This window comes from Akebia trifoliata, chromosome 1, assembly GCF_017979445.1.
Source record: "Akebia trifoliata isolate Shusen 1 chromosome 1, ASM1797944v1, whole genome shotgun sequence".
NCBI classification, from domain to species: Eukaryota; Viridiplantae; Streptophyta; class Magnoliopsida; order Ranunculales; family Lardizabalaceae; genus Akebia; species Akebia trifoliata.
The window spans coordinates 16,629,644-16,701,732 of NC_141375.1; the positions used below are offsets into that span (position 1 = coordinate 16,629,644).

At 34.3% G+C, this 72,089-nt stretch overlaps 1 protein-coding gene across 4 annotated transcripts; it reads left to right on the forward strand.

Annotated features, from left to right (window-relative positions):
* The first annotated feature begins 16,318 nt into the window (after positions 1–16,318).
* LOC147410782 (nuclear intron maturase 1, mitochondrial-like) lies at positions 16,319–42,739 on the forward strand. Of its 4 annotated transcripts, XM_086440055.1 has the most exons (5): positions 16,319–19,062; positions 20,882–20,943; positions 21,022–21,141; positions 24,488–25,777; positions 41,993–42,739. In XM_086440055.1, the coding sequence occupies exon 1, from the start codon at positions 16,434–16,436 to the stop codon at positions 18,558–18,560; it is 2,127 nt and encodes a 708-aa protein (XP_086296181.1). In that variant the 5' UTR covers positions 16,319–16,433; the 3' UTR covers positions 18,561–19,062; positions 20,882–20,943; positions 21,022–21,141; positions 24,488–25,777; positions 41,993–42,739. The 4 variants fall into 4 exon arrangements, with proteins under 4 accessions (XP_086296181.1, XP_086296189.1, XP_086296172.1 ...); XM_086440063.1 differs by lacking the exon at positions 24,488–25,777 and having other exon boundaries at positions 41,993–42,729; XM_086440046.1 differs by lacking the exons at positions 24,488–25,777; positions 41,993–42,739 and having other exon boundaries at positions 21,022–21,198.
* The last annotated feature ends 29,350 nt before the right edge of the window (positions 42,740–72,089 follow it).

Genomic DNA, 72,089 nt, shown 5'->3' on the forward strand with positions numbered 1-72,089 from the left:
ATTATCACGTCCTCAACTATACCCTTTGGAATTTTTATGGACCTATCGGCTAGACTCAACGTGATATCTGTGGGTTTCAAAACCCCCAACCTAATTGTTTATAAAACGAGTATGGTAAAAGGTTCACACTGGCCCCTAAGTCTAAGAGACATTTTTCGACCACTTGATTTCCAATATGAATAGAAATTGTCGGACATCCAGGATCCTTAAATTTTGGTGCAATCGTTTTGTTGGATGAGTGACGAAGCTTGGGCTGCCAATAGCTTCCCGAGGAAATGGTGTTTTCCTTTTAGCTGTGGTCAAATCCTTTAAGAATTTCGCATAAGAAGGTATCTGCTTAATGGCATCTAGGAATGGGATATTGATATGCACATTTTGGAAGACTTCTAAGACACCCTCAAACTGCTTACCTTTTTTAGAATCTCTAAGGCGATGGGAAAATGGAGCTTTTGGAATTGGCAAAATGATAGGAGGATTTTCCAAATCTTTCTTCTTCTCTGTTGGAGACTCTATGGCTTTCTTTTGAACTTTGTCCTTTTCTAAGACTTTTTTTCCCGTGTCAATAGGTTGGACCTTGTTGTCCACCTTCTTTCCGAACGCAAGGTGTGGATAGCCTGGACTGAGTCTTGTGGAGCTCCAGAATGGCTTCCTACTTCGTATTGACCTTTTATCCGTTTGGAATCAAAGGTTGACCTCTAGGGTTAGGGATAGTCTGACTAGGAAATTGACCTTTCTCTCTCCCACTCAAGGAAGAGCTAACTGCCCCAACTGAACTTCCATCTTAGCTATGGATTGCGCAGTGACCTGGTTAATCTGAGTTTGATTTTGATGGATTTGCTGTTGAGTTTGGATGAACTGCTGTTGCTGCCTCATCAACTCGGCAATCATAGATTCTAAGGACGACTGTTGTTGGGCAGGCTGCTGGTAATTGGTCATGGGATCTGGTATGATGGCTCTGCAATCGGTAGTAGATTGTTGGGGTTGATAAGGGACTTGAGGAACAATGGCTTGTTTTGTGGAAGAACCAGATTGCCTAGGAAAACTCCTATTGTAACCTGACGGACCACTAGATTGAATAGGTTCGTTCTGTCTGTATGAGAAATTAGGATGAACCTATTATCTGGGTGATACGTTTGGCTAAAAGAGTTTGGAGTTGGCTTCTTAAAAATACTATAGCCATTAATCGCATTTGCTTGTTCAGCTTTGATTTGAGGCAAGGTGGGACAACACTCGACCAAATGGTCGTTGCCGTCGCATATGACACACAAAGAACTCGGTTCGACAGTCACTTGCGAAATTGTACGAGGGTCTAGGTGAGGTTTGGATGCTGAGATGGTAAAGGCATCTAACTTCTTCGTGAGATTATTCATCCCACTCACTAGACTACACATGACATTTTTGAGATCAAGGTCTGCCTTCATCTCATACATGCCTGTCTTCCTAACTAGATCGTCTCTATCAAATTCTTCTTAGCTAGTACTCCAGTTTTGAGCACTCTCAGCTAACTCTACGAGAAAATCATACGCTTGGTTGGGAGTCTGGTTCATGAACTGACCCTTACCATTGACTCGACAAAGGTACGTTGATTCATTGTTAATCCTCTATAAAAACTATGCACCAACTGTGCTTTGTCAATGCCATGGTGTGGGCACTTGACCAATAAATCATTGAATCTTTCCCAAGTTTGGGAAAATTCATCATCAGGACGAGCTCTAAAATTTGTAATAGAGTCCTTCATTTTCTCAATTTTGGCCACGGGGTAGAATTTGGCCATAAATATTTTTGATAGAACATCCCAGGTAGATATGGAATTGGGTGTTAGGGAGTTCAACCACGCAGCTGCATGGTCTTCCAAGGATAACGGGAACAGAATAAGCTTGATACTCTCCTCATCTAGATTCTGATTTCTAAAAGTTTGACATATAATCAAAAATCGATTAAGATGGGTGTAAGGTTGTTCACGCTATAAACCGTGGAACTTAGGGAGCATATTGATAGTGGCAGCCCTAATTTCAAACTGAGGTGCATTGTTCAACGGTAAAACAATGCATGTGGGAGGAGATGCGGAAGCTGGAGCGAAGAGCTCATTTTCGCTCTCGATCACCCATCATAACTACTGATGGTGTCTTGCATATCCTACTGATGGTACGTTCGATCTCAGGATCAAATGGTTCTAACACGTTATTTTGTGAACGTCTACCAAGCATACAAATCACACAGTCGATCAAACAATCAAGAAAAGAAAAGACTGGACCTAGATAGGTTGCATAAAGCTAGACAGCTCCTAACTGGGTAGAAATAGCGCAACTAGCCTTCCAACTCGGTTCTATGAAGTCAAGTTTGAATCATTCGGATCTCCAGATCGGAGGAGGCGCATAATGCATAAGCAAGAGCACGCTTAAATACCTTCCTTTCTTGAATAGACTGAGTCTATCCCCTCAAAGGGCAAGATCTTACTAGATACAAAAATGACCAAGAAGCGCAATTGCACAACTTGAAGCGGAATTTCTCCTATTGAGCTCGTGGCCCTATAGTCAAGTCTAATTGATTTTAATTAATTTGATTGAATGACTAGTGAATTGAATATCCTAATTAGAGTAAGGAATTGATAATGACTTCCAATCCTTATCTTATCATGCCATCCCTAGGAGAGGGGTGCACTTTACTACTTAATTAACTATTCCAAGTGTGTGCAAATTGGAAAAATAAAATACAAAGGCAAGGAGTAACCCACTAGCAAAGAGAGGCGTGGGTGTTTCGGGATTACCTCTCGTGCTAGACGGGTGGGAAGACGTTTGAGTCGACTTAGGCCACCAACTCCAATTTTGGTGTGCGAACCTAAGGAGCCGTGACGGTATTGTCCACCCGTCATCCTTCCTTAGTCTATTACAATCCAAGCATTCTTGGATAATTAATAAAAATTACAAGAATCCTATACAAGAGTTTCTAAAACAGAAAAATAAACCTAACTAAATATTAAGGAAATTGAAAGAAAAGAAGAAAAAAAAAATTCACCTACAAGAAGCAAAACAGAAATGTTAGCAGAAATGATAGTAAATAGACTCAAAAATAGAATCTGACTTACCGCAATTTGTTGACTTTGTAATATTTTATAGAAAATTTCGTTCTACCTCAAATCGATATACACTAATAGATAATCGGATCGGAGTAGGAGTAGAACAGTTACAGTCAGTTTAAGTTCTGCTGTCAAGGGTGAAAAGAAAACGAGAATGACTTTTTTTTTTTTCAATGTTTTTTCTTCTTTCTTCTCTCTTAAAATCTCAAGAACACTTGAACTTATAGAAAGAAATCAAAAGAAAAAAGAAAATAAAATAAAACTGAAAAAAAATAATTTTTAAATCAAAACTTACCATACTACCTTTACCTTTCCCCGGCAACGGCGCAAAATTCTGATGAGACTATTGTTGTTCTTCTCACCGGAGTTAATAATAATCTTACGTTTACCTTACTTGTGGGGCAAGTAGGGGATCGAACCCAAGAGAAAGGAGGAATAGAGTTAAGCTAAGAAGATAAAATTCAAATTAACTAAAAGGAATTAAAACTGTTTTTCTTTGTATTTTTGAACTTATAAGAAAATGTAAAATTACTAGAAAAGAAACTAAAGTAAATGAAATTAAAAACAAGTAAACTTATGAAATTAAAACACCATTAGAGGTGGATATACTTAGAACATGTTGATGAGCAATTCTTAGTTTCAAGCCTTTTTATAACTCAATCGTAAGGGCTTGTGTGTTAGCTCCTTAGATCGGAAAGTTTTACAAATGAAATGAAATGAGGGAACATAAACAAAGTAGAATTCTTTGAAAACTTCCTACTACCAATTATCTAGTTTAAGCATACTTTATCTTGATCTAATCTAAGCATAAAGTATCTATATTAAGAATAATAGGTGTAAGAAACTTAAAGAGAATTCATAAGCATTTTAAATAAAAGAAAGGCATGAAATTAAAAATAACACAAGACCTTACTCTAGGCTTTTCCACTCTCCAATGGAGGGGAACTTAGCCTAATGTCATTGCAAGAGAGGGAAGATAAGAGATGAAAGAACTTTTCTTCATTTCATGGAGAAAATTACAACTTCTTCTTCTTCTACTTCTTACAAGACTAGTTAACCAAAAGAAAATAACTAGAAATGAAAATACAAAAAATAAGAGAATAGGCAAAGAGCCTTAGATTAAAGGAGTCTTGGATAAGAGAACCAAGAGATGGGACCCTTTCTCTAGAAATGAAGGTTCTATTTATAGAGAAAAATGTGTGTAGAAGAGTCTAAAAGTAGCCTCCACTTTTCTTTGCACAAAAAGACAAAAGAGGAGAATATGAGTTAAGGATTAGGGCATTCCAAAGTGGGCCCAAATGCTTTTGCCTTGAGATTTTGATTCCAAATTGTTGATTTTCTACACAAGAACACACACGTAATTAGATTTATCTAGTAAATGAATTTATTTATATATAATTAAGCTTAATTAACATGCAATGTGGTGGTTTGAGGCTTATCATGATTATTATCTTAATATAGAGAAATAGGTAAAAAAATCAAGATAAATATCTAGAAAATGTGCGTATAATTGAGTGTTTGGAGACACTCATCACTCGCCTATCTCAACAATTTTTGAAAAACGCCTCAGATTTTTGTCGTTAAACTACCCCTTTTAAGCCTCGTTTCTTCTTACTTCAAAGGCGTTTCCAATAGAAACGCCTCCAATCAATCTATGTTGGTTCTTCCACAGTGTTTCCAATGAAACTACCTTCAAAAGCCCATTTCAATCTGTTTATCTCAACGTTTCAGTGAAACCGCCCAAATATGAGTCTCTAAAAGCCCTAATTTTTATAGTGTCCCCACCAGTTTGACTCCTTGTCACGGGTCCAGTTGCACCTCTATTTCCTTGCATCTTTCTTAACCTGTAAGTTCAGTAATTTTTTTATTGATCAGAAGCAAGACACTGTAGACATGAAATGTTCGCCATGAACCTCAATGCTACTTTGTTTGGAGTCGCCACTATTCTTTTTTGAAAATGGGTGTGAATGGGCACCCGAATTGATATTTTTGAAAACCATTTTTTCTATGGCATTGTAGTGACTCTCATTTGTTGGAAAGGGCAAGGTCTACCTAAGATCTAGGTAAGGAGGTCCGGTTAGAGGATGGGGAAGGTGTTAGGCACCCCATCCTCTCCACCAAAGGTGGTTACTTTGCTTGGCCATTATTCTTGTAAAAATTAAGAAAATAAATATTAAAATGCCTGAGAATGCATGATGAGGGTGGTATGTGCATTAGGGTGAAATGTCCCATTTTCAAAGGGTTTTTTATTTCAAAGTGACATTAAGGGCATTCTATAAAAGAGAATGACCCATGTAGTCACATTAAATTTATGAATGTGAATGTAGGTTTGAGCTCTTAGAGAGACTCCATGATGGAGTTCCTTAGAAGTCATAACCTTGATACATGTATGCATGACTAGAAACTTAGTGTTTCACCCCATCAAGAGGGTGACACATTTCTTCATCATTGTCATGCATAGGTGAGTGTGTGCATTGTGTACAAGACGATGCATGATATTGGGGTGAAAAGGGCTTCAACCCCCATCCTTTCAATCGAACCTTAGTCCAATCTACCGGGGATGGGAGAGGGTATTCATTACATCCTAAAGGATTTTTAAAAGAAATTAAAAGTAGAGGGTTAGAAGAAGAAGATGCAAGCTTTTAAAATAAATGAACTACTTCTTAACCCCACCTTGTCCCTTGGTGAACTTGAACCTTGAAGAGTAGACTTAAGAGTTGAATGAGATGGTTGAGGGATGAGTTGAAGTTTAGAAGATGAGAAAATGAGTAGGAATTTTGGTAGAGTTTTAGGTTGAGAAATGGGGGCTTGAGAACATGAATTGCTCATAGAAAATGAGGGTATTTATAGAGTTTTTAGAGAACTTTTGGGGATAAAGTGGTCCAACCCTAAAAATAAAGAAAATGGATATGAGATTTATGTTGTTTCTTTTTGGATTTTCCATTTGTATGAGGGTAAAGATGACATTTGTGAAGAAACCCTAAAAGCATTCTTTGATCCTTGATTTTTTGGTAAATAGAGGTGAGAGAACAAAAGTACTTTTGGGAGGATGAATGAGGGAGTGTCATGTGTAAAGGTGGAGTGGTAGGTCAAAAGTAGATCTTGGTTTATTTATAAATAACTCATAAAACAAAGGTGGAAGTGTAATTTTGAAATGGACCAATGGGAAAACAAAAACACATTTGGGAGGGTGAATAGGAGGATGACATGTATAAAGGTGAAGTGGTAGGTGAAAAGTAGACTTTGGTTCATTTGTAAATAACTCATAAAGCAAGGGTGGATGTATGTTTTTGAAATGGACCAATGGGAGAACTCCATGTATGTACTTGAAGATTCCCACCTTTTGAGGGCATAATGGGAAGTTCCCTCACCTTTACAGATTATTACCAAAGACCAAACAACCTTTTTGATTTGACTAAACCTTTTGAGAAGGGCATTCTTGAATTTATACAAAAAGGAAGTTGACCCTCCAATTAGGTGATGCATTGGGCATTGGGGGCTTATGAGGTATCAACATGTGTCATCTTATGAAGGGGTGAGAGAGTGGACTTAGAGTGGGCTTGGTGTTGGGCTTGGGTTTGGGTTAGGATATGGACTTGGTAATGGATTTGGGTCATTGGGTTTAGAATGGCATTGGGTTTTGGGCTTAGGTTGGCTAGGTAATGGATTTGGGTCATTGGGTTTAGGACTTAGAGAATGGGTTTGAATTTAGGTTAAAATATGGACTTTGTTTTGGGCTTAGATTTTGTTAGGGAGTGGATCATGATGAGGGTATGGGTGATGGATCGGTTAATGGAGAATGAATACGAATTTAGAGTGGGTTAGGGACAAGGTTGAGCATGCAAACTATATGACATGATGCATGTATGCATGAAAATGATGCAAAATAGCAATGTGGGTCCGTCGAAAATCTTGAGTTCTAAATCGGAATCAATTCGAGAAAATTTGGATCTTCCTAACGGGTTCGTGCAAATTGGGGTGTCTACAGACACTTCTCATAACTATGCCAACATCTTTCTCATGGAATCATTAATTACTATTATAATAAGGAATTTAGTACTGAATACCATTTTCATTACTGACAGAATATACCTAGAATCTTATATTAGGCGTACTAGGCTCTACGGACTTCTAGACGCAGAAAAGCTTGCAATCCCAATACGAAATTACTAATAAGCTCAAATATCAAATTATTAGAGATACTTTATGATTATCTCTAATGTATATGGTAGCAGCCCATTCTCCAAAACATAACAGATCTGTATCCTATATGGATCTAATGCTATGCTATGCTCTGATACTATCTATGGCACCCCTGAAACACTAACACAAAGTCCCATGTCAAATCTTGAGGTGCTAGGTGGCGTCTTGAAATTTCAGTATGGTTTTCTCTATTTATGTTAGCATTCCAAGGCACTAAACATCTGGTCCTGATAAACAATATACATTATATCCTACATATATACATACAAAATATAATAATAGCCTATATACATCTAATAACGTACGATAGATCAGAGTACAGAAGGATAAACAAAATACAGCATTATACAAAATTCCTCATTCAAACAAACATTCTAACATTCCACCCAAAATCTATAATACTACCTAGACAAACTGATGTTGCTAGGTATAGCCTAGTACTTACATGAAAAGGACTCTGGTAATCTATCTGACCTACCAGATAATCTCCACTCGTGCTTTACACCTGCCTTGCCAAGCTCTGAATCTGAAACTAAAAAAATGGAAAAGGAAAGGGTGAGTAACAATGGTTACTCAGTAGGGAAGCAAACAATTTTTGCTAATAACCTCTCCTAACATGAACGAATAAACATACTAAATCATTTTAACATATGCAAAGTTTTACAGAATAAACTATAATTAATTAGTACATATAGTCAGGGATGAGCAATTAAACATTTTAAAACTCACATTACATCAATCAATAGTACTCACTATAACATTTTCTTTTTGTACAAATCTAATTGATCAAATGGAAAAATTAAACATGCATTTCATTTTATATATTAAAATAAAACAATAGATATGTAATATACAATGGTGGAGTAATGGAATTAAAGAATTGGGATTCACGACTGAATTGCTTCTAGTCGGGACATGATGTTTCATAATAAAGTATTAGTTCCTGATTTTGTGATTAGTCGTTGTTTAACACACTTGCGGAACCATTATCCAGCTCAGGCTGGCCATTTGACATGATCGTAACCAATGGATCTCTTTTCGATGTGTCAAAACATTCGACTACTATAGATTGTTAGTGATCATTGACTAATCATCTTTATCTATGCCTATCATGCGTGTATGTGATTCCCAAATATACAAGCCCATTTGTATACGACCACCTTTACATTACAAATTCACTAGTAAAGATAGAGAGGAATAAACCCAAATTCTAGTTTTGACTACACTCTCATACACATCGTATACCACGTATGAGTTTGACTGTCCCTACCGTACATCCTAGGATAGTATATCATTCCGGATGATATGACAAACTATCCCTTCAAGCATTCACAAGATCTTTAACAGTTCACAAAATAGCTAAATATATATATTATTTCTTTTCTTTGAAAGTAAATAATAAATTAATATTACAGAGTTTAGAATGGATATCTAGTTTCCTACCATGCAAATGTGGCTGCGCGGCCTAAAATAAATAACAATACAGAAAAGTAAATAAATATGCACGTCATCTCGTGATAACAAAAAGTAAATTAACCTTGGATATCCATTCATCAACTCACACATAGCATCACAATGTAAAATGCAGACATCACCCCTCGGGTGTGATTCTAACATTTTATCATTTCACCCCATTTTTTTTTTACACTTTTCACTTTTTCAAACACACCATTCATTTTTCTATATTCATTCACTCAATACAAGTTCATTGAATATTAAATCCTTTCTCAAACTTTAAAATTTATTTTTATCATTTAAATTGAAAATTTACAAAACTTAGATCAAAATGAGGCCTGAGTAATGCACAGAACCCAACTGGCGAAAATAACTCGGTGAAATGTCCTACTCACGTATAATTTGGTATAAAACACAATTAAATCTATCAAAGATGAATATTTGACATGAATTTGAAATATTGAAAAGAATTCTACATTTTTAAATGCATTACAAATTTTCGTTAAAATCCTAAATGCAATTTTCACAATTTATGATTACCAATAGAAATTGAGAGTTTCTACCAATCTCTGTGTGATAGAATTGAAACACGTGCGTGGAAATCAAGATAATCACATGAAAATTAAGATGGATTGAACATCAAGATGACTGATTTTTTAATCCAGTTTGGTGTTTTCGAAGATCTCGATGCCATCGTCATTTCTCTCTTCTGTAGCGGATGATGGTTTGGGCTTGAAGTAGATGAAATCTGAGGTCGAAATTTCAAAACCCCCATGTATCTTACGGTTGTTTTTTGATGAAACAGGAAGAAAGAGAAGAGAAAAAAAAATGGGTGGATTTTGTTGAGTTCGATGTTGCGGACGTTTTTTTTTTATTCGTCGGAAGTCGATGGCAACCCGTTCACGACGAATCTCAAGTTGAAGGTTGGGAAAAAATGATTTTTTTTTCGTTTAAAACTCTCGATTAGTTTTGGACTATTATAAGGGACGATGAATAGTGAATTTTATTTAAAAATTATTTATATATGTTGGCGAGATAAAATCGGTATTTTACATGTTTCGTTTGATGATAACTCAACTGTCCAGACTCTAAAAGTGATGAGTGAATACTCTATCTCTAACAAAAATTCATTTTTTTGAACCGATGGGACCTTGAAATTGACATTTTCATTTTTAACAATACTCCAAAAATGATGAGTAAATACTCAATTTTCTATAACTTTTCATTGCAGATCCAATAGTGCTATTGGATTTTTAAAATTCTTGTTCTAACACAAATTAATTTTTTTAGCCTGGTCTGACTTGAAAATCAAGGATTTTGCAACTTTTCTATTCGGACTCACATTTGAGTGTGCTTATAGGTTAAAATATGTTTTTCGATCATTTTGAATCCAATGGTAAGGTCAGATTTCATTAAAAATGACCAGAGAAAAATCTTAAAGTTTTATCCTAAGTCCCACTTTTAGAATTTTCTCAAAATTTCACTATTTATTTTTTCTCAAGATACGAACAAAAAACTTGGGGTTTTACTGGTAGACGCATTTATAAGTTGCACCTTTTATGCCAATGCAACATTCTTTTTGCCCTTTTTAGTGGTTGGGTCTTTGACCATTATTGTTTTGGCTTTCCTTTTTCAATCCTTAGTTGGCTCTTCTTATTGAACCCCAACCTCCTCATCCTTAGACTCTACCATAGCCTAGCTCTCCTCCTTTTTCTTCTTTTATTTTTCTTTCTCTTCCTTCTCAACTGTTCTTTTCGCTTCTTCTTCTTTAATTTTAAAATCAATCTCTTCCACATCTTCAAACTCACAAAATAATAGTCTCCTTTAGTTTCCCTATAACTTTCACGTCGTACCTCCAATCCATTATTTTATTTGAGGTTAAATATCTTCCCTTTGTAACCCATAATGTATGGCCAAGAATGTGCTAGGCACCAGTGAAGTCTCTCGATGTTCTTTCATACTGGTCCAGATCTTGGAGATGAGAAAACATCACATTTTCGCGTGTCAGAAAACATATTCAATATACTCTAGAGACTTTAATCCGACCCTTTCATCTATTGCAACCTTTGTGGCTTCCACCTTCGGAAAATCAAAATATGTCTTCTTCATCAATTTTTCCTCCCTTCAAAATGGATATGACACACTTGATCATACTTGAGCTACAAAGCTACCTAGTGGGGATTATATGCTACGCGTACTGCTCAATCATCCACCTCTTGTTTGTTTATAACCAAGGGATATATGGGCATCCTGATCATGTACTTGGGGGTGACTATTTGATGGATGTAGAGCTATTCCACCCCATTAGCATTGACCTTCTCCTGTGGCTTGAATAATGGCTTAGCTCTATAGTTGTTTTGGGCATATGGCATCCATACTAAATTCTTGGCACCGGTAAATTGTTGAAGGTATTAAAGTGTGGTTCTTTTGGCTGGCTTTTCATCCCCATATCAACATCATTTCTATATGGTTTTCAAAATAGCTCCACTCATCAACTTCTTGGCTAAGTCTGGGAATCTCTAATAGGCCCATAATTGCAATACCCAAAATGGCCCATACATGTTCTTCGCTTTCTTAGTCACATCTTCCCCATTGGCTCTCTTGATGGCCAAGGATGTCGTATCCCCATGCAGATCATCAAGGGCCCGATACAGTTGAGCCACCATGAGGCTGCTAGGCATATGTCTCTACTTGCCAAAACCCAGGTCACAATGATGAATATAGTGTTGTTGATGTACCGAACAGGAATACATAGAGCCACATAAATACTCAAGAAATAAATGAGAAAGATCAGTCATATGAAATTCTTGATAATAGTATTGGTTATACTTAGCCCTCCAATTCATCAATGACTGTTTCCTATGAGCTTTCCTTGTCTTAAATATGTCCCTCAAGTCATTAAGTTAGACCATTTTTGCCATTTCTACCGCATCTATCTCCACTTTAAGCACATAAGCTAGATCTCTACCAACTGGAGGCTGGGCCAATCTAATAGCGTCTTCCACAATGAAGGTAAACTCGGACCCCACTATGATAAATGTATGAGTATTCAGGTGGCAGAACTCTACTGAAGAGGCTATCAAGGGTTATTGTAATATACGTCATTCATGTTGATCTCTACAACCGCCATCAACTCAAAATCCACCAATCCCTTCCTCATTTTGTCATTTTTGGGGGGTCTTGTTCATCCACTGGGTCCATTGTATGGACTCCCAATTTTTGGGGTACTCCATGTCCAACATCTGGTTATTATCGGCCTCAGTCCAGTTCCTAAATACGGACATCTTCTCTATTAGTTGAACTCTAACACCCTTATGAATGATAGTTGGCAAGAGAAACATTTGGCCCCGTTGGTACACTTAATGGTCATGGGCTTGATTGCTTCAGCTTCATATATTTTGTGGTATCTCCATGCCCTACCTTTGGCACAAGAACAGCGGGAGCTTGAACTTGGACAATGCCAACAACTTCTTGGGTACTTGGTATGTTGGTCCCTTGGACACTAACTTGAGCAGCAGAGGGAGTAATAATGGGTTTTGAATTTATTCCTTCCATTGCTTTAAAACACAACAAACAAGAGTAGCCATGAGCATAAGGCACCATGAGAAAGAATAAAGAGCTAATATATGGTGGTAGTGATAGTGAGAGGTATTTTAATCATCCTTAGGAGACTCTCTATGACTCTTAGAATTCAATGGATATATTGGGTATACAAAAGACTTGGGGTTCATCATGGATCATAAGGAAAAGTTCCAAAGGTATAGTTTGGCAAGAATAACAAATCAGTGTGTGTGGCATGAACATAACAATACAAGGGTTGTGAATTTTCTCTAAGGGCATTCTACTCAAAATATAAAGGCACTGGTGATCAGAGGAGGGTCTATGTTTTGATCACACAAAATAACAAGAGAAAAATCAGAAATTTTAGTAGAGTCTTGCCTAACTATGGGAGCAAAGCGAACACGTTTGCTATCCGTTTACGAATGCATTCGCTATCTGTTAGCGAATGTGTTCTCTATCAAGGGTACTACAATCCATTTGCTTTCTTCCAACACTTAGCAATTTTCATGCCAAATTCATAGTAAACGCATTTGCTTTCAAAATGAATGAGCATTCACTATGGTTCATCTTCTCCACTTAGCTTTTTAGTTTTTTTTTTTTCAAAACCCATTTTTTCCTTACCATTTCAATTACTTTTGTGTTATTTTTGCCAACCAAACCTAAACTCGGGTTTCTTGGGGTCTTTTGTCAATTTAGGACTTCTATTAGAAGCCCTAGATTTCACAATGACACCATGAGTCTACTCATTATCCACAGACCATGTTCATCTATTTCATTTGATCGTTTGTCCCTATAAAGGTTATCCAAAAATCTCTAGAGGTCCTCGGTCCAATCTAAGGCCTCTGTTGAAGCCCTAAGTCCCATTTCGGGTTTGCAAGCCCCCATTATCAACAAGGTTGCCATCCCACCATTTCTCCCCACCATCATCCCCTTATTTCACCCAACCATCCTGGGTTTCTCTACAAAATCAAACCCTTCTCCACCCCAAAACCTAATACTAACCCTATTGTTCATCAAATACGATACACAAACACATGGCATGCATGAAAAGACTGTAACTGAATAAACAAGATCAAAAGACTTACTATGAATGATTTGGAGATGAAAAATAGTCCTTGGATGCTCAAGCGATATTTGACAATCTTGGTTTGCTTGAGAGTGCAAGAAGCCAAAACGTTTTGGAGTTTTTGAAATGGTAGCACAACTCAAGGGCATTTTCCCCCTTTTATAGGTTTCAAAAAATCTCGGGATACGAGTTGAATGATAAAGCGAATACCCATTCGTTTTCTCCCGAGTCCCTTCCTTTTTCATGAATTGTTCCTCCTTTTCTATGGTCTATTGTACCTAAACCTTTCTTTTATCTTCAAGGTGGAGTATGATTGTGATGCTCACCCTTGAGCTTCTCTCTGGCGAGTAAGCATCTTTAAGTTGTCTAGTGTTTTAGTCCTACTACATTAGTTTCTGAAATAGACACAAATTCGATTAATCATTTGAACATGAAAAATGAAAGAAAGAAGAACAAAAGATTGAACATTCACAAAAAGAAAATAATCAACTAAAAAAAAAAACCAACAACAACAACAGCTCTCTGATAACGAATGAGCATTTGTTTTCTTTATAGCAATCCTCTTTAGGGCATTTTTGTATTTACCTAAGCTTTTTTTGTAATAGAACCTCCCTATAATTCTATAAATAAGGAAGTCCTAAAGAGTACTAGATGACTTGGCCTCTTTTAGATTTTTTGACCTTTTTTGTTTTATTTTCTCTAAAAGTAAGAATGTCAGAACTCTGTCAAATTTGTAAGAACTCAAGAAATATTATTGAATCTTTCTCATTGAATTTATAGCTCTTTCAGTAAAAAATTTTAATCTATTTAATATTGTAGTCTTCAATATCCCTGTAAAATAATGGATCTCAGGCCATGAATGCATCTTCCATCCCTTTTCTCTCCTTTTTTATGCAAAAACTCCAAGGGCATAAAACCACCCTACCACTTGCAGGAAGAACTCAACGAAAATTCTCTTTCCTTGATTCTTCTTTCTCTCTCAGAGAATCTATGAACATTGGTGTCGGTGGTGTTGTTCTTAGGCTGAGAGAGAGTAGTACTCCACACTCGAGTTGGAGCTCAAGGACATACCACCTTCCCCACTATTTTGGGTGATGGTTTAAAGAGAATTAAGAAGGAAGGAGAAGAAGGTGGGATTGGAGGAAACTTTAAAATTGTTTGAATGCGTTTAAATGTTGAAGTAATAATTAGAGCGAAACTTTTGAAATGTTTGAATTGTGTGAATCTTTAATTAGGATGATAATAATTTACGAAATTGGGGTGCCAATAGTAGCTCTCTAAACAATTTTAAAGAGAGTTCGACTAGCCTTACTAAGTTAGTAAGATTTCAACTCTTAGTATGGGCCTTGCTAACCTTGTGACATTCAAAAACATGATTCGATGCCACAAGGTTAAAAAATTTTCTTTAAAAAAAATTGTTATTTTTTATTGTTGAATTGTAATTTTAAATTTGGGAGTTCTGTGAAAATTCGGCAGCCTTTCATTTTCAAAATCTTGGATTAAGCCCAAAAGCCCATATATATAAATAGGGTCAAGACCATAGACACATAAAGCTACAATGTTTTTGTCTTATATGGGCAAAAAGATTTGGAAAGGGTTGATGTTTTGTGAGGATGATCTCTTTGGTGAGGGGATCATCTTTGCAAAAAATTAGCCCATTCCAACACTTCTAACCTCATCAAAAGTGGTTTACGAAAAATGGACGGTCTAAAATTCTTCAAATTGTAAATATGAGATTAGAAGTTACAGAATGGGCTGATTTTTGACAAGGATGATCTCTTCATCATAGAGATCATTCTCACAAAAAATCAGCCCATTCCAAACCTTTTTGCCCATATAAGATAAAACATATATATATGGGAAATGTTCAGCACCCAACCATTTGCCCAACATGTTTAGTCCTACATGGGTTAGAAGTTTTGGAATAGGCTAATTTTTGGTGAGGATGATCTCTACGGTTAGAAGATCATCCTTACCAAAAATCAGCCCATTTCAAAACTTTTAACCTCATGTTTACAAGTTGAAAATTCGTGGACCGTCCACTTTTTGTAAACCATTTGTGATGGGGTTAGAAATTTTGGAATGGGCTGATTTTTGGTGAGGATGATCTCCTCACCAAAAGAGATCATCCTTACTAAAAATCAGCCTATTTCAAAACTTCTAACCCATGTAGGACAAAACATGTTGGGCAAATTGTTGTATATATATATGGGTCCCGTTCGGCACCCAACATGTTTTGTCCTACATGGGTTAGAAGTTTTGGAATATGCTGATTTTTGGTGAGGATGATCTCTATGGTGAGGATGATCTCTACAGTTAGAGATCATTCTCACCAAAAATCAGCCCATTCCAAAACTTCTAACCTATGTAAGACAAAACATATTAGGCAAATTGTTGGGTAAATGGTTGGGTGCTGAACGTTTCGCACATATATATATGAGAACGGATCAAGGGACATGTGAAAAAACATATGTAAAAACAATGTAACATTAATAAATTTTCAAAATATGGGTTAGAAGTTTCAGATTGAGCTGATTTTATGTGAGGATGATCTCTATGATGGGAAGATCATCCGAAAAAAAATTAGTCAAATCTGAAACTTCTAACCCCATTAAAAGTGATTTAGAATGTGGACCGTCGATTTTTTACCAAATTTTGTCAATAATTTGTAAATCAATTTTGATGGATTTAGAAGTTTCAAATTGAGCTGATTTTTTGTGAAGATGATCTTCTCATCATAGTGACCATCCTCGCAGAAAATCAGCTCAAACCAAAACCTCTAACCTATATTTTGAAAAATCATTGCTTTTACGTATATCCCATGAACCGCCCCATATATATATATATATCCATGAAACATGGAAGGCTGTGGTGTTGGATTGAAAACGTGGTAATCTATCTGTAAGAGTTAAAATCTTATTAAGGAAAGTGTTTTTTTTTTTCTAAAAAAGATTTAAATGGTTCGACTTGTCTGAGAAGAGATGACTTGAACGAGTCAACTCGGTATACACAAGGGGCAAAACGAGATACCAGCTTTTAAAACCATGCTTACAATGTAACCCAAAAAATTTCATGTATCAGAATTCTTACAGATCAAAGATGTCTTTGAGAACATTCCTCAAACACCTTCCCTCCAATCTCCTCCTCCGATCCATCAGCACTTTCTCCTCTTCTCATACTCATTTCTCCTACAATCTCCGACACCCAAATCTAACCCACCACCCAAACCAACAACAACAAGATCCTTACTCTCTCATGAAAGAAGACCCAATCCAAATATGCTCTGATCTATGGTTCCGAACCTTCTCTGATCCATCACACAAACCTTTCTCCAATCTCACTGGTTTTCTTAAAAAATTCGATTTATGGGTCTTAGCTTACCAGCGTTCTTGTGCCGAGGAAACTGGTTCCTTCCCTCCTCGAAACGCAATTCACTCTCAAGTCCTCCAAAGCCTCCTATCCCTTCAAACTTCTGTCTTAAATGGGCAATTCATGTGGGGCATGAAGACCCATCTCTTTATTCGATCCCCCAACGATAAACCCATAGCCAAATTAATCTCCAAACGTAAACTTCAAGCTATTTTAGATTCTGGTAAGCCTTGTTTCCAAGATCGTGTTGTTCAGGAGGTTTTGTTATTGATCTTAGAACCCGTGTTTGAACCGCGGTTCTCGTCCAAATCCCATGCGTTTCGACCTGGTCGGAATGCACACACGGTTATTAGAACCATTCGAAGTAACTTTGCTGGGTATCTTTGGTTCTTAAAAGGGGATTTGAGCAACATTTTCGAAAATGTTGGCAAGGATCTGTTGATGGGTTGTTTGGAGAAATCTATCAAGGATAAAAAAGTCTTAGGTTTGATTAAATCGGCGTTTGGAGCCCCAATTAGGAGTCGGTCGAAAGAAGACAATGATGATGAATTGAAGAGAAGAAAGAAAAAGAAGAAGAAAGGAACGAAAAGGAAGAAAATTCTAAATGAGAATGAACCGAAACCCGATCCGTATTGGTTGAGAACCTTCTTTGGGTTTGCACCGGAGGAAGCTGCGAAGGTCCCCTCATATGGTCATTGTGGTATTTTAAGCCCTTTGCTTGCCAATGTATGCCTGAATGATCTTGATGTTTGGATGGAAGAAAAGATAGTTAAGTTCTTTTGTCCCTCTAAGCTCGATTCAATATGGAAAGACAACATTAATGATGGTAACCATAACCCTGCATGGCCAGAATTTGTTCCATCGAGCGAGGGGTGGGAGAAGACGAGAAAAATGGATTACATTCGATATGGGGGCCATTTCTTGGTTGGAGTCCGAGGGTCTAGAGAGGATGCGGTGGAAATCAGAAAGGACTTGATTGGATTTTGTGAGGGAAAATATGGATTAAGGTTAGATAATTCAAAGGTGGAGATTGAACACATCACGAGGGGAATTCAATTCCTAGACCACATAATTTGTCGTCGAGTTATACACCCAACATTACGTTACACCGCAACAGGAGGGAAAATTGTAAGTGAAAAGGGTGTCGGGACTTTGCTTTCGGTTACAGCTAGCTTACAACAATGTATTCGGCAATTCAGGAGGCTTGCATTTGTTAAGGGTGATAGAGATCCGGAACCATTGCCTTGCACTCCAATGCTATATTCGGGCCAAGCACATACTAATTCCCAAATGAATAAGTTTCTTGAAACTATGGCAGATTGGTATAAATATGCCGATAACCGAAAGAAAGTTGTTGGGTTTTGTGCTTATGTAATACGGAGCTCTCTAGCTAAGCTATATGCTGCGAGGTATAGACTTAAGTCTCGAGCCAAGGTATATAAGATTGCCTCACGTGATCTCAGCCATCCTTTGAGAGAGAGTAGTAACAATTCGGCACCTGAGTATTCGGATCTTTTAAGGATGGGACTTGTTGATGCTATTGATGGTGTTCAGTTCTCTCACATGTCGTTGATTCCATTGTGTGATTACACTCCATTTCCGAGGAGTTGGGTTCCTGATCACGAACGGGTGCTTCATGAATATGTCAGATTACAAGACCCCAGATTCTTCTGTGAATTGCATAGATCAGTTAAACGACAAGGTTTAACTTTGCCTCAAGACGAAATATGCAAGATTGTGTGGAATTATAAGACTCGTGGTGTTCGGGGCAATCAGACCCATAATGATGATGATATCAAGCAAATAGGAAGCTTTAGTTTGAGTGGATAGTAGCAAATGAGAAGCTTTAGTTACAATGTTACGAGAACCCTTGCCGCGCCTGCCACCCTTTTTCTTTCTATTGGCCTAGCGGCATCTGTCACGGCTCTCATCGGCTTCCATTGGCGATTAGTCTTATGTATTTTGTTTGAATGATTGACAGAGAGATCGAAGAAGCGAAAGAAAGGGAATGGGTGTGAAGAGGGTAAAGATTGGGGAATTTGGGGAGAGAAGGATTGAGAGATAGAGTTGGGAAGCTAAAAGGGTGAGATGGGTTGGACCGGAATCCATGGGAATGGTTCTTTGATGCTTGTTCTTCCCAGAAGAGATCGATGTCTTGGGTGTCGTCAACATCAATGGTATCCTCGAAGAAGGTTTGTAAATCTAAAAGGATTGATTCTGAAATGGGTGTTTGCGTGTCTGACAATTCTCCTTGAAAGGATCGTGGTGCTATTTCCAAAATTACATTGGTTGAACAAATATACTATATTGAAGTGCTATCAAAATTACCAAGGCAAGTGTTTCTGCTTTAAAGTAAATGGTTGTGTTGCTCAATTGCTCCTTGTATTGTTTACACCTATGAGTTTGTCAACCTCCCCTAACTATCATGAAGCAATACTATACTTATAGTTCTATGTGACATACTGGCATTATTATTATTATTTTGATAATTTTCACTTAATTTACCTACTGTCATGTACTGAATTGTAATGTTGTGTACTTTCTCTAATTGAACATCTTCTGTAGCTTATAATATTTTCTTCTACGACATTGTATTCCCCAACAAAGCCCGTAATGATGCTTAAATAAGAACCCTAATCTGAACCCAACCAGGTTATTTACAGTTCCACCACATAACCTGAGGTATCTCAATTAGAAATCTAAGCATGCAGAGGAAGCAAGACGGTGCAAGCAAATATAACCTTTTTCTCTTACACTACTCATACGCCTTCCTTCTACAACCTTATATCCCCTACAAAGCCCAAAATGCTGCTTAAGATAAGTACCATAGTATGAACCCAATCAAGGATATAGGCAGGGGCAGATTTACAGTTGGGGCACTTGCCCCCACAAAAAATTTCAAAGTCTATAAAGATTTATGATCTATTGTGACATATAACAGTGGTGGATAAAAAAAGTCCGCCGCTATTGCCCCCACAAATTTTTTTCCTCTTGTCCACATGGGAAAAATCCTGGCTCTGCCCCTGGATATGGGAGCTGGAGCTTGGCTAATTCATACTACTACCGCAACAGATTCATGCTTCCATCTTTACAGAACGACATTTCTATGTTGAAAGATCTTATGTTCCTATCTGGACAAATTTTAAGCTGCTTCCTTGATAAATGTCGACTATATATCAGTATGAATTTCATCTGTGATGAAACATTGTACATGGAGTCATAATCCACATCAATAATGTCAAGAGCTTGATAATGAATTCTTGTTCTTATACTTTTGGAATACTAGAATAATCCCATGCAGACTAAGATGTCTCTCAGGTGCCTTTTTTTTTTTTTTTCCTATTTTGTTTTTTATTAGTAACATTGTTTTTGTCAAATAACAGAAAAGTTCTGTAGTGCAATAAAATATATACAACAATGATTGAGAAAAGCTATGAAAGCCCTAAAATCGTATGTCATGAAATTCTTTGAGAGCGATGCCTTGATCTTCTCCAATGCCTGACTCTAGACAACCCATATTTATTTATTTTTGAAAATTCAATTATTGCACTCTTTTAAAATAGTCCAACAAAGTGTGCATATGGATGGAGTCTCCATGGATATACCATTTTGCTAAATGTTCTAACAAACTAACCATGAAGAAGTTGAATCAGTTTCATAGGAATACACGAATGCATGTTACTCCTACAAAATGATACGACACTTTATTGGTTAAGTTACAATGGATGAGCTAATGTTCCATGGTCTCTCCACTCACTTTTCAAAGGAAGCACACAGAGGGGATGATCCTATGCCAACTGATCAAGAGATCTTTAAAATTTTGTTAAAAAAACAATGCTCAAGAATTCCTAATTTTTATTCTTTTTAGCTATTAATTGAATGACTTTTAATGTACATCTCTTTATCTTGGCTCTATCTTTTATTATTGTGTGAATTAATGTTTATACAATAATGTTAGATTGCAGACTTGAGGGCAAGTCAAGCTTTGATGGGCCACATTGTCCATCACCTTTTATTCACATCGCATAGATAATGAATTTAGTCATTAGGAAAGTGTGCATTTTATTTTATTTCATCATGTTTTTGGATGCTCAAAGATTTAGCTGTTATTTAATTAGTTTGGAATTTGCCTCTTTGTATCAATTCAATAGGTCAAATCATGATCAATGAATTTGGTGAATCCATGTGGTCTGCCCATCCTAATTTACTTGTGGTAAGGATCTTTATTTAACATTCTTTCTTTCTTTTTGATTTAATTGCATGACTTGTTTTATTTATGGGATCTTTACAGGTCTGTCTTCAACACGTGATTTGGGAAATTTGGTGAAAACAGTGCTGCTTCAATCTTGGAGCTCATTTGGTTGCGAAGAACTCCCACCATTGTGCCATTATCCTGTGCATTATTATTTTGGTAAGAGCAATTCAACTAATCTTTTGTCCTTGAACAGTTGAAGGGTTCTTTTTCACATCTGATTTATGTGCTCTCTCTGCGAAAGTGTGGGCTAATACAATAGTCTAAGTGTGGGTGATTTAGACATACCCTCCATCTTTTGGTGCATATTTGAGATACACCCGTGTTTTCCAATTGATATGCCCCCTTGACCACAGTCTACTTTGAAAGATTAATAGTAAATGACCTAAATGCCCTCATCTTCAACCTCTAGCCAAAACCCCTTGATTTTTCTCCCACAACTCCATCTTCTTCAAGCTCTTCAACATTTAGGGTAAATTATTGTTAACCAATTCAATCTTGTCTTTAATCCATCATTTTCAACGTCTTGGGGTTTAAAGGTTAAAGGGTGATTTTTTTTTCTACCACAATATTCATGAATCTTACTTCTCCAGAATCCTATCTCATCATTGGGGATTATAGTTTAAATAAGATAGAATCTTAAGTTAGAAGATGAGGTTAAAATAAATTGTACCGTTTGTATATGATTGGTTTTGGAAGGAAAAAATCAAGGGTTTTTTTGGCTAGTGGTTGACGATGAGAATATTTATGTCATTTGTGTTAGTCTCTCATAGAAGACCGAGTTCGAGATATGTTTTTCATCAATTTGAAAACTAAAACATGGTGGGCTACGTTGGCAGAAGTTAATACTGGCATGAATTTCATGGCCTCGTTTGCATTTTATAAAATTGGACTTTGTTAGTTACCACCATTTTCTACTACTTTGGCTGTACACAAGTTTCTGGCTGCTTTGAAAAATTTATCAAGAGATTAGGAGTGATAATGGAACAATCAGAACATCAACTTGACCATCTCAGAGCATCAAGTTGATGGTCAAATCTTTGACCCTTTATATTCATAGTTCTCCCCCTCTCCAAAACAACAGATCGATCTTTTGGAGTAGTTGGTTTGTTAACAAATATTGTTCAGTAGCCCCATGGTATATCATTCTGTTTATTGATGCTTGTGACTGCCTTGAGAGATTCAAAAAAAGTTTGCTGGATATTCAAAAACCTCGCTCATGAGCAAACCCATCACAAAATTCAGCAAATTTTCTGAAATAACATGGATTGTGGTAGTTAAAAAAATATCTAAGAAATGTTCATTGTAGAAGATACTGATCTAGATAAAATTGAATGGTGAAAAATGTTTCTTTCCAATCCCTATATTTGGGATATGGTATATGTAATTATGATCTTGCCATGTTATTAGCAAATATTCTCTTTAAAGGTTTTCAATATATTTTATACATTGGAAAGTAAATAAAGAAGGGAAAAATTATAAATAAAAAAACCTGATAAAATAATTATTTTACAAAAGAAATCGAATTTAATGCAAATTATTAAAATGGTTGGTTGTTTTCTCTCTCCTCTTTCTCTCTCTCTCTCTCTTGATTATTATTATTTTTTAATTGAATTTTTTTTAAAAAGGGCTATTGAATGGTTATTTTTCTCTCTTTCTCTCTCTTGATTTTTTAAATTAAAATCAATTTTTTTTTTTAAAAATGGCCATTGAATGGTCGGTTTTTTCTCTCTTGATTATTTAAAAAAAAACAAATTTAAAAAAAAAATATTGACCTAATTTTGGTGGACAAATAACCAACACCATAATGCACTAAATTTGTACATAAAAAAGAGATTCAGTTTGGTATATATATATATATACATACATATAGTATAACAGTTAAATAACGATAAAAAAATGACTAAAAAACGATTACTTAACGGTTGGATTGAAAAAAAGGAAACGGCTAGGTACCGGGCGGATTGTAAAAAGGAAAATTCGGCCCTTGAATGGTTGAAAAATCATAAAAAGGAGAGAGAGAAAATTGGCCATTCGACTTAAAAAAAATCAAGAGAGAGAAAGATGAGAGAAAAAAATCGGTTATTTAATGACTTTTTTTAGAAAAAAATCGTTTTTTTAAATAATCAAAAGAGAGAAAGTGGAGAGAGAGAAAGAGGAGAGAGAAAAAATATCGGTTATTCAATGACTTTTTTTTAAAAAAATGACCATTGAATGGTCGGTTTTTTCTCTCTTGATTATTTAAAAAAAAACAAATTTAAAAAAAAAATATTGACCTAATTTTGGTGGACAAATAACCAACACCATAATGCACTAAATTTGTACATAAAAAAGAGATTCAGTTTGGTATATATATATATATACATACATATAATATAACGGTTAAATAACGATAAAAAAACGACTAAAAAATGACTACTTAACGGTTGGATTGAAAAAAAGGAAACGGCTAGGTACCGGGCGGATTGTAAAAAGGAAAATTCGGCCCTTGAATGGTTGAAAAATCATAAAAAGGAGAGAAAAAATTGGCCATTCGACTTAAAAAAAATCAAGAGAGAGAAAGATGAGAGAAAAAAATCGGCTATTCAATGACTTTTTTTAGAAAAAAATCGTTTATTTAAATAATCAAAAGAGAGAAAGTGGAGAGAGAGAAAGAGGAGAGAGAAAAAATATCGGCTATTCAATGACTTTTTTTTACAAAAAATTCAAATTTTTTTAAATAATCAAGAGAGAGAAAGTGAAGAGAGAGAAAATAACCCGTCATTCAATAACTTTTTTTTTATAAAAAATTTGATTTTTTTTAAATAATCAAGAGAGAGAGAGATAGAGAGAGAGAGAGAAAGAGAGAACAACTGGCCAGTTAATGGTCGGTCTGTTATCATTTTGGTAATTTCAATAAATTTGATTCTTTTTGTAAAATAATTGTTTTATTAGGTTTTTTTTTATATAATTTTTCTAATAAAGAAATTGGGAAGAAATGACCCAACTCATGAATCTAGATGTTTAGGCCGTCGTTCACTTTTTATTTTTTGTTTTTTTTTGTTTTATTGATAATTGGCCATCGTTCACTTATTGAGACCAGCAACACTTAAAAGACATCAAAATGAGCGCACAATATTCAGTTACATTTGCAAAAGGACTAAGGTCCTCTTTGAATAGACCTAGAGAATTATTTAGGTCATACAACCCGTATTAATGGTTAAATTATTTTATTATGGGGCATTTTGGGGTTTTCTTGTCTAGAGAACCTTGGACGGAAATACCACAACTATTTTCCATGTGTGAATTTTTTTATATTTTTTTTCAAATGAGTCGCAATCCAAAATGGTGTCCCGTTCCTGTAGCAATATATGATGTTTATGTGGCACATTTTTATTTGAGATTAAACACATTGGGCTACGGTAAACACCCCATTTTTGTACTCGCCTGATTAATCAATTCGTCAACCTGATCGCAACGGTTTCCAATGATGGATGTTTATTCTAATGCTTTATTTTGTTACCAGATATGTTTCAGAAATCTGGATGAGGTATCTCGAACTGACAAAATTATAGAAACTACGCTACACTAGGAAAATATAACCTCAAAAGTTTAGAAATCATCATTTTTTAGATAAAAAAAAGCTTCACAATAAAAATCACTAAAAAATGACTAAATTACAAAAATACCATTAATCTTAAAAACATCCCTAGAGACTACGTTATGAAACCAAATAAATCATTTCGCCAATTTTCACAAAATTCGATAAAATTATGAAAATGCCCCTCATAAAATTCATGACCATGTCGTACAAAAAATTTCATAAATGATAAAAATCAATATTCCCATTGAATTCTTTACGAAAAGTCGATTCCAAAATATCCTTGAACATTGAAAATCGATTTAAAACTCAAAAAGTCCTTTCTGAGGGCAAAACGATAATTTTTCAATAAAAAATTTAAAATTTCAAAATTAATAAATAAAACATTAAATAATGTAAAGTGAAACATTAATAAAATTAATTTAAAATTTTGAACAAAAAAAATCAATAAATCAGGTTCTCAGGCAAAATTGTTGATGGTTGCCCAGATATTTATTAAAGGACCCCTCCATCTAGGGGCCCAAATAATTAAAGATATAATAAAGGGGTTCTCCAAAAAATTAAAGTCAATCAAGTAAGACTAAAGTCAAGATCTTAAAGTCACTCAAGTAAGACTAAAGTCAAGATATTAAAGTCACTAAAGTCAACCAAGTAAGACTAAAGTCAAAATTTTAAAGTCAATCAAATGAGACTAAAAGTCAAAATCCTAATAGAATTTTTATTAAATGATAACTCTATTTAATAGAATTCTAACTAAATAATAATTCCATTTAATAGAATTTTAACTAAATAATAACTCTTTCTAAAAGAATTATAATTAAACAATAACTCTCTCTAAAAGAATTATAATTAAACCTTAACTCTATCTAAAAGACACTTAAAAAAAGTTTATAAATAGGAGCCTCCACACCCTATTTTCGTATCAAAAAATAAGAGAAGTAGGTCAAAAAACTTTCCTAGCCTCTCTTAAATCCTAATTTTGAAGTCCCAACTCCTTACCTAACACCCATACTTCGATTTTAGCTCGAAAAACACCTATAAGCTTTTCAAAAACACCTAGAAATCCATAAACAAATCCGAAGAATCCAGATCTAAAAAAGAGATACCTCACCTCGGAGATCAGAATTCAGATCCGGAGACAGAACGAAGCGAGGAGTACTGTATAAGGAGTTATTCTATCAGATCTCAGGGAACGAGAACCTTGTCTTCAGAAAGGTATATATTTCTTATTATTATTATTTTTTTTTATTACTGAGGTCTTTTAGCAATGTAGTTTATTTGGGAATTAGTAAAGATCGGCGTTTGCCGGGCGGGATTGGTGCCTAACACCTTCCAACCCCGTAATTTGATCCCGAACTCAATTATTTTTTAAGTAGATTAGTTGTTTTTATTCGTTTAGAATCGATATTCGGCTCCTAGACCGTAATAACTAGGTGGCGACTCCCAAACCTCAATGGTCAAAAGTGGATCCGCGCATCCCGCGGATCGAGGGCGCTTTTAGTGGCGACTCTACTGGGAACCATTGAGGATCAGACTTGAAAAGCCCCAAGTGTGGGATGCATTGCCAATATGACCTTTTTTTATTTTTTATTTTTTAGTTATTTGTTTATTTTATTTTATTTTTTTCTATATCCTTCTTTTTGGCTTAATTATGGATCATTTGTTTAGATTCCGAATACTTGGTTTTAGCACATTTTTATGGTTCAATCTAGGATCATTCGAAATGACCCAAAATAATGAGAGATTTTGAAGGGGTGATTTTATTAGTGATGGTATGATGATTGTGGATCATGTGTTTTTTTTTATTTTCTTTTTATGTAAGATTTATTTATTTATTTATTTTTAAAATTAATATGTTTTCGGATCTTTGTTCGATATATTGATTAACGATGTTTTTTTTGGCATGTGATTGTGCTGTCCATTGGCAGCAAGCAAGAGACAAAAATAAAATAAAATACTAAAAAAAATAAAATAAAATAAAATAAAAAGTCGATGGGCTGTGTGTAACAACGATAGGGGTGGGGTGCATTGAGTAAAAAAAATTCTTTTATTTTAAAACCCCATTGTTTTAAATAAGTTTTTGTTTACTTATCTTCTGTTATTCTCATCGTCTTCAACCGAACCAAATCAGAGATCGATCGGTCTGATCTCCCAAGTAATCCCATCGGTTTATCTTGAAGCCTGTTCGATCTTAATTCTTAAAGAAAATTACTAGAGACCGATCGGTCCGATTTCCCAAGTAATCCCATCGGTTTCTCTTAAAACCATTAGAGGTCGATCATTTCTATCGAAGCAAAACTTAAAGCTTGTTGTTGTTCAACGGAAAACCCTTAATTCTTAGGTTATTAAGTTGTTAAGGTGGGATTTTGAGGATCAAATCGGAGAAGATCCAAGTTAAAATCTGCTGATTCAAAACCCCTAATGACTCACCTGAATTTGACGTTAAGGAGCTTCGATTGCAAAGGGTTTCGGGTGAGGTAATATTGGTTGGTTCTATTTTGTCTTTCGATCCTTTCTAATCTAGTTTTTCTTCGATAAGATTCCTTTGAAATCCATGGGAAGATGGTGATCGATTTCATTTCCGAAACCTCATGGACTCTTCAATGATGGATAAAGACTAAGAAAGAAGGGGAAGAAGGCGAAGAAGAGAAGAAACGATCTGGGTTTCTATCTTGGTTACGATTCAAGGTCGTCAAAGATTGTGGTTGTTGTCTAAATTTACGCACGCAAGTATACGTATCGAAACAAGTAATAAAGTGATAAGAAAGTATCGTTCCCACGGAGACTAAATACCAATCTATTATTAATTACCAATTTATCTCAATCTAATTTTATCCAAACAAAAGTAAAAATAGGATTTAAGACTAAACAAGAAAAGTAACGGAGAAAATGAATTTGTAAATTAAAATCAATGAGTGATGAAATCTAGGTTTATAATTTCCCCCAAACAATCTACTTAATTAGATTATCTTCCCTTCTATGATAAATTAATCTACTATAATTGTCACCCAAGAACACTAAATTCTTTACAAGCCTCTGTCGATGGTCATGTAAAAATACCCTTCTAAACTAACTCCCTATATGTCTATGAGAATTAAATCAAGAAGAATTCATTAAGAATAAGCTCTCATAAGGGATGCACATGCAACTTGAGTGTATGTCTATATCAAATTAGCATATGTTACTCTATCTAGGTCATGAACACAAAATAACTCTGTCGATATTATTAAGGTTCGCCGAATCAATTCAATCAATGGCCAGTTAATTAAATCGCATTAAACATAGGATAGAATAAACAATCACATGTGGAATCAGAGAAGAAAGAAATAAAACTAATCAAATATCATGAATGGGTTCCATTATAACCCTAGAATAGAAATTAGTTCATCCTTGAAAAGAAAACAAAATCACAAAAGTATTTAGCCATTCTTAGAGATTACAAATATCAAGAGAAGAGATAAAGTTTAGAAAGATAAAACTCAAAAGTCGAATCTCCAGCTCTCGTCCTCCTTCTCGATCTTGTGCCTCCAAGAAAGACCCCAAAACTTCTGTCCCCAATAAGGGTTAAACTTTCCTATTTATAGATATGGAGTCATTAGGGTTTAAGAGTCCCAAAATCCGTCTCTAATTCGGTCATCACAAATTAACGTGTAAAGATGGAAACGTAAGCAGGTCATGGCCTCCCAATATATTATGCCGCGGCTTGTATTTCTATATTTCTGTTATGCCATTCTTGAATTCCCGCCGCGGCCTCGTTTTTTATCAAGCTGTGGCTTGAAGACTTTTTAGCTTGTATGCTTAGTTTCCTTCTTCCGAGAGTGAACCAATTTGGAGTCAGAATTTCTCCTAAACGTATGCACCTATCCCAATATTCCATATTGTTCCTAATCTGTAAAATAAGCATAAAAATCAAATAAAAACATATAAACACATAAAAAGTATAAAACTAACTAAACTTAAATAAAAACAACTAAAAGACTCTAAAATTAACAAAGTATTATATTTAAAAGTGGTTAATTCGTAGGTATAAAACCTACTCATCAGTGGTCGATCTAGATGTAGATTCATCTTTAGTCCCTAACGATGAACAATTTTTTTTTCTTTAACATTGGAATCCTTAGATCTAGAACAATGGTTCCAAGATCGAATTGATTTACCTCATGATTTCGGTTTGAATAGTCCGATCTGAATCGGATGAGTTCCTTCATGGTTTTGATGCTGACTCAACGAAATTTACTGATTTGATCTAGAACGATGGTCTTGATGTTGATTGGCAATGTGTTTTGGTATGGACAGTTTGCTCATATGGGTCAAACTGATAGCACAATCGTGTTTTCGGTTTGATTTGCTGATTTACCCAAAAAGAATGGGTATTTAATTGACAGATTTAGTTCTGATTTATCGAAAAAAATGGGTATTTAATTAGCAAATTTAGTACTACGTTTAAAAAAATAATAATAAGAAATTTTGCTTTATCGAGTCTGTTCATTAACAAAGTTTTTTAGTGGACCCGCATCTTTTTGAAATAAATTACGTACGATACCCTTTGTTCTTTGGCCATTGCAGGAAAGGAACATTCTGAATAATTAATAATTTATTATATAATGTGGGCCCATTTCATGACTTGATAAGTGGGGAAATTTTGTTACGAGAGAAAGTTTCCAGACTTCAACAGTAGAGGACATTTAAAGTAAGGCTAGCCTTACTAATTTAGTAGGATTTCCTTTTTATAAAGGGGTATTGAGAAAATCACGTGGCACCTGAAAAAGAAAATTTTAGATTCAATATCATGAGTTTGTAGAGGAAGAAATTTTAAGAGTTTTCCTTAAAAATTTTGAAATTTCATTTTATTTTTATTTTTATTTATTTATTTTTTAATTTTAATTTTAAACTTCAAATTGTGGTAGTGGTACATTTTCAAAATCTTAGGTCTAAGCTTGTAAAAAGAGGAATTTATTTTTTCGAATTTTTATTTTTCAATCCAAAGCTTTTTACGAGAAACATAGATTGTGGTATTGATGTGCTGAGGTGATGGTCCACGTAAACTCAATAACCCTTAGTAAGGTTTCCAATCTTACTTAGTTAGTGAAGATAGCCCATCTTCTTACTCACAAATCTGTTGTTTAACAAATTTCATAAAGAAAAAGATTTTTCTTATGCCTTAATGATTGATATTATTTTGCGTTATTGATCATCTTGCTTCTGTTTGCATTATCCTGATTGATTGCTTGTATGATATGCTTGTGATATCCATGTCTTAAGCTTGATCTTTGTGGCGCCCCGCCAAACACTAACACATATCCCCATGTTAGATCTCGAGGTACTAGGTGGCACCTCGAAATTTCGGCATGGTCTCCTCTGTTTATGTTAGCATTCCAAGGCGTTCAACCTGCACCTGATAAACGACATACAATCCTGCATACATATACAAAATATAATACTAGCGGAAGCTTAAATACGTCTAATAACGAATGAAATATCAGAGTGCGGAAGAATAATCAAAATACAAGATTATACAATTATTTCTCACTCTAACAAAAGTCCTAACGCTCAGAACAAAATCTATAACATTACCTAGACAAACTACCACCACTAGAGGGATGTAGCCCTAATACTCACCAAGTGACAAACTCTGGCTGTCTATCTGACCCACCAGATGATTCTCACTCATGCTCTATACCTGCCTCGTCAAGCTTCAGATCTGAAACTAAAAAAATGGAGAATGAAAGGGTGAGTAACAATGGTTACCCAGTAGGGAAACAAACAATTACTGCCAATAACCCCTCCTAACATGAACGAATAAGCATACTGAATTATTTTAAAATAATCAAAGTTTTACAAAAGAAATTACGATTAACTGGTACATATAGCCAGGGATGAACAACTAAACATTTTAAAACTCACATTACATCGATCAGCAGTACTCACTATAACATTATCTTTTTATACAAATCTAATTGATCAAATGGAAACAATAAACATGCATTTCATCTTATATATCAAAATAAGCAACAGATACATAATACACAATGGTGGAGTATTGGAATTAGAAAGTTGGGATTCACGACTGGATCGCTCCCAATCGGGACATGATGTTACAATTCTTCTCGGGCTTTTAGTTCCTGATTTTGTGGCTGGTCGCTGTTTACCACGCTTGGTTGACCATTTATCCGGCTCAGGCTGGCCGTTTGACGTGACCGTAAGCAATGGGTCTCTTTTCGATGTGTCAGAACGTTCGACTACTATAGATTGTTAGTGATCACTGACTAATCATCTTCGTCTATGCCTATCAGGCGTACATGTGATTCCCAAATATACAAACCATTCGTATACGACCACCTTTACATTACAAGTTCACTGGTAAAGATAGAGAGGAATAAACCCGGATTCCAGTTGTGACTCCACTCTCATACGCGTCCCATACCACGTATGAGCTTGGTGGTCCCTACCGTACATCCCAAGATAGTACACCACTCCGGATGATATGACGCACTATCCCTTCAGGCATTCACAGACTCTTTAACAGCTCACAAAATAGCTACATATATATTATTTTCATTTGAAAACAAAAGAGAAATTAACAATACAAGGTTGAGAATAGATATCCAGTTTCCTACCATGCAAGTGTGACCACCCGGCCTAAAATAAATAACATAACGGAGCGTCTCGCGCTAACAGAAATTTAAATAAACATGCAACCAACAATATTATCCCTGGATATCTGTTCACCAACCTGCACACAACACAACAACGTAAAATGCAGACATCACCCCTCGGGTGTGACTCTGACATTTTACCGTTTCATACCCTTTTTCCCTTTTTTCGATTTTTACAATTTTCAATCTCTTTAATAAAACATCTATTTTCTGATATTCATCAACTCAATATGAGTTCATTGAATATTAAATCACATTTTCCAACTAACAAATTTATTTTTATCAATAATATTGAAAAAGAAAACAAATTTTATATCAAAACGGGGTCCGAGCAGTGCACAAGACCCAATTGATGGAAATAACCCGTTAAAATATGCTACCCACGTATGATTTATTAAAAATTACAATTAAACATATCAAACATGCATTTTCTAGCGTGAATTTTGAAATAATGAAAGAATTCTACATTTTGGAAATACATCAAAAATTTTCAGATAAAATCCTAAATGCAATTTTCACAATCTATGATTACTAATAGAAATTGAGAGTTCCTTACAATCACTAGGCGACGGAATTGAAGCACGTGCACGGAAATCGAGACGATTGGCGTGAAAATCGAGGCGGACCGAACTTCGAAGCGGCTGATTTTCGAAACTGGCTTGGTGGTTTCGAAGATCTCGATGTACTCGTCTCTTCTCCCTTCTATGGCGAAAGACGGTTTGACCCCGAAATCGATGAAAACCGAGGTCGAAGTTACGAAAATCTCCGTATAAAAATACGGCTGATTTTTGACTATACGGGGTGAAAAAGACGAGAAAACGGAAGGAACTTGGTTGGGTTATGTAGAGAATGAGGTTGCGGACGTTTCTCCCTTCTGCGTCGGAAAGCGATTTGACCCCGAAACGGATGAAATCCGAGGTCAAAGTTTCGAAATTTTCGTATCCAAATACGACTGATTTTTGACGATATCGGGTGAAATAGAAAGTGAAATGAAGAAAGGTTGGATGGGTTTTGTAGAGAACGAAGCTGCGGACCTTTTTCTCTTCTGCGACGATCGTCGAAAGTGGACCGTTTGCGAGAGATCTAAGGTGGAAGGTCGAAGAGAAAAAACATGTCATTTCGTATAGGTCGCGGCTGTTTAGACGCGTTGGGGAAGATGAGATTAAAAAAAAAATTTAAATATTATTTATATAATATTTGGGACGAATTCGGTATTTCGCTTATTATTTTGATCGACGATAACTTAGTCATTCGGTCTCCAAAACTGACAAACGAATACTCTATTTCGCCTAATTTTTCATTCCGGATCTAATGGTATAGTCAATTTTTACAAATTATGTCTCCATCAAAAAGTTACATTTTTGGCCTGAGGTGACCCCTAAACTTGATGTCGTTCTCGTTTTTGACGATAATCCGACTTCCTGGTCTCCAAAAATGACAAATAAATAGTCCATATTCAATAATTTTTCGTTACAAACCCAATGGTATAATCGAATTTTAAAAATTATTGCTCTAACATAAAATCACTGTTTTAGCTTGGTCCGACCCGGTAATCGAGGATCTTGCAACTTTTATATTCGGACTCGCATTTGAGCGTGCTTACAGGCTAAACTATGTTTTTCGATCATTTTGAATCTAATGGTGAAGTCAGATTCCATTAAAAATGATCAGAAATATCCTAAAATTTTACCCCTAAGTCCTACTTTCAAGATTTTATTAAAATTTCACTATTTATTTTTTCCTCGAGATACGAATTAAAAATTTGGGATTTTACAATCTTGATACTTTGGATATTTATGATGTATGATCATATTTTTCTAATATCCATATTTTAATGACCTGATCTGGCCTACATGCCCATTTATTTGAAAAATGCCCCACCCTGTTTTGCACACACCACTAGCACATTTACTGCTTTGCACGTTTGCATGTCCCTAATAGCCAACGTGGCACTAGTGCGTGGCCCGGTCTCTTCGGAGATGCGACGTCATTCATGAAAACCACAACTCCAGCCATGTACCTTAGGGTATTTAAAATCGGGGCATCAGTACCGTTTGATCAGGTGACTCTGAAAGGTATATTGATGCACCCATGCTGGGGCGACCTGAGCCTTTGAGCTATTGTAAGCTATACAGTCACATGTCCTGATTGCCAACATAGTACTAGTACGTGGTCGGTCCCCTCGTGGGATGCTAAACCATTTATGAAAGCTACAACCCTAGACTCGTATTTATACGGTATATCAAAGATAGTCCAAGTTCACCAATTGCACTTCTTGGTCAAAATTAGTGCCTAAGCAAGATCCTACCCCGCTGTACCCTATTATACAAGGGGGATAGACAACGTCTATTCTAGACGAGAGGTATTTAAGTGGGCCCTTACTCAGTATCGTGCGCTACCTCTCAACTGAGGATTAAACTGGCTGCTTTTGACTTCAGAGAAGTGGGTTGGAGCTTTAGATTATCACCTATACAGTATATCAAACCAAGTCACCATGTACCGTCTGATTGAGTACGCTCGAGAGGTATATAGGTGCACTTGGGCAAGGGTGGCCAGATAAATTGCATTGCACATAATAAGCCTAGAGTCTAGAAGCCTTCCTATAGGTCACAACCCGAACTGACTATGGGTGTTCCCGGGTTGCTTTATTCAGTCTAACTAACAGGTAAGTGGGCAGATCGATCAAGAACAATAAAAAAAAACCAGCAATATCGGTCCGACCCAATCGGTGAAATGTACCGATTAATTTGAACCAATTAAACGAATTGGCCCAATCAACAAATGGATCAAACTAATCAACACCAAACTAGTTGGATCAATTGGTTTTACTTTCAAAGATTCAGACCATTTTATACCAAATAGATTCGATCCTAAGATAAAATTAATTTGTCTGGTCAAAGGTTCAATCTCAATCAGGGGTCGACCCGCGTTTAACCTTTCTCACTTTCTTGGTCACTATAGACTTATAATGCAATTGGATTCAATGTTTCCCACTGAACTTAAGCTAATTTCGAAACTTTAATTATGTGGTTAAGAGTCAAACCTTTAGAGTCAGTGGTTAACCTTGGTTTACTTCCAATCAGGTGATAATTGGTCCCAAACGTTCTAAACCTCCATCTGTACCACTTTGAGTCCGTAAAAAAAATCGTCATTCTAGAGTAACATTGCCAAGTAGCCAGTCTTTGCCACAAGAAGAAACGAGTACCATGGATAAAGCTGCGTTCCGTCAGATTTTAGAATCTTTTCAAGCACAGATTATTGCTTTTGTCCAAACACAAATTGAATCCCTGAAAATTGAAAAGGGAAAAGATAAAGCTATAGAATCTCAGGATGTGTTTGACCTTGTCGAAAACCAAAAAGATGATCAATTACCTGTGACCCTATCTTAGCTCATCGAATAACTTAGGTTGAAATTGCTTTGAAGTATATTAAAGACCCCAACGATCTTACTATTGGATTAGGGGCAATGACCTTGTTTCCCACGGTTCGTCTGCCAGAGAAGTTCACAATGCCAGATATAGAGAAATTTGATGGTATTGGATGCCGTAGGACTCACTTAAAAGTATATGTCAGCATAATGCAATCTCAGGGTCTGAGTGAAGAACATATGACTCAACTTTTTTAAAGAACCCTTACAGGTCCTGCCCTACGCTGGTTAATGTCATTGGACTCATCTCGGGTAAGAACATGACATGAATTGATGAAAGAATTTATTGGTTGGTATTCATTCAATACGGATATTGAACTCACAAGAAGAGACCTAGAAACTACTAAACAGAAATCCGGGAAAACTTTCACTGAGTTCATTGCGTGATGAAAAGCTAAAGCCGCTCAAATGTGGGACTGACCTCAAGAGAAGGAACAAGTCAAGATCATCATCAGGAATCTCACTTCAAATTAAGCCAAATACTTGATGCCTTAGTACCTTCCCACTTTTCAATCCCTCCTTGAGACTGGAAATCAAGTTGAAGAAGCTTACTCTTCGGGACTTTTTGGTAACCCATCTGAATTAAAACCCAAACATTTCAAACCTAATGTCAATTCCTTACAAGTGGCCAACACCTCCTTCGCACTATCTCCTCAAGTTACTCAGCCTTCACAACCTAAGCCTAGGAGACAGTTTGCCAATCTTAGAATGTCCCTTAGTGTTGCTTATCAAAAATTGATGAAAAGGGGATTGCTGACACCTTTGCAACCCAAGCCTTTGCCTAATCTCCTTCTCCCAAACATGGATAATGGGCAATTCTGTGAATTCCATCAGATGCCTGGTCATGTTCTTAATAGGTATATTACTCTCCAACATGCTATCCAAGACCTTATTTAGCAAGAAAAAGTCACCATACCCACTCCTACTACTCCCAATGTTAAGACTAACCCTTTGCCTACTTTTCAAAATCAACTCCCTCCTACTCTAAACTTAATATCCATATCCAAATCCGAATCAGTTGACCCAGTTTCCTTCATTTACCCAATTGGTCTTAACAGTACATTCACTCTATAATGAGCTCAACTACCCTAAGGCAATGACAGGACTAAAGAACAGATAAATTATTGAAGTAGCGGGTTGTCCTGCATATGACAGGCTTGAATCATAATATGAAGAGATAGTAAAAGCAGGCAAGTTCAAGTCATCCATCGAAGATAATCGAAGTGGCATAGACTCTAGAATTGCATCCCTCCAGAATGATGTCGTCTTTTTAAGTCTTCTTAATTTTTTTTAGTTGCAGTTGCGTCAGTCTTTGAATTTAGTTAGTCATCTTTATTTTGAGGTTTTAGTAAGGTTTGTCAATCTATGTTCTTTTTTATTCTAATAAATAAAGAAGTTTTAGATTATCATGTGTGCAATAATGACGTGAATATAAAATCTAACATGAAAAATGACTTAAAGCTCACTGACCAAATTTGATAAATATTGGAATTAAAGAGTACACTCAAAAAGTGCCAATTGGTGATACGTTATCCTCAGGAGAACATAAGAGAATAGTAAAATTACTTATAAGGATATATGGATGGATTACACAAAAATATATATTAAGACATAAAGTCAAAAGTGATTTCAAAGTCAAAGATTATCGATCAAAAATGATATAGTTGAAAATATCGACAAAGACGCTAAAACCTACAAGTGGATCTATCATGTTTTTCACTCAAAAGAGGAGAGTTTTCATTCATAAAAGAATAAAAGATTTTCTTAAAGTTTTAGAAAAGTTGAATAGTCAGCAAAATTGATCATACTCGAAGAATATTCATTCTCAAAAAAGAACTTTACTCGACAGAGCAATCCAGATATCAAATTCCTAAAACTTTGACCAAGTCGAGCAGCATTCATCAAAAGAGGCCTCCTTTGGTCGAATCATTTCCCTGTCTTACCAAAAAAAAAAAAAGATACTTTCTTTAGCCCTTCGTGGCCTTTTGCAGCCTTTAAAAAATCAATAGCATTTTTTTTCTAAATCACACCGACCAACCTTGGGAGGGAATCTGTATGAACTACGTTTTGATCTGATCCCAAAAGAAAAAGAAATATTTGGGGTACGTAGGCAACCTGAGAAGTTACTTTAGGCCTGGTCACAAAAAAAAAAAATATTTTCTCTTAAAAAAAATGTCATCCAAAAGGAAAATTCCCTATTGAAAGGTTCAAAAGAAAAAAAGAATGCCAAACTAGGGGTATTAAAAAAAATTTGGCAGAAAAAAAAAGAATGCCAAACTAGGGGCATTAGAAAAAAAAAGTCAAAAGAATTACAGACAAAAATGACAAAAAAAAGAGAATACTAGATTAGGGGCATTTTGGGAAGTCGAGCCTTTTACCCTTTCTTTCTAAACCATGTCCTAAGCCCACTTATTAAGTCCTCTTGTATGCTAATTGACTAGGTTAAGGTGTAGGGAACTAAGAAGCTGTCGAGTTGAACATTCAAGATCATTGAGAAAAAAGAGAAGTCCGCTAAGTCAAAAATCCGAAAAGACGACTTAGGCAAAAGTTAGAGCATAGCCATAAAAAAAAGCCTGCTAGGTTGAAAACCTAAAAAGACGACCTAGGCAAAAATCAATGCATCTTTAGAAAAAGAAAAGAAAAACCCGCTAAGTTAAAAACCTGGAAAGGCAACCTAAGCAAAAATTAGGGTATCATCAAATGGGAGGAAATGTCCCATCAAAAAGAAAAATTCAGAAGAAAACTTGTGCAAAAATTAGAAAATGCAGAACCATTCAAGCCACAACATTCGATGAAAACGAAGAAACTCAGAAGCCATTTTGAACATTGTAGTATATTTAGGAGTATGTTTACTTGTTCAAGTGTTCGCTAATGGAAGATGTAGAATCATCAACCACTTTAAAGAGAAAGATCTTCTATTCTAATATTTATCAAGATTTTTTTAAGTCCAGCTCAAGTATTTTTCAAAAGAAATTCGAAAGAAAATTATTAATCATTTATTGCACATATGATAATCTTAAGAGTCTTAAATTTAAGGGAATGTCTCTGTCATACATCAGAGTCCATATTTTTCAACGTAATCCATTTCATCAGTCTTGTAGTCAAGTTCCAGTTAAAGCTAACTTTAAAACTAGGGGCATTTTTGCAAGTCATTTGATTCCAAAGTTTTGTTCTTAATCACATGATAAAAAGGAAAATCTTACTTAGAAGTCTGATGAAGTCCAATGATAATTATGAATCCAGATGCATGATAAGCCAATAGAGGCCCGATTTTTTAAATTTTGAGCTCGATTTTGAATCATAGAATGAATTAATAGGATTGTTTAAATTCTTATAAATCAAAGTCCGAGAAACGTGGCTAAGTAAGTGCGAGTCCGAGAAACGAGACTCCAATTTTTTGAATCATAGAATGAGTAGGCTTTTTGAAGTGCCTACAAACCTAAGTTCGAGTTCGAGAAACGAGACTCCAACTTTTTGAATCATAGAATGAGTAGGCTTTTTGAAGTGCCTATAAACCTAAGTTTGAGTCCGAGAAACGAGACTCCAACTTTTTGAATCATAGAATGAGTAGGCTTTTTGAAGTGCCTACAAACCTAAGTTCGAGTCCGAGAAGCAAGACTCCAACTTTTTGAATCATATAATGAGTAAGTTTTTTTGAAGTGCCTACAAACCTAAGTTTGAGTCCGAGAAACAAAACTCAAACTTTTTGAATCATAGAATGAGTAGGTTTTTTTTGAAGTGCCTACAAACCTAAGTTCAAGTCCGAGAAACAAGACTCCAACTTTTTGAATCATAGAATGAGTAGGTTTTTTGAAGTGCCTACAAACCTAAGTTCGAGTCCGAGAAGCGATACTCCAACTTTTTGAATCATAGAATGAATAAGTTTTTTGAAGTGCTTATAAACCTTAGTTTGAGTTCAAGAAATAAGACTCCAATTTTAATAGGATTGTTTAAGTTCCTGTAAACCTTAGCCAGAGTCTGAGAAACGAGACTCCAGCTTTGTTTGAATCATATAATGAATTAACAGGATTGTTTAAGTTTCTTAGCCCGAGAAGCGTGGCTACAAAGGCTCGAGTCCGATAAACGAGACTCAAACTTTTTCGAACTCTAAAAAAGAATTTCAAATAGGATTTAACGAAGTTCCTACAATGTTATGACTCCAATTACCTCATTGTTCAACCTTGCCATGATTGCTTTCGTTGCATTAGCACATTTCAATTTTGAATCATTATTGTCAGTGAGAGAAGATCTCTAGGACCTGACACATTTAACACAGTAATCATCACACCATTGCACACACGTGCACTTTTGCATTTGTCAAGGAGAATTTTCTAAAATTCAAGGATCTGACATTGTCAGTGAGAGCTCACACTCGAGGACCTGACAACATTTTTGTTTGGGAAGAGTTTTACGCTCAAGGATTCGAACGCCCCACCGAATTGCTAAATCAGGCTGTAAAATGAACTGTCACTAGCTTTGGCATTCATATATCGCACTATCTACCAAAATAGATTTGCTATCTAGTTTTCTCCAACCCTCTACAAAAGAGGGGCATCTATAGACACCCCATTTTTGCACTCGCTTGATTAATCAACTCGTCAACCTGATCGCAACAGTTCCCAATGATGGATGTTTATTCCAATACTTTATTTTGTTACCAAATATATTTCAGAAATCCGGATGAGGTATCTCGAACTGATAAAACTATAGAATCTATGCTACGCTAGGAAAATATAATCTCAAAAACTTAGAAATCATCATTTTTCGGATAAAAAGAAGCTTCACGATAAAAATCACTAAAAAATGACTAAATTACAAAAATACCCCTAACATTAAAAACATCCTTAGAGCCTACGTTACAAAACCAAATAAATCATTTCGCCAATTTTCACAAAATTCGACAAAATTATGAAAATGCCCTCATAAAGTTCATGACCATTTCGCACAAAAAATTTCATAAATGATAAAAATCAATATTCCCATTAAATTCCTTACGAAAAGTCGATTCCAAAACATCCTGGAATATTGAAAACTGACTTAAAACTCAAAAAGTCCTTTCTGAGGGCAAAACGGTAATTTTCCAATAAAAAATTAAAATTTTGAAATTAATAAATAAAATATTAAATAATGTAAAGTGAAACATTAATAAAATTAATTTAAAAATTTGAACCAAAAAAATCAATCAATCAAGCTCTTAGCCAAACTTGTTGATGGTTGTCCAGATATTTATCAAAGGACCCCTCCATCTGGGGGCCCAAAGAATTAAAGATATAATAAAGGGGATTCTCCAAAAAATTAAAGTCAATCAAGTAAGACTAAAGTCAAGATATTAAAGTCAACCAAGTATGACTAAAGTCAACCAAGTAACACTAAAGTCAAAATCTTAAAGTCAATCAAATGAGACTAAAAGTCAAAATCCTAATAGAGTTCTAATTAAATAATAATTCTATTTAAAACAATCCTCATTAAATAATAACTCTATTTAATAGAATTCTAACTAAATAATAATTCTATTTAATAGAATTTTAACTAAATAATAACTCTCTCTAAAAGAATTATAATTAAACAATAACTCTCTCTAAAAGAATTATAATTAAATCTTAACTCTATCAAAAAGGCACTTAAAAAAAGTTTATAAATAGGAGCCTCCACACCTATTTTCGTATCAAAAAATAAACCCTAAGAGAAGTAGGTCAAAAAGCTTCCCTAGCCTCCCATAAATCCTGATTTTGAAGCTCCAACTCCTTACCTAACACCCATACTTCGATTTTAGCTCAAAAAGTACTTAGAAGCCTTTCAAAAACACCCAGAAATTCATAACTAAATCCGAAGAATCCAGATCTAAAAAAGAGATACCTCGCCTCGGAGATCAGAAATCAGATCCAGAGACAGAACGAAGCGAGGAGTACTGTACAAGGAGTTACTCTATCAGATCTTAGGGAACGAGAACGTTGTCTTCAGAAAGGTATCTATTTCTTATTATTATTTTTTATTACCTAGGTCTTTTAGCAATGTAGTTTATTTGAGAATTAGTAGAGACCGGCGTTTGCCGGGCAGGGTTGGTGCCTAACACCTTTCAACCCCGTAATTTGATCCCCGAACTCAGTTATTTTTTAAGTAGATTAGTTGTTTTTATTCGTTTAGAGTCGATGTTCGATTCCTAGACCATAATAACTAGGTGACGACTCCCAAACCTCAAAGGTCAAAAGCGAATCCGCGCACCCCGCGGATCGAGGGCGCTTTCAGCTACGTGCCATGTAGAAAATAGTTTGGTTTAAAGCCTGATGTGTTTTAAACTCCAACCAAAATATTCCATGTAGACACCATTCCTATTCTTTAGGAACGGGACACATTACCTAATCCTGATTTGCACCTTGGAGTTTCCGTTCTTTGTTCAAAGTTTGCTTGGTCCTTTGAGTTACTAACGTCCTTAAAAATTAGCTTATCTGATGGCAACACTAAATATTTCAGGAACTGCTTAGATATATGTAAGTTGGTCATGCTTTGCCCCTTGGTTCCAAAGACCATATTCTTTTTTGGAGAATACTTTTGCCATTTGTTGGAAAGAGAACCATTGGGGGGAGTCCCCAAGATATCATGGTGAAGATCAAGTCTTATCTCTTCTGATGGTCCAAGTTATATTCAAAAATGTAATTTTGTTTCCGGCTTTGTTGGCCCTTCTTTTGATTTTTCCTTTCTTCTTTTGTATTCTTTGGGGGTGCTCATCTCGATCTCCTTTCTTCTTAGCTATTAATAAAGTATCTTTACTTAGCAAATATATATATATATATATATATATATATATATATATATATATATATATATATATATATTCAGAATTTGAGATGATTTTCTTCGTTAATATTGCATTTAATTGGGGACATTCTTTGAGGAGGTTTTGATGCAATTGCCTTACACGAGCCATGTGGAGCTCTGTAGCTGTGTTTAGTTTGCTTTTGTTTGTTTTTATTCCCTTTCAATGTTTCATTGAAAACAATGGGATTGTTTTGCTAATACCTAATTGTCTTAGATGGTGGTATGTATTTATTGCTTAGGTTATTCAAGAGCCTTTAAGAGGTGGGATTCTTTTTTATTGAACACTATGGATGTATGTTTTTTTATGGAAACAGTAGGGGATCAAGTAACAACCAACCTATGTGGTCTGCTTGTAAGTTCTGTAGTAGTGATTCAGCCATTGTATGAACATGTGTTGAAATCTGTTGTGTCTTTTTTGATGGTTTTTCACTTAAACAAACGATGAGTATCTCCTTATAAGGATATACACATTATACAAAAGAAAATTTTATTAACCCATATGCATTTGGCGACTTTGTTTTGTGATGATAGAGGATAAGAAGTAGCACTGAGCTTTCACATAGCGAAATGACACCTAATGCAGTGGGTGAACCAAGCGCAACTAATTGCTCAGGTACTAGGCGGCATCAAATCTTAGGGGGCATTTGTAAGGATTGTAGATCCTGATTCTTCATTCTGATTATGGATTGTCAAAATCAGATTATAGAAATTGATTTTCAGACTCCAAAATCCCGTTTGGCTAACACTATTTTTGAAAACTGATCCTGTGGAAAAAATAAAATTACTCAATTACATTTCTTGAGATTGAAAATACATATCCATAAGATTGAAGATAATGGATTTTTATGAGAAAAATCAAAGATTTTTGGAAAGAGTTGAAAAATATGATATTTAGATCATTTTCTATTAGTTTTCAAGTGAATTGTATTTTAAGGAACATGTTAAGATTAAGAGTACCAAAAAAATTATGATGATTTTGTATTTTTATTTGACCAATTGTATGTTGTTGTTGTTGTTGTATTTCAAGATCGTCATAAGTGGATTTGAGAATCAAGAGAAATTGCATGCGAATTGTTTCTTATTCTCCATGATTTTGGTTCTTGATTATGAAAAAAGCAAATCGATAATTCAAATCAAATGAGGCAAACTATTCTAAAATCCGATTATGAGCCAGAACTAGATTCTAAAATCCAAATCAAACGCCCTCTTAGTCTCTAGGCTCATAAGCACCAAGTACCCACCCACAATTAAGCTACCCAAATACTAGAAAAACGGGGTATCTAATGCTTAGGTAGAAAGCCAAGCTTATACTGCATTTGTTTTTGTTGTGGGAAGGCATTGAGCGAGCCAAAAACGTTGGTCTGGCGTAGCAAGAGTGGCTTGCCAAGTTGAAAGCTAGCAATCGATCAAATTTGATTCTTTTTTGTCGAATCAGTCGATCAGCACAAGTTGAACAAACCCTCAGCTACACAACACCTCTCTCTCTTTCTCTCTCTCTCTCTCTCTCTCTCTCTCTCATTGGAATTGTGATTTTAAAAAAAAGAATAAAAACTCATGGATCGGAGAAAAAGCTTAGGTTGTAACAATCTTCCTCTCTCTCTTCCACTCTTTTTCTTTTTATATGTTTTATAAAAATAGGGGAATGCCACTTTAATTTGAATTTTTGTTTTTTGTTTTTTATCTTCTTTATATTTATAAAAAGAGGGGAATCTCTTTATTTTGATTTTGAATGTGTTTTTATTTTGATTTTATTTTATTTTTGCTTTGTTTGTTTCTCTTCTTCATTTTATAAAAACAAGGGAATGCTTCTTCATTTTGAAAATTAAAAAAAAAAAAAAAATTCTTTGTTTTTTTTTATATTTTATTTAGAAATTATTTTATTGTTTGTTTTCAAAATATTGTTTGGTTGTTTTTTTTTCTTTTTCAAAATGATTTTTTCAATTTTTTTAATATGTTTTGTGTATATTTATTTTTATATTTTATCTATTATTTTCAATAATGATAAAATTATTGTAGAGAGGAATAATATTTGGGATATCTGCCTCTTTTATGTCTATGAGAAATTAAGAGAAATATATACAATATCACAACTTAATAGATACCTTTTAAATTTGTATTTATATAATTGTATTGTTATTTTGAAGTTGTTTGAATGTTTCGGAATTATAAATGGTAAAAGTTATTATAAGGTAAAATGGTAAAAGAGTAATAAATTTTCTTAGATAAAATCAAGAATGGATTGTTAATATAAATATTGTATGAGTTGAGATTATTTAGCAGATTTATAATGTTATATATACATGATAATGTAAAATTTTATTTAATTATTTAGTGTTTATTTGATAGACATTAAGTATATTAGTACCAATAAAAAAAAAATTTGAATTTTATTTTTTAATATTAAATCTTATGCTTATACTTTTTGTTAACATATTATTATTTATATCAAATAAATAATATTTTTTTTAATTTCATCCAGCAAATTTTAAATTTATGTTATCAAATAGTTCAACATCTTGACAGCACAATTGGACAACATGTTATCAAACCGTATATTCAATTCAACAAGTTGCTTCAGTAATATCAACATCAACTTTCTCTTAAGTTCAACAACTTAATTCAGCATTAACAATTTTATATATAATTTTTTCAAATTGACTCTTAAAATACAAAAGTGGCTCATCTTGGAGAAAGCTGAATGATGGCAACAACCATAATGGAACACCTAAACAATATCTTTTAGAACAATCACAAAAGCTTTTCTGATTATGGATCCTCTACCAATAATTCAATGTGAAATCACAGGCCCAACATTTGTTGTATATTCTTGAATAATCTAAGTTTTTATTATTCAACCATTTCATTTTACCAGGTTTGATGTTGACAGATTAGTTAATAATTATATGTTTCAATGCAACAAGATATTATTTAGAACAAGTAGTTTCGTTGGTTGTTTAATTGGTCACATTTACATGTTTCCATGGGACAAAATATTAAGCACAAAGAAGTAAAAAAAAAAAAAAAAAATTCTAACAAATCAAAAACATTTACAACTATGCTTCCTTGTGACAATAAGGGTCAGCTTGGACCCACTTGGACCGTGTTTGATAGCCCATGCCTGTTCCCTTGTGATCAATCACCATTGGCAAACTTGTAACTTTTCTAATTTTATATCTATATATATATAAAAGAGAAACATTTTCCTTGATAATTTAGTAAAGATGTTAAGCCTTGTTGAGGGTTGTTTTGCTCAAATGGATTACCACATTGATAATCCAGCATCACAGCCCTATAGATTTCATGGAAAAACTCATATCCAAAATGTAAAAAAAAAAAAAAAAAAGATTTCCTTTGAATTTGATTCAGGATTTTGAAAATGAACAATTATTGAATTTTCACAAACTCCCAAATTTAATATAAAAATTTAACTTTGAAAAATATATATATATTTTTTTTTAAAGTTCATAGAATTTGTCCGCTACAACCCTGAAGCATTGTATCATCATTTTGGATGCCAAAAAATTGAGTCCAACGACTCTTAGTGAGGGTGAAATTCTTATGTAAGGATAGTTGGACACTACATAAAATAGGATTGTAGATATTTTGGGAACATGTCAACATGTCGAAGTGCTTAGTTGGTTTTATTCTAATTTAATTTTTGAGAGAAAATCCAAAAAGAAGATGCATGTTGCAATTTCTCGTCCACAGTTTTGTTGACCACATGTCATTATTACATTATGACACGATCACTCGAAATCATTAGAATTATCATCCCTTTCTTTGAAAAAATACAAAAAGAAATAGTTCACCTGTGATCATGCTTAGCTGGATCAATTATGGTATGGTTGTTTTTACATTCATACAATAGAAGGCTTCCATTGGATTCTATTTGGTTTGATCTTATAGTTAAAATGAAAGGTGTTAGATTTATAGCTCAATTGATTGAAATATCATAATCCAACTTTTAAGTTATAGGCAAAAAAATAAAAAATAAAAATATTACCTCACCTTTGGACTCGTATCTCGATGAAGAACTCTCTTTAGATTCTTGTAAAAAAAATTTAAATCTTAGGGTTTTCTACACTAAGACTCTCCAACGATCAAATTAGTAAAATTCAAAAAGTTGAATTAGAGAACAAGTCAATTTGTAGGATGAATCTTTTATTTATAAACTTACAAAATCCTTTATTTGGCAACCTCTTTCACAAAAATCTATGATCTTCACTTATCTCTATTACCTTTAGTGAAATGGGAAACCTTCCATCTTTATCCCTAATGATTTTGTGTTTCATTAGAGTCATTCTAATAATCTCACTTACTATTTTAATATGCAGATATAACTTTCATTAGAATTCTAAAGATATTAAGAAATCTTCTATTAGGATTCGTTATGCTTTTCTCACAATTTTCATTATTTTTCCCTCATGAAAGAATCACTCGACTGTACTCAATCAAGTGCCCTTGATTCATTGAACTCTCTTGAAATAATAACATTATCCACCACATTCATTTTCCAATGATACTCCTACCCATTTTGTCTTTCATGAAAAAAAAACAAAGGTATGTTGGTCTTTACATAATAAATGCTCGTCTTTTACATAATAAATGGTCAGGATATTTTAGTCTTTGAATTTAAATATTATTTTATTATTATTATTATTATAGTAAATGAATAATTATTTCTAATATAATAAATATATTTTATAGACATAATATATGCATTTATTTATGTTAAAGACCAACTTAACTTTGTCTTTTTTCAATAAAAAATAAAATAAACAAGAATGTTATTGAAAAGTGAATGTGATCGATAATGTTAACATCTTCGTGAGATATTGCACATTAAAATTTCCTATCTCTCTCTCTCTCTCTCTCTCTCTCTTTCTCTCTCTCTCTTATCTTTTAAGATAATAAATTATTAATATTATCTACAAATTTAAGATGAACAAGGAGAGGTTCACGTACAAATCTATCATGAATTGAAATTAAACCTTAAAAATAATATAAAAAATGAGTTTGGATTGATTTCAAGTTGGAGGTAATTCAATTATGATTTTTTAAGTATAGAAAAAAATAGATTTGATTGAGGTCTATTATAGGGAATCTCAATTTGAAAATATCTACAAATAAGAATATAATAAAACAAGATGTTTAGAAACATTACTTGTAAAGGTACCCGACACCAAAGAATATGTAAGGAGGAAACAGATCATAATATAATATAAGCTGTGATACAAAACGTAGAGACGTATGACTTCTAAAAATCACAGGGGGAAGGTGGAGAGACAAAATTACAAAAGGAAAGGAATCCTGCACAGTTATTCCTGCCCAATCGCCCAATAAATAATACATACATCCGACAAAGAAGGCAACAATTTAGACACGACCACGTCCTCAATTTAGACACGACCACGTCATCTAATAACAACCTCAGATTTTAAATCCAGCCCCAACATCCACGTGAACAAATATACAACTGAACTGAATACGTGTCTACGTTATCAAACTAAAAATTGATAGGAATCGACAAGATATTTGTAGATGCAAAAAATTTGCACTACCTTGAGATCTATGACGATGCCTCGTGATTTTTTTTTTTCGTTTTTTCGGGTGTGCCTGCAACAACACCTCTTCGATGATCAAGTAAGAAGTTTAGTACAAAAAATAGTATAAAATTCAGAGGAGGGAAAACTCATACTTTTTAGTATCTCTGTTCATTTATTTATAGAGATGAAACTTTAGGATTCCTTTAAATCCTGTTATCGATTTTACCCTTATTTAATTTAGAAGGAGATTTTGAAACGTATCTAATCAATATTCTATCCTCATGCATTCCTTCTTTCTTGAGACTTTTTCTCACCAAAATTTTAGTCACTTTTGATCTAATCCCTATTTTTTAAGAATTTGGGCTAATTGAATGGTTTTATTATGTATCCTTGACTCAATATTTCCCTGACCAACCGAAACTCGAACCCATAGTTGGTTTGTGACCGAGTCACCGATCTTACCCTTGGACAAGTTGACTCAGATCTTTGTGCCTAACTCGAATCCCTGTCACCCCTTGGTACCTAGTGAAAAATATTCTCCACAATATCTATCTTGTGTTGTGTGAAAGTTCATTACAGGGTGTGGTCGGCCTATTTATTGCACTCAATCATTTTTTTGATATGACATTCATTGTGTTTAAAAATTAAATCGGACTAGTTGTCCAACTCTGTCTAATGGAAATAGGGTTGTTCAAACGGGTAACCTGGATCAGACCAAAATCAGTTCAACTAGGTATGTTTGAGGAAGTCTTGCCATCTGTGCCTAGTGAAGATAAGCTTCCATATAACTTGCTTGTAGAACATAAGGCTATTCAAGTTCGGATATTCGATTAGTCTACAAAGAGGCTGCCATGCAACCCCTGAGAATATTAATGTCAATTCTGGAAGGCAAGCAAGAGGTGGTTCCTGAGGAAGGTATGAAATTTACCTTAATGTTTACTTTCATAGATTGAGAAATCTACAGAATGTCTCTGTTTTAGGAAAAATAAGAAATGAGAATAATTTTATCAAACCTTTAGTGGTTCTCAATATCTATGGTTTATTTGCTAAGTTTTATCAATAATTTGTAAATCACTTTTGATGGATTTAGACATTTCAGATTGAGCTGATTTTTTGTGAGGATGATATTCTCATCATAGTGACCATCCTCGCAAAAAATCAGCTCAATCCAAAATCTCTAACCCATATTTTGAAAAATCATTGTTTTTACATATGTCCCTTGAACGCCCCCATATATATATATGGGTGGCATTTGGCAACCAACGTTAGGGAGCCAACATGTTTGTCCTGTGTGGTTTAAAAGTTTTGGATTAAGCTGATTTTTTGTGAGGATAATTTATATGGTTAGAAGATCATCCTCACAAAAAATCATCCCAATCTGAAATTTATAAGTCCATCAAAAGTGGTTTACAAATTTTCGATAAAAAATTGACGGTCCACAATTTCTAAACCATTTTTATGGGTTTGCAAGCCTCAGATTGAGCTGATTTTTTGTGGAGATGATCTTCTCACCATAGAGATTATCCTCACAAAAAAATCAGCCCAATCCAAAACTTTTAAGCCACCTAAGACAAGCGTGTTAGTTGTCGAACCTGACCCTATATATATTTATATAAAAATAATTATAAATTTTTATATATTAAATAAAGCAGATTAGAAGACGTTTAATTGTTAAATTGTATTTTATTTAGATAACAAATGTTTAATATTTTTTAAAATAATTATTTTAATTAAAATACACAAAGTTTCGGTTGACTTGGACGAGTTTTATTGTTTCGGCCAAGATTTAAAAAATGTCGTCTGAGTCATCTTGTCTGTCTTGCAAGATTTTGCACATGTGAGATGTCTTGTCAATCCATCATGTTCATGGATGATACCGAGATGACTCGAGTGAGCCAACTTGACGGTCAAGATTTAAAACCATGCGGCCAAGAAATAGGTAGGTGGTGTTGTTTTTTGCAAGTGAATTTGTTCTTGTTATTTTTATCCATCTCAAATAAAAAAGATCATTTTTTTGTGAGTTTTTATTTTGATTTAGCCTCAAAAACAGAAAATATCCAACTCATCATGTTACTTCAAATATATGTGATTTCTATGGATTGCAAATTTGACAAAGGTTGGTCCAATTAGATGTGAAGATATTGAAGCAGCGTTAAGAAACACAAGGCCATCAGCTCATATTCATGCCCATCGTTATGACATGTTTAACACCGATTATGGTAGTCAAATCGTTAAGTGAAGGTTGTGCCACATTTCTTTATCCTGTTTTGTTATATACTCTTTCTATTTTTTTTGTTACATTGTTATTCATTATTTTCTCACCGCCTGGTGTTTTTAAGCGCGGTGTATGTACTTGTTGGAATTTAGAGGGTTGAACCCTTTAATATTTAATAGGTTTTAACCATATGGTAAATCAATCTTTTAACCATAGGATAATTCAATCCCATATTTGCTTTATGATTTATGCTTTTTACTTTATTGCTTTAAGTTTAGTTGATAGTTTTGTTTTGCCTTGAGTAATTTTAGTCCCACATCGACTAGGAGTTAAATTGATTTGTAATTATAAAATAGTTGTATTTCTAATAGCTTTAAAGTGGATAGAAGTAGTGTGCGGGCTCACGTGTGCACACAAGGGCCCAAGAGAAAAATTCAAGGTTCTAATTGAAATTTGGATCCACCGGTCTAAAAACCTTAATGCTTGTGCGCACAGAGGGGGTACAAAATCTCGGATTTATACCTCATGTAGGTGCGCGCAAAGGCCCATTTTTGCTTTAATTATCAAGGCCCAATTTTATTTAAAAATTCTAGATATGTTGTTTTGAACACATTGTTCTGAACCAACACTTTCGAAGAAGTTTGGAACCAGTGTGTTTAGTCGATTTAAAGACTTGATCTCTGATCAAGTACACTTCGTTGTGAGAACACACAACATCGTCGAGTTCAAATTTACGTACCTAATTTAGAGTACCCTATTGGAAACATGGGTTGTTGTATCTAGGAGAATAAACGCCTGCAGACTGTGGTACCATAGCAGAGGTGAATTTCGTTTTAGGACAATACTTTATGTATGCATCAACCATTTTATTTAGATAATTTTTTTTCTATTACATTCAATTTGAAAATCAGGATTTGTTCAATCTCCTTCTCTTTCTGTCCATAAGAATTCAATACTCAGTAGATAACAATCTAAAATGAAAATTCTCTCAATTAATTCTTGATTTCTATGGAGACAATCTCTAGTTCCATGTAAAGTGAAAAACCCGATAAATTCGATGGAAAGAATTTTAAATTTTAGCAGCAAAAAATGTTGTTCTTTTTAACAACATTACATTTGGCTCATATCATCACTCAAGAACCAATTTTTTTGGATGATGATGAGGAGGACCAAATCAAAATAACTGAATATCGAAAATGGGAACATTCCAATTTCATGTGTCAAAATTATATCCTAAATGTATTAAGTATTGTTCTTTATAAGGTGTATTCCTCTATTAAATCTATCAAGACATTGTGGGAATTTCTTAAAAAGAAATATACTCTAGAAGATGCCAACAAAAAATAAATTTGTTGTTGGGTATTTTCTAGATTTTAAGATGGTAGACTCTAAGTCAGTTGTATCACAAACCGAAGAGCTCCAAATCCTTATTCATGAGATTCATGTTGAAGGCATAAGTATAAGTGAAGGATTGCAAGTTGGATCGATGATTAAAAAATTACCACCATCTTGGAAAAACTTCAAAAATAATTTGAAACATAAAATAAAAGAAATGGGACTTGAGGATATAGTGATAAGACTTAGAATTGAAAAGGATAATCGAAAGAATGAGAAGAAGAATGAAACAAATTCTATGATTTCTAAAGTGAATGTAGTGGAATAAGAACCTTCCAAATTCACAAAAAAGTTCAAACCCGAATTTCAGAAAAAATTTGTAAAGAAAAACTTGCTTGGTCCAAAAACCAATATCAAGAAGATCAAGGGAAATTGTTATTTCTGCAATAAACCTAAAAACTGAGCCAAAGACTGTCGGAAAAGGAAAAATCAGCAATACCATCAGAAACATGAACAAGTCAATGTAACTGAAACTCAGAACCTATCAGTAGTTATTTCAGAAGTGAATCTAGTAGGAAAAACCAATGATTGGTGATTGGATACGGGAGTCACCCAACACATATGATCTAAAAGAGGTATGTTTTCCTTTTACAACAATATTGGAGATGAGAAATTCTTCCACATTCGTTGTTTTCAGAAAATAAAAAAGTGAATGTGAATTTTACATCTGGTAAGGTTCTAACTCTAAATGACGTGCTTCACATTCCATACATTCGAAGAAACTTGATTTCAGGTTCTCTTTTAAGTAAGAAAGATTTCAAAATGGTGTTTGAGTATGATAAATGTATAATTACAAAAAATGAAATGTTTGTAGGCAAGGGCTATGTGGAGCCCTGCCAAACGCTAATACAAAGCCCTATGTCAGATCTCGAGGCACTAGGTGGTACCTCAAAATTTTGACGTGGTCTCTTCTGTTTATGTTAGCATTCCAAGGTACTAAATACCTGCACCTGCTAAATAATAAACACTATATCCTGCATATATACATACAAACTAAAACAATAACAGAAGCCTATATACATTTAATAACATATGATAAATCAGAGTGCGGAAGAAAAAATTTATATATAGGATTATACATAAACTTCTCACTAAAATAAAATTCCTAACGCTCAAAACCAAAATCTATATTATTACCTAGACAACTTGACGTCACTAGGTATAGTCCAGTGCTTACCATGAAAAGGACTATGGTCATCTATCTGATCTGCTAGATAATCATCACTCGTACTCTACACCTATCTTTCCAAGCTCCGGATCTGAAATTAAAAAAAATGAAGAAGGAAAGGCTAAGTAACAATGGTTACTTAGTAGGGAAGCAAACAATTTTAGTCAATAACCTCTCGTAACATGAACGAATAAATATACTGAATCATTTTAACATATGCAAAGTTTTAAAGAAAAAATACTATTAACTGATATATATAGCTAGGGATGAGCAACTAAACATTTTAAAACTCATATTATACCATCAGCAATACTCACTATAATATTTTTTTTATACAAATTTAATTGACCAAGTAGAAACATTAAATGTAACACCCAGAATTTTTAATTCGTATCTCGAGGAAAAATAGTGAAATTTTAAGAAAATTTTGAAAATGGGACTTAGGGGTAAAATTTTAGGATGTTTCTAATCATTTTTAATGGAATCTGACCTCCTCATTAGATTCAAAATGATCGAAAAACATAGTTTAGCCTGTAAGCACGCTCAAGTGTGAGTCCGAATATAAAAATTGTAAAATCCTCGATTACCAGGTCGGATCAGGCTAAAATAGTAACTTTTTGTTAGAGAAAGAATTAGTAAGATTCGATTATAGCATTGGGTTCGTAACGAAAAATTATTGAATATGGACTATTTATATGTCATTTTTGAAGATCAGGAAGTCGAATTATCGTCAAAAGTGACAACGACATCAAGTTTAGGGGTCACCTCAGGCCAAAAATGTAAAGTTTTGATGGAGACATAATTTGTAGAAATTGAATACACCATTAGATCCGGAACGAAAAATTAGACGAAATAGAGTATTCATTTGTCAGTTTTGGAGTCCGGATGATCAAGTTATCATCGATCAAAACAATAGCCAAAATACCGATTTCATCCCGAGACCTTATATAATAAATTTTTACTTTTTTTTTTCTTACTATTCATCTTCCCCAACGCATCAAAATCAGCCACGTTTTTTTTTAAAAAAAAAAATTTATTTTTCTCTCGTTCTTCCAACTTCGATTCATCGCAAACGGTCCACTTTCGACGATCGTCGCAAAAGAGAAAAAGATCCGCAGCTTCGACATCTACCAAACCCACCCAAGATCCATTCATTTCATCTCCTTTTTCACCCGATATCGTCGAAAATCAGCCGTATTTTTATCTGGAGATTTCGTAACTTCGACCTCAGTTTTCATTGGTTTCGGGGTCAAACCGTCTTTCGCCGTAGAAGGGAGAAGAGACGAGCACATCGAGATCTTCGAAACCACCAGGCCGATTTCGAAAATCAACCACTTCGAAGTTCGATCCGTCTCGATTTCTGTGCCATTCACCTCGATTTCCGCGCACGTGCTTCAATTCCGTCGCCTAGTGATCGTAAGGAACTATCAATTTCTATTAGTAATCGTAGATTGTGAAAATTGCATTTAGGATTTTATCGGAAAAGTTTTGGATATATTTCCAAAATATAGAATTCTTTTGTTATTTCAAAAATTCATGCCAAAAATTGCATGTTTGATATGTTTAATTGTATTTTTAACAAATTATACGTGGGTAGAGTATTATAACGGGTTGTTTCCATAAATTGGGTCTTGTGCACTGTTCGGACCCCGTTTTGATATAAAAATTGTATTCTTTTTCAATATTATTGATAAAAATAAATTCTATAGCTGGAAAATGTGATTTAATATTCAATGAACTCATATTGAGTTGATGAATATCATAAAGTTAATATTTTATTGAAGAGATTGAAAACTGTAAAAATCGGAAAAAGGGAAAAAGGGTATGAAACGATAAAATGTCAGAGTCATACCCGAGGGGTGATGTCTACATTTTACGTTGTTATGTTGTGTGCAGGTTGGTGAACAGATATCCAGGGATAATATAGTTGGTTGCATGTTTATTTAAATTTCTATTAGCGCGAGGCGCTGTTTACGTTTCAGTTATGTTATTTATTTTAGGCCGGGTGGCCACACTTGCATGGTAGGAAACTGGATATCTATTCTCAACCTTGTATTGTTAATTTCTCTTTTGTTTTCAAATGAAAGTAATATATATATATAGCTATTTTGTGAGCTGTTAAAGAGTCTGTGAATGCCTGAAGGGATAGTGCGTCATATCATCCGGAGTGGTATACTATCCTGGGATGTACGGTAGGGACCACCAAGCTCATATGTGGTATGGGACGCGTATGAGAGTGGAGTCACAACTGGAATCCGGGTTTATTCCTCTCTATCTTTACCAGTAAACTTGTAATGTAAAGGTGGTCGTATACGAATGGTTTGTATATTTGGGAATCACATGTACGCCTGATAGGCATAGACGAAGATGATAAGTCAGTGATCACTAACAATCTATAGTAATCGAACGTTCTGACACATCGAAAAGAGACCCATTGCTTACGATTACGTCAAACGGCCAGCCTGAGTCGGATAAATGGTCAACCAAACGTGGTAAGTGCAGCGATCGACCACAAAATTAGGAACTAAAAGTCAGAGAAGATTGTAACATCATGTCCCGACTGGAAGCGATCCAGTCGTGAATCCCAACTCTCTAATTCCAATACTCCACCATTGTGTATTATGTATCTGTTGATTATTTTGATATATAAAATGAAATCCATGTTTAATGTTTCCATTTGATCAATTAGATTTGTATAAAAAGAGAATGTTATTGCGAGTACTGTTGATTGATGTAATGTGAGTTTTAAAATGTTTAGTTGTTCATCCATGGCTATATGTACTAGTTAATCGTAGTTTCTTCTGTAAAATTTTGTATATTTTAAAATGATCCAGTATGTTTATTCGTTCATGTTAAGATGTGTTATTAGCAGAAATTGTGTTCTTCCTTACTGGGTAACCATTGTTACTCACCCTTTCCTTCTCCATTTTTTTTAGTTTCAGATCTGAAGCTTGCGAGACAGGTATAGAGCATGAGTGAGAATCATCTGGTGGGTCAGATAGACAGCCAGAGTTCATCACTTGGTGAGTATTGGGGTTACACCCCCTATTGATGTCGATTATTCCAAGAGTATTATAGATGTTGTTTTGAGTGTTAGGATTTCTGTTAGAGTGAGGAATTTTGTATAATCCTGTATTTTAGTTATTCTTCCGCACTCTGATCTTTCGTACGTTATTAGACGTATATAAGCTTCAGCTAGTATTATATTTTGTATATGTATGCAGGATTGTATGTCGTTTATCAGGTGCAGGTTAAACGCCTTGAAATGCTAACATAAACAGAGGAGACCATGCCAAAATTTCGAGGTGCCACCTACTACCTCGAGATCTGACATGGAGATTTGTGTTAGCGTTCAGCGGGGTGCCACATTAAACATGCATTTCATTTTATATATAAAAAAAAAGATAATATATACATAATACACAATTGTGGAGTAGTGGAATTAGAGAGTTGAGATTCATGATTGGATCACTTCCGGTCAAGACTTGATGTTTCATAATAAAGCATTAGTTCCTGATTTTGTGGCTAGTCGCTGTTTACCACACTTGCAGGACCATTTATCAGGCTCAGGCTGGCCGTTTGACGTGATCGTAAATAATGAGTTTTTTTCGATGTATCAGAATGTTCGATTACTATAGATTGTTAGTGATCACTGAGTAAACATCTTCGTTTATGCCTATCAAGCGTGCATGTGATTCCCAAATATACAATCAATTGTATATGACTACCTTTACATTACAAGTTCACTAGTAAAGATAGAAAGGAATAAACTTGGAATCTAGTTGTGACTCCACTCTTATACACATCTCATACCACATATGAGTTTGTTTATCCTTACCGTACATCCCAGGATAGTATATCACTCCGGATGATATGACAGACTATCCCTTCAAGTATTCGCAAGCTCTTTAACAATTCACAAAATAGCTACTTATATATCATTTCCTTTCTTCGAAAACAAATAAGAAATTTTCTTTGAAAATAAATGAGAAATTAACATTATAGAGTTGAGAATGAATATCTAGTTTCCTACCATGCAATTGTGGTCACGCGGCCTAAAATAAATAATAGAACAGAAATATAACTTGCGCCTCGCGCTATAGAAAGTAAATAAACATGCAACCAATATCATTATCCCTGGATATCCGTTCACCGACCCACACACAACATTACAATGTAAAATGCAGACATCATCCCTCAAGTGTGACTCTTACATTTTACCGTTTCATCCCCTTTTCCTTTTTTTCGATTCTTGCATTTTTTTACGTTTTAAAACACATCATTCATTTTTTGGATTCATTCACTCAAATATTAATTTTTTGATATCGAATTCTTTTTCACACTTTGAAATTCCTTTTTATCATTTAAATTGAAACTTTACAAAACTTATATTAAAACAAGATCCAAGTAGTGCACAGAACCCAACTAGCGGAAATAACCTAATGAAATATCCTACCCACATATAATTTGTTATAAAATACAATTAAACATATCAAATATGCAAGTTCTGACGTGAATTTGAAATAACAAAAATTTTTTTTTATATTTTTGAAACATATAACAAATTTTCGTTAAAATCCAATATACAATTTTTACAATCTACGGTTATCAATAAAAATTGAGAGCCCTTACTAATCTTTTTGCGAAAAAATTGAAGCACGTGAGCAAAAATCGATACGATCGATACAAAAATTGAGATGGATCAAACTTCGAGATGATTGATTTTTGAATCTGGCCTAGTGGTTTCGAAGATCTCGATGCCGTCGTCCTTTCTTCCTTCTGTGACAGAAGACAATTCGACCCCAAAATGGATGAAATCTGAGGAATAAGAATCAAAACCCCCATATCACGTCCGACTGATTTTTGAATATATGAGATGAAAGAGAAGAGAAAATGAAAAAAAATTGAGTGGATTTTGTAGAGGTCGAGGCTAGAGACGTTTTTTCCTTTTGCATCAAAAGTCAATAATGGCCCGATCGCAGCGTATCTGAGGTTAAAAGTAAGGAGAAAAACTAAATTTTTTTGTTAAAACGTTTGACTGGTTTTGGACGAAAATAAGAGATGATGAATAGTATTTTTGTTTAAAAAATTATTTACATAAGTGCATGACGAAATCGGTATTTTATCTATTATTTTGTTTGACAATAACTTGACCGTCCAGACTTCAAAAGTAATGAATGAATACTCTATTTTGTATAATTTTCGTTTCAGATCTAAAGGTTGATCAAATTCTACAAATTTTGTCTAAATCAAAAACTTTACTTTTTCTGTCCGATTGGACCCTAAAATTGACGTCGTTTTCATTTTTGACGATAATTCGACTTTTTAGGATAAAAAAATGATAAGTAAATAGTTTATTTTTTTTATAATTTTTTGTTACGAATCAAATGGTGAGATTAAATTTTAAAAATTATTTCTTTAGCAAAAAATCAATATTTTAGCTTGGTATAACTCGAAAATCGAGGATTTTATAATTTTTCTTTTCGAACTCGCATTTGAGCGTGTTTATAGGCTAAAATATATTTTTTGACCATTTTGAATCCAATAGTGAAGTTAGATTTCATTAAAAATGATAAAAAAGAAAGCCTAAAATTTTACCCTAAGTCCCACTTTTAGAATTTTCTTAAAATTTTACTATTTATTTTCCTCGAGATACGAATTGAAAAATTTTTGGTTTTACAATCTATCTATGTGATGGGTTGTTCAAATTCAATGTAATTTCTAATTTTATAAATAATATTACTTCTTCTGCTTATGTTTCTAAGTATTCTAATATTTGGCATGCTAGATTAGGCCATATTAATAATTAATCGATTATCAAATTAATGAATAGTGGTATGATTCCTAAAATGCATATTGATACATCTAAAAAATGTGAAATTTGTGTTAAATCAAAATTTGCTAAAAAAATCTTTTAAAAATATTGAGAGATTTACATTCTGATGTATGTGATCTCAAATACGTTGAGTCTAGAAGCAGTAAAAAATATTTCATAACTTTTATTGACAATTGCACTAGATTTTGTATAATATATCTTTTAAGTATTAAAGATAAAGCATTAGAAATGTTTAAAGTTTATAAATCTGAAATTGAAAATCAACTTGAAAAGAAAATTAAAATTTTACGATCTGATCGAGGAAGAGAGTATGAATCTAATCCTTTAACTATATTTTGTCAAGAAAATGGAATCATACATCAAACCACCGCTCCTTATTCTCCCCAACATAATGGTGTAGTAGATAGAAAAAAATATAACTTTAAAAGACATGGTTAACTCTTTAATTGTTAGTTCAGGTATACCTCTAAATTTGTGGGCAGAAGCCCTTTTAACATCTTGTTATATTTTAAATAAAATTCCATTGAAGAATTTTGAAAATTTGCCTTATGAACTTTGGAAAGGATAAAATTGTTTGAGGATGTGTATCCTTGTAAGGATAAAATTGAAAAACCTTTAAAGAGATCTCACATTGAATTATCTAATAATGAACCTAAAGAACAATAATCTGATATAGAACCTATGAGAAGTAAGAAAACTAGAACAATAATATCTTTTAGACTTGATTTTATTAATTTTCCTTAAAAGGAAATCCTCAAACTTTTAAAGATGCAATTTCAACACTTGAGACTCCATTTTGAAAAAAATTATAAATAGTGAAATGGATTCAATTATGAGTAATAATACTTAGGAATTAGTTAATCTACCTCTTGGTAATAAAATAATTGATTATAAATGAATTTTCACAAAAAAATTAAAATCCAATAGAACTATAGATAAATATAAAGTCAGATTAGTGGCTAAGGGATATAAATAAAAAGAAGGCTTTGACTTTTTTGACACTTATTCTCCTATTACTAGGATTATTTCTATTAGAATTCTTATTACTATAGCTTTCATCTATAATTTAGAAATTCATCAAATGGATGTAAAAATTGTCTTTTTAAATGGAGAACTTGATGAAGAAATATATATGGACCAACCGGAAGGATTTGTAATTAAAGGACATGAAAATAAAGTTTGTAGATTAATTAAATTCTTATATGGTTTAAAACAAGCTCCAAAACAATGGCATGAAAAATTTGATAATGTAATGATATCAAATGCATTTAGAATCAACAAAGTTGATAAGTATGTTTATTATAAAATTATCGTTGATTCTTATGTGATTATTTGCCTATATGTAGATGACATGCTAATTTTTCGATCTAATATAAATGTTGTAAATCAAACTAAGAAATTATTGTTTATAAATTTTGACATGAAAGACTTAAATCTTGATAATGTAATTCTTGGAATAATTTAAAAAAATAATAATAATGAATTTTGTTTATCACAATCTTATTATATTGAAAATGTTTTGAAACGTTTTAATCAGTTAAATTGTATTCTTGCAAAACCACCTTTTGATCTAAATTATAAATTAATGAAAAATATTGGTAAAGGTATTTCTCATGTGGCGCCCCGCCAGACGCTAACACAAATCCCAATGCCAAACCTCAAGGTACTGGGTGGCACCTTGAAATTTCGGCATGGTCTCATCTGTTTATGTCAGTGTTTCACGGAACTCAAAGCTGATAAACCAATCTATAACAAAACCTGTATATAAAAATGTAAATATAGGAAACACAGCGGAAGACTAAATTACATCTAACATGTAAGTAGATCAGAGTGCAAAAGATTTATCAATATACAGGCTTACCAAAACACTCTCACTCTAACATAGGCCTAAGCTCTTAATCCAAAAACTACATACATCTTAGATGAAACTGACAACACTAACGGATGCGGCCCTAGTGCTCACCAGGCAATAAACTCTGATCGTCTATCTGATCGACCAGATACTCCTCAATTACTGACTCTACACCTGCCTCCGTAGCTGCAAGTGCTGAAACTAAAAAAAATAAGAAGGAAAGGGTGAGTAACAATGGTTACCCAGTAAGTCCACAGCCAATTCCTACTAATAACCCTTCCTAAGCATGATCAAATAAAGTATACTGAACATTTTAATACATGCAAGGTTTTACAAGATAAAATACGATCAACTGGTACATATAGCTAGGGATGAGCAACTAAATAGTTTAAAAATTACACATAATATCAATCATCCATACTCATTATACATTTTCCATTTTATACAAATACAGTTGGCAACATTGAAATGATAAACATGTTTTTCAGTTGGTAGTTCGAAACATAACAACAGATACATAATATAAATGGTGGAGTATTGAAATTAAAGAGTTGGGATTCACGACTGGATTACTCCCAGTCAGGACATGATATTCCTCAATAACATCGTAGTTCCTGATTTTGTGGCTGGTCGTGTCTACCACGCTTGCAGGACCATTTATCCTGCTCAGGCTGATCGTTTGACGTGACCGTAAGCAATGGGTCTCTTTTCGATATGTCAAAACGTTCGACTACTACTAGGTTGTTAGTGATCACTGACCAATCATCTTCGTCTATGCCTATCAGGCGTGCATGTGATTCCCAAAAGACACTCCACTCGTATACGACCACATTTACAATACACGTTCACTGATAAAGATAAGAGAGGAATGAACTCGGATTCCAGTTGTGACTACACTCTCATACGCGTCCCATACCACGTATGAGCTTGGTGGTCCCTACCGTACATCCCAGGATAGTGCACCCCTCCGGATGATGTGACGCACTATCCCTTCAGGCATTCACAGACCCTTTAACAGCTCACAAAATAGCTACGTATTATATAGTTTTTCATTTAAAACAAAAAAGAAATTAACAGAACAGGGTTGATAATGGATATCCAGTTCCTACCATGCAACCGTGGCCACCCGGCCTAAAAATAAATAACAGTACTCAGCGCACGCGCTAACATAATCGAAAATAAACATGCAACCCTTTCATTAATAACCTGGATATCCTTTCACCAACCTACATACAACATACAATGTAAAATGCAGACATCACCCCTCGGGTGTGATTCTGACATTTTACCGTCCATTCCCTTTTCCCATTCTCTCGACATTCTCACTTTTCATCCTTTCAAATCAACCATTCATTTCTAATCTTTCAAAGTCATTCTTTTGGTCTTTCCATTGAAAATCATCAAAGTTTATTAAAAAACAAGGTCCCGGCGATGCACGAGACCAAAGCTGTTAAAAACAAAGGAAGTTGGTGAAAATTTGGCTAAGTATTGGAAACTCAATTTTTTTCAAAGTCCTTGAAATTGATCGAAATGAAAGTCTCGATCACGAGATTCGACACCATATAATTTTTGTAATCTAATTCAAAGGAACGCAAAAGTTATTTCATTTCGAAAACTTGACGAAAATGTCGAAAATTACGTTTTGTTCTTGAAACCAAAATTTGGATTTTGATCCTTTGAGATTTGGATCTTGAAATCATTCCTATTATTCCGAAATGGGGGGTAAAATCTTAATTTCATTAAAGAACTTAAAGTAAATGGAAAGTAAAAATTAAAGAGGACATTTACTTAAATGTTTTTAATGAAATGAAGGGTGGGAAATCAAGTTTAAGGTGTGAGGAAGTCGAACCAAGAGTCAGAGTCTGTTTCTGACTCAAAACAGTGCTGTCAGCAGCAGAACCTTGATCTGTCGGTGGAACCGATGGTTCCTACCTACAAGAAGAAAATTTTCGATGGCAGAAGCTTCATTCTGTAGGTGGAACTGACAGAATGCCTTCGGTAGGTGCCGGTGGCACCGACCCTTCCCGTCGACAGCCTGAACCTCACTCACGATTTTTGGGTTTTTCAATCCCTTCTTTGGATCTTTGTTCCATTCTTCAAATCCCTCAATCCACCCACGAATTCAACATTTAAAACATAGATTAAACACATCAAATCCTTATTTCTAGCATGAATTTCAATTCAAATAAAGATTTCTACGATTTAAAACAAGCAACACATTTTTAACAAAATTCATAAATGCAAATTTCATAAATCTAAGGCTACCAATAAGAATTGGAAGTCCCTTACCTGGTTGTGGACGCCAAGGATACAAGCTAGCACTACAACTCAAGGTTGGATGGCTCGAGAGTTGAGGTTGGGCTGACTTGGATGCGAAACGAGCGAGGGTTTGCAAGGTATCCGACAATGACGTTCTCCTTCTCCTCTATAATAAAGTATAGACCTAGCTCCTAACTCAATGAAGCCCTCGGATGGAATGTGTTGAGGTTTACTCGAGTTACCCGGCTGGTTTTGATGGAGGATGGAGAAAACGAACGAGAATGAACAACCAAAGGTGGTGAAGTTATAGTCCTCGTCGTGGCTGACAACTTTGCCTTTTTCGTCAAGGTTCAACTCGGCTTCGTTCGCACACAAACTTGATGGCAATGGGTTGAACCCTAGGGTGGAGAAGTGGCTGTCGTTTGGTCCCTTGGAGGAGAAGAGAAATGAAATAAAGGAAACTCCATTTTCCTTTAAATAATAGACTTGAGGGTAAACTTGTAATTTCCCTTCATGGTTTATAATTTTTGCGATAACTCGATAATTCGGACTCGAAAAATGACAAACGAGTATACCATTTCGAATAATTTTTCGTTGCGGACCTAATGGTGTTATCAAATCTTTCCGATTCTTGCTCTAACAAAATTCCACTATTTTGAGTCCCACTTAACGTGAAATTCGAGGATTTGTTAACTTTTTCCCTCGAACTCGAATTCGAACTTGCTTACAGGCTAATGTATACATTCTAATCCTTTTGAATCTAATAGCGAAGTCAATTTTCCTCAAAATTAATCATAGCAATATTCGAGTATTTTACTCTAAGTTTCTCATTCGATATTTTCCTCCAAATCTCACCATTTACTTTTCTCGAGATATGAGTTGAAAATCCGGGGTGTTACATCTCAATTAGAATATTCTCAAATTATTAGTTTTTTTATGTATATTATGAATTGTATAAGGCCAGGTATTACGTATTTAGTAAATAGATTAAATAGATACACAAGCAACCCAAGACATGATCACTGGGTTGCTTTAGTGAGAATCATGAGATACTTCAGGTATACCATGAGTTACAAGCTACATTATAATAGGTATCATGTCGTATTAGAATGATACAGTGATGCCAATTGGATATCAGACTTGGAAGAGTCAAAATCCACTAGTGGCTATATTTTCACACTTGGAGGTGTAGCAATCTCGTGAAAATCCACTAAGCAAACATGCATAGCTTGTTTCACCATAGAATATGAGTCTATTGCCATGGAAAAAATTGGTGAAGAAGTTGCGTGGTTAAGGAATTTTCTTAGTAACATTCCTATTTGGCTTAAACTAGTATCTACTATATTTATTCGTTGTGACAACCAAACTGCCATTGCGAGGGTCAAAAATAATGTATATAATGGTAAGTCAAGGCATATTAAATGGAGACACAACTCAGTAAAACAACTACTCTCTAATAGAATTATTTCCATTGACTTTATAAAGTCTAAGGAAAATTTGACGGATCCTCTAACCAAAGGATTATCTAGAGAGTTAGTTGCATTGACTTCAAGGGGAATAGGTCTAAAGCTTATTGATTAAAAATTACTTCAATGGAAATCCAACCTAATTGATTGGACATCCCAAAATATAGGTTCAATGGGAAAACCAATTGAATGTAAATTAAAAGAAAACACTAATGGAACATAGTGTTCCAAGTTCATTCCTATGAAATGTTTAGTATTGCTTGTAAAGAAGAAAGGTTGAAGTATAATTCTTAATGTTGCCTATACTTGTAAAAGTGGAGTATAACAAGGTACTTATCACAGGCACACTTAAATGAATATAAAATTGGGTCAATTCTATGAGAGTTTAGGCTAAGCTCTCTAAAGCACTCATGATACTAGGTTATGTTCAGGGCCAAAATGAACACCATTGATAGAATTTGATAGTTGATTTAGTAACCTGTGTGTATAGTCCATTGTTTTGGTTTACACTAAAGGTTGGCAGTTCAAAACTTAAAGTCCACTGACCAACTTGTAAATCTAATAGACTTATACTAGGTAAGATTCAAGTCCAAAAGACACTTATACTGAAACATGATTATTAAAAGTACTCTCTTTATGTATTTTTTATATATATTTTTAATTTTGTATTTTCTACATTCATGTGGGGGATTGTTAGAATTTATGGGGTTGAATTTTAAAACCCTTTAATATTCAATAGGTTTTAACCATATGATAAATCAATCTTTTAACCATAGCGTAATTCAATCCCATATTTGTTTTAACCATATATGTTTTTGTTTTGAGTAATTTTAGTCCCACATCGACTAGGAGAAGAATTAATTTGTAATTCTTAAATAGTTTTACTTTTAATAGCTTTAAAGTGGATAGAAATAGTAGGCGAGCTCACATGTGCACACGAGGGCCCAAGAGAAAAATCCAAGGTTCTAATTGAAATTTGGATCCACCGGTTCGAAAATCTTAACGCGTGTAGGCACGTATACGTGCGCGCGAGGGGGTGCAAAATCTCGGATTTACACCTCATGTGGGTGTGCGCAAAGGCCTATTTTTTGCTTTAATTATCTAGGCCCAATTTTATTTAAAAATTCTAAACGTTTTGTTTTGAACCAGTACAATATGACTATTCTGAACCAATACTTTCGAAGAGATTCGTGACTGTTCTAAACAGTCATTTTATATTTATTTATATCCAAGGTTTAATCGATTTAAACACTTGATCACTGATATTTTATTTTATATATTTTCAACTATCAATACACTTTTATTATTCATTGTGAGAGCACACAACATCGTCAAATTCGAAGTTACGTTTTTAATTTAGAGTACCCTATTAGAAGTGTGGGTTGTTGTATCCTGGAGAATGAACGTTTTAGACTATGGTATCGTAGTAGGGGCAAATTTTGTTTTAGGATAGTGTTTTATGCATACCTCAACCATTTTATTTAGGTGATATTTTTTTTATTGCATTCAATTTGAAAATCAGGATTTGTTCAATCTTCTTCTCTCTCTGTCCATAAGAAATCAATACTCAGTAAATGATAGTACTTGGGTTAACCGGGATAGAAATCTGAGGAGTTTCCATTGTTGCATTTGTTTATGTTTACATGTTTAACATTCTTTCTCCTGCATTCTAAACTGAATATTGCAAGAATTATTTCTTTTATAGGTTGAGATCGACTGTCTACTTATCTTATAAAGGTCAACAATCTAATAAAAGATGAGGAAGTTCTTTAGATGGAAACCTCTGAATGTGCGGACCTCCTATTATAAAAGTCAGATGAGTCACAAGTGTACTTTTAACATAATAGACTGAGTTATACTATGCAGCAGATTAAAATATTTGACTAAAATAGTCTTTAGAGAAGATTATTTCTAATCATCAGTAAAGGTTTCTTTGAGGAAGGTTAAGGCCTAAATGGGTCAAATTTTATCTGAAATCCAAGTGATCCAAATCCGAATTTAAAGGATTTGGACCTATGGAGTAGACTTGATTAAAAAAATGGGTCGAATATGGGTTGATGTCCCTTGATTCGAGTTAGATCCGAACTAGATACGGATCTTTCCCTACATTAGCCTAGATTTGAATGATATATTGCTTTGAAAATTATATTTTTATGTTTTTCAAATATATTTTTTCCAGTACTTCAATATAACATGAATTCTTATAAAATAAAATAATTTAATAGTATAGCAATTAGAAAAGAAATATAGCAAAAAAAATATTGAAAAGACCAAAATAATCCAATCCGACCTGATCAAGTAATTCGGTTGGGTTGGATCTGGATTTAATAGAACCAAAATGATTCAGATTTAGTAGAAGCTAATAGGATCCGAGTTGGATTCGAATAAAAAATTTGGATCTAAACATGCATATACTAATATATGGTCCGAACGCAACTAGGTAAAGTTTGCAAGTTGAAATACCAGACCTGGGCGATCTAAACCCCATCTTCACCCATTTTTTTAAATATTTTTATAAGTAAAATGATTTTATTAAAATTAGTCAAAAAAGAAAGATCAGCCAAGTTCGCTAGTCAAGTGAAAACAATACACATAATCACTCTCTCAAAATGCTACAAACCCAATTCCATCTTCCTACAAAACTACAAAGACCACCCCTTTAAGTTCGTAAGTTTTTTACCACAAGAAAATAAGATCCAAAATAGTGAGAATAAGATCCGGAGTACTCAAAGACTTCTCGTCAAAGATCCTACCATCACACTCCTTCCACAAGTCACAACAAATGGCGAAGTGGGTAATACTCTAAAGTACATTTTTCACCCTAGAGAAAGAACTTTCGATGTGCAGCCACGACTCAAAGATAACTTCTGTAGAAGTCGAAAACATAACGAAACTTCAAATAAACCCAAAAAATGAAATCGAACCTCATGAGCCACCCTACAATTACTTAGAACATGGTTTGCCAATTCCACATCCCTTAAGCACATAATACAACAATTGGTTGCACATAGACCAAGAAGTTCAACGTTTGAATCCTGCCCAATATTACAATCCAAGTAAAAAAAGTCTACTTTAGAATTTAGTTTAGGTCCCCACACCACTACCTCCAAGAATAAGGGAGAATCATCACTATCAAAAGTTCGATACAAAGAACCAACCAAAAATAAGCCATTCTTACTCTCCCTCTAGACTCTTATGTCCTCACTTTCTAAGTTAAAGTGAAGTGAGCTAGTGTAGTTTAGCAAACTACAAACCTCCTTTACTTCCCAATCGCTAAAAGCTTGACGGAAATCAAAATCCCACAACCACAACTCATTTAGGTATTGCCTAAAACTAGTGATTGGTAGTCTTTTTTTCTTGAAGGTCGAATACAAAGTTGAAAGTTCATCCATAAGTAGTCCTTGACCACACCAACTGTCTTTCCAAAATCTTACTCTATCCCTTTTCCTTGCTTTGAATCTTGTCCTCAATCTAACGTCAGTAACACCTTCAAAATTCATTTCCATACCCCATAACCATGAGGTGCCTTTGCCACCCCACTCTCCCACTCAAAATGAATCTCCTCCATTTCCCCAACAAAGGCAAATTACCCCCCCCCCCTTTTTGATCCCAAGTCCTCCCTTATTTTTTGCCTTAGTCACAACCCTCCAACTCACCAGATGGTGCTTTCAATTTCCTTCTCTATGGTGCCAAAGGAAATCTCGAATCATCTTATCCAATTTTAACTCAATCGTTTTAAGCATCTGGATCAAATAAATGAAATACACGAGGATGCTAGAAAGAACACTTTTAATCAAAGTCACATTGCCCCCCCCCCTTCAAAAGGTAATTAGCTCCAATACTAGATCCCACATTGTGGAGCACCCAAGGGAAGATGTTGAATAATTCTATTTTATGAGTATTTTATGTCTCTGTCATTTTTAGTATTTTTCACTTATTAGACATTGTAATCACGTTTAAAGTCTAATTAGGGCTTAGTAATTAATCAATTAAAATTTCTTTCAATTCAATTTGGTATCAGAGCCTACCTCTATCGCCCCCCTTCTTTCTTGCTACAAACTTCATCGTCCCTCTCCTCCCTTACATCCATCTTCAACACCTCTAGCCTTCGATTCAAACATTACCCCTACGGGGGTTTTTTATCGCACCATGCGATAAGAGTATTAGAATACACAACAACCTAAGGCAAAAACAAAATTGTTATTTTTTTATGGTTGTTAAGCTAAACGATGGCCATTGGACTATCCACATAGACCTATGGCAACAGGCCCTTGGTTGTTTGATACCTACGTGACTTACGACAACAACAGTTGTGTTGTTTGGGACCTACGATAACAACAATATTCTTGTTTGGGGTCTGCAACCATAACAATGGTGCCTTTTGGGGGTTACGATCACAACTATTGTGTCGTTTTGAAGGTAACCCACAAGTTGTTATTTGAAGCATACGACAGTGGTAAAATTGCTCCTTGGTGCCCTACAATTGAACTACTAACTATTCTGGTCACCTTCAATAGTATTTGATCACCTTCCACACATTTTTGATCATATATTGCCATCTTTTGGGTGTTGCGATCAATTTTCTTTTTTGAACTTTCTTCAAACCAAAGTACATTGACTCTTTAATGGCCTTCGAGATGTCTTCTTCCTCAATTATCAAAAATAGTAATGGATCAGGCAGTCTTCCCTCTCATTTGACTAACTTTCCAAGTATCCAAATTACCACCTTGAAATTAAATGGTCTAAAGTATCTTTTTTGGGCATGATCGATTAAAATATTTATTGGTGAAAAAAGAAATATCAGTTATCTCAAAGGGATTGATAAACAACCTGTACCGATCAACACTACTTACCCCCAATGGTTTGCTAATGACTCTATGATACGTTCTTGGTTAGTTACATATAAGCAACCACACATTACAGTTGGTTTTATGTTCTCCAGGACTACAACATAGATATGGGATTTCACAAAAAGTATCAACTCGCAACATCAAAACAATGCCCAGATCTTTAACTTAGAGTGTGAGATTTCGCACTTATCGCAAGGTGACTCTTCAATCACCACTTATATATATCACAGATACATGCTCGATAGGAAGAGTTAACCTGCTATTCATCGTCTTATGCTTGGACCTTATTGTTGAGGTATTATATGCATCGATTTTAGATAATAAATAGGTTTTTCAATTTTTGATCGATCTCCGAGATGAGTTTGATTATGCGAAAGTCATTTATTGGGTATGGATCCCTTTGTGTCCCTACAAACTACGTATTCTTATATTTTAGCTGATAAGAGTCATCGTACAACTATCCTACCCCACCCTTCTGGAGACCACTCTACTATGCTTGCTCGCATACCTTCTCTATAGCCTCCCAGTAGATTTCTCATTACACGTCAACGACATAAGTGTGCTAATTGTAGAAAGTTGGGTCACGTAAAGGCCTGTTGCTATGTTCTTTATGATCGTCCTAATCAGCAACATCAATTGTTTGACCAATTCTCAACTCATGTAATCTCTCAGTTGACTTCTAATTAGGCTCTCTTTTCAACTACTATCTCATTCTCAGAGTCGATATCTATGTCCCAGGCTGAGCTAGACAAGTTCAGGAAATTCTTCAATCAAATGGAGACTTCACCTCACTCAATTTTTACTTTCGCTCACTTAGGTACCTTTGCATCTACACACAATGTTTCCATCACTTTCTCACCATGGATCATTGATTTTGGTGTCTCAGATAATATGATCGATATGTCCTCCCTATTCCAAACCTATAATATTTTTTCTGATCATCACAAGGTTCGTCTTGCTGATAGTTCTTTATCTTCTATCACTGGTCAAGGTCATTTTTCTATTACACCTTCTCTAACATTAACTAATACATTATATGTTCTTCAACTTACTACTAATCTTATCTCTGTTAGTAGTATTATAAAATATTTGAACTGTAGTATAATATCTTATCCCTTTCATTGTGTCTTTCAGGATCTGGAGTCAAAGAGGACAATTGGTACTAGACGTGAAGTAAATGACTTGTATCGCTTGAATCAACTATTTTACTTAGCATTCATTTTGTTCCTCAGCTTAGTAGTAGTAGTCAGTCTAATGAGGCTCTTGTAATGTGTTGGAATTTATGTTTAGGCCATATTTCTTTTAGATTTGAAACACATGTTCCTTATTTTATTTAATAATACTAATTTGTTTGATTTTTCTTGTGAAACTTGATAATTAACTAAACATGTACATTCTAATTATCCTATTAGTATGAACACTACTGCACCTACTATATTTAACCTAATTTATTCGGATGTGTGGAGTCCTTCTCCCATGATATCTGTCGACATTCTATTTTTGCACTCGCCTGATTTACCAACTCGTCAACCTGATTGCGACGGTTCCCAATGATGGATGATTATTCCAATGCTTTATTTGTTACTAGATATGTTTTATAAATTCAGATGAGATATCTCAAACTAACAAAATTGTAGAAACCACGCTACACTAGGAAAATATAACTCTAAAAAACATAGATATCATCATTTTGTAGATAAAAAGAAGCTTTACGATAAAAATCACTAAAAAATGATCAAATTACCAAAATACCCCTAACATCAAAATATCCTTAGAGCCCCCCTTATGCTTAGGAAAACCTTTTCGAACACATAAAACAATAAAATCAAATCAAATAAATCATTTCGTCAATTATCACCAAATTCGACTAAATTATGAAAATGCCCCTCACAAGGGTTGACAATCATTGCACGCCAAAAAATTTTCATAAGTGACACAAACCGAAAATCCCATTGAATTTCTTACGACAAATCAATTCAAAAACATCCCAAAACATCAAAAAATGACCTGAAATGCAAAAGTTCTCTTTAGGAGCAAAACGATAATTTTTCAATTTTAAAAGTTTTAAATTTTGAAATTAATAAATAAAACATTAATTAACGTAAAGTGAAACCTTAAAAAATTAATTTAAAAAATCTGAACCAAGAAAATTAATCAATCAAGCCTTCAAATAAAATTGTTGATGGCTACCCACTTATTTAAGTGGAGCCCCTTGATATTTATTAAAAGACCCTTCCATCTGGGGTTCCAAATAATTAAAGATATAATTAGGGGGTTCTCCACAAAAATTAAAAATATATTCTTTCATTGTACGTAAGATTAAAAAAAACATAATTTAAAAGACCAAGTCAATCTCATAAGACTTAAGTCAAAACCCTAATTCACCTTATCTAAAAGGAGACCTAGTCAAATCCCAATTCTTCCAAAATACTCTATAAATATAGAACCTCCACAACCTAATTTCAGAGGTTAAAATAAATCCTAGAAAAATTAGGTCAAAAAGTCTCCTTAACTCTATCCAAACCCTAATTTTGAAGTCCTAACTCCCTACCTATCATCCAAACCCCAATTTTTACTCAAAAAACCCTTAGAAATCCCTAAAAAAGTCAGGAAACACTCAGATTTAGAAGAAAGATATTTCAACTTGGAGATCAAAAATAGATCCAGTGATAGAGGAATAACAAGGACACTCTCTGCTAGTACTGAGGGAACCGTCATAATCCGCTAGGTAATTATTTTTAGGTCTACTTTGCAATGTAGTATTATTTGAGAAAAGTAGAGACCGACGTTTGTAGGGCGAGGTAGGTACCTAACACCTTTCAATCCCGTAACTTGATCCCTGGACCTATTTTCTGTGTAGATCAGTATCTTATCTATTGGTAGAATCAATATTTGATTCCTAGATCGTAATAACTAGGTGGCAATTACCAAATCTCAAAAATCAAAAGTGGATCCGCAAACCCCACGGATTGATAACGCTTTCAATACCCATTCTTGATTTTTGTTATTTTTCCACGTTTATCAATGACCATAGTCATACCACTTGAGTCTATCTTATGAAACACAAGAGTGAAGTATATGGAATCTCAAACAAGTTATTGTCATGGTTCATACCAAGTTTGGTCGTATCATCAAGACTTTTCGTTCTGATCAAGGTATCGAATACACTTATAGTGAGGTTTTGAAACTTTATTTAGAGTGAAGTATTGAACATCAAAAATCCAATGCTAAAACTTATCAGTAGAATGGTCAATCAGAAAGGAAAAATTGTCATATTCTGGAGTTATCTCATGCTCTCTGTATTGGCATGAACGTGTCATAATTCTATTGGGTCAATGTAGTTCTTATTATTGTTTACATTATTAATCAGACCCGCTTTTCGAGTTTTTCAGTTTTCCACGCCCTTTTCTCAGTTCTATCTGGGTTGTTTCTTGTTTTCATTTCCTCTACGTGTGCTTGGGTATGTCTGCTTTGTTCAAATTTTTGATCAAACTCGTATTAAATTTGATCATAAAAAGCTGTAAAATATATATTTTTAGGTTATTCCCTACCTAGAAAAAACAACCTTGTTATCACCCTCCATTTCGAAGGCTTATCATTTCTTGGGATATCTCATTCTTTAAGCATACCCCATTCTATAGTGTGTCAATTGGCATTCAATCTCAATGGTTTCCTCTAGATTATCCTGATGATGACCCTTTTCTCTCATTATTTCCCTTTCTCATGTCTGTTTCTCCATCTCCATCTCTTGTCAGTTCGTCACCTTCTCAATTGTAGGTTTACTCTCGACGACCACACATTCCTCTTCTCACTTCTATACCAGGCCAGCTCGTTTTCTCACATCCAACTCCGCTTCCTATTGTCCATTGTGATGATCGTCCTATCTCCAGTCACAAGGGTAAGTGCACATGTACTTATCTCATTTCTAATTATGTATTTGATTTTGCTCTCTCATCCTCCTATTGAAGTTTTCTTATTTCTATTTCCTTTGTTTCTCTTCTTAATATTATTGTAGACATTATTGTTCATCCTGAGTGACGA

Excerpts from the sequence above, each read along its gene's own strand:
- LOC147410782 (XM_086440055.1), top strand. The coding sequence starts at position 16,434 with ATGTATCAGAATTCTTACAGATCAAAGATGTCTTTGAGAACATTCCTC.